Source organism: Syngnathus acus, chromosome 2 (genome assembly GCF_901709675.1).
Source record: "Syngnathus acus chromosome 2, fSynAcu1.2, whole genome shotgun sequence".
Classification (NCBI taxonomy): domain Eukaryota; kingdom Metazoa; phylum Chordata; class Actinopteri; order Syngnathiformes; family Syngnathidae; genus Syngnathus; species Syngnathus acus.
This window is the reverse complement of record NC_051088.1, coordinates 7,730,053-7,802,141: the sequence shown is the minus strand read 5'-3', so window position 1 is coordinate 7,802,141 and position 72,089 is coordinate 7,730,053. Positions and strand designations below refer to the sequence as shown.

At 39.8% G+C, this 72,089-nt stretch overlaps 1 protein-coding gene across 1 annotated transcript; it reads left to right on the top strand.

Moving 5' to 3' along the window:
• The first annotated feature begins 22,295 nt into the window (after positions 1-22,295).
• ajap1 (adherens junctions associated protein 1) lies at positions 22,296-54,371 on the top strand. The gene is made up of 6 exons (XM_037280386.1): positions 22,296-23,101; positions 34,667-35,424; positions 42,280-42,367; positions 42,515-42,757; positions 44,426-44,558; positions 47,477-54,371. The coding sequence occupies exons 1-5, from the start codon at positions 23,073-23,075 to the stop codon at positions 44,496-44,498; spliced, it is 1,191 nt and encodes a 396-aa protein (XP_037136281.1). The 5' UTR covers positions 22,296-23,072; the 3' UTR covers positions 44,499-44,558; positions 47,477-54,371.
• Positions 54,372-72,089: the final 17,718 nt, after the last annotated feature.

Genomic DNA, 72,089 nt, shown 5'->3' with positions numbered 1-72,089 from the left:
CGATAGTTTAGGGATTTAACTGGACAGCACAAGACACTTACCTTTAATAATATGTGTATATATGGAGTATACAGAAGGTGTGTCAGAAATGTTTCATGACTGGTGTCATTGAATATATATTGCAAATCCAAATTAAACATGACAACCCCCCCCCCCCCCCCCCCTCCAACATGGACCAGAGGGTCAACAAGCATTTGTATGAAGAGATTTTGCAGCATGGGTCATTCAGTCTGTGAGAAGAGGTGAGAAGGACAGGTGGAAGGACAGCTTGTGGCTTTTTCACTCTTTCAACACATCTGCTCATGATGCCCTGAGCATCTGACAGTTCCAGGCCAAGAAGAATTTCGCTATGCTGGAGCAAGCGCCCTCCTTGCCAGACTTGGCTTTGTGTACGAGATTAAAATGCATTAATTAACTATGCCATTTCGGAGTCTTAATTACGAAAAAAGATCACTGACCCATTCTTTGTCCAATTTCCTGATTTCAAATTTTAATACTATCCCGATACGCACCATCGACTGAATAGTATATACGTCAACTCTTTCCATTTGTGTTGATAAACAGGACCATAAAACAAAAAACACCAAGAGTGATGTACATACAATGCTATATGGGATGTACATCACTCAAATGAGTCAACATTCACAAATGATTAAACACTTAGATAAGTGTCATAAAATGACAGAATACTGAGGTCTAATTTTGAATGACAGGAGAAACATGAGAAAGAAGGACTACCGGAGCAAACTGTGACAGTTGACACTTATTTTGCACAAGAGTGTTAGATTTTAAGATTATTTCTACATATCCAGTTGGAATGGTTTGGCAGCACTTAGACTTCTAATTATGCTGTGAAACCGATCTGATTGATTGATTGATTGATTGATTGATTGATTGATTGATCTTTATTCATCCCACAGCGGGGAAATTCACTTGTTACAGCAGCGCATATGAGTGCAAGAATAATACGAGCGCAAGAATAAAACAAGTGCCAAAATTTCAAAAAAGGGTAAATAACAGACAAGGACAAACACAAGTGCCGTAAGTAGAGACGAAACACATTTTATCAGGTGCCACGCATGTTGTAAAGTTTGACAGCAGAGGGAATGAAGGACCTGCGGAACCGTTCCTTCCTACACCGAAGGTGCAAAAGTCTGCCGCTAAAGGAGCTGCTCAGGGACCGCACAATCTCATGGAGGGGGTGAGAGGTGTTGTCCATGATGGATTTAAGCTTAATCAACGTCCTCTTCTCACCCACAACCTCAATGGAGTCTAGGGGACAGCCCAGGACAGAGCTCACCGTCTTATTCAGTTTCCCTATGTCCCAGTCAGTACTGCCCCCACCCCAGCAGACCACAGCGTAGAGGATGGCTGAGGCCACCACAGAGTCATAGAAGGTCCGGTGGAGAGCCCTGCACACATCGAAGGACCTCAGTCTCCTCAGCAGGTGGAGGAACTCTGGCCCTTTTTGTACATGGCGCGGGTGTGATCAGTCCAGTCCAGTTTGTTGTTAAGGCATGACATAAGAATATATGGTTTTTATACACTATTCTAAAAGCAAGGGCTCTGAATAGAGTAGGACTCACGCCATTGTGGCATTGTCAAATATTTGGGGTTGCCACTTTGAAGTCCATTTATTGCATATAATTGCTTAAAATTTATGTTTTTGACATTTGACGCAGCTCTCAACTCTAACGTTCTATTGTGCGATATTGAAGCACTGACGTTGAAATATGTAGTGTTTATCAATCAATTATTTCACTGTAAAGACATAAAAAGATGTGGCCATCGGCTGCATTGAGAAATTATGTAAATATCTTTAGCTCATTAGAGGTTGCAGAAGAATAGCTGCTTGATGACTTCATAAATCATTTGAGTTGCACTTGAGGCATCCAGCAGATTGGGAACACAGTACATTCTTTGTCTCTTCAACATCAATCCCTGGAATGCCGACCGTACAAACCCATACTACACTCACGCATCAGACAATAAATCATAACTATTACTTTCTCATTTTTTATTCAACAGTTTGTCAAAGTTTGTCAATGAGCATTTGTCCTAAATGCTCTATTCTGTCCTTTAAAACACAATACAGCCTCATCAGTTGCACAATTTGTTGATCCAAACAATCCCACAGTCCAACTCATATTTCAATTGTGTGCACAAGTAAATCAAGTAAGACTGAAGGCCAAGGCAGTTGTATGTAGAGGCTTAACATCACACTTTGTGATTTATCTCGTTTACCTCCTTTCCAGAACACTTCAATGTCTTTCTCTCTCTCCCTTCACAATTATCTCTTATGGCCTGTGAGGTGATTAATGGCTTTCATTTGATGTCCTTCCCTACCCTTCGCAGAGCACCAACAAATAAAACCATGACCCAACAAACAAATTGTCCCTCAGAAGAGCCGTAAAACTGCAGCGGTGGTGTTGGGGGTATTATGGGGCTGCAAAGACAATGAAGCGGAGCATTCCGGCATTTGGAAAGAAAAGCGTTTGCCGAGGAATGGCCTGGAACGATTTCCTCTGTAGTCCCTCTCCCGAGAGAAATCCCCCTACTACTAATCTACAGTTATTGCTACCGCCAACGGCAGACTCCAAATTAAAGAAGGGGGTTGGGGGGGGGATGCTTGGACCTCACACCAGTTGTTCCTGGTAACACTATTTATTGTTTTGGTGAGCATTCCACGTAGAAAAATGTTGTTAGTGCAAAGCTCACTCTTCCCACTTGGCCTTTCGGTATAAAAGAGAACAGACTAGAACATGATTTATTCTAAGACCTCAAAGCTGGGGTCCCTATTTAGTGGTGGGGGCGACTAACAAAGGCATCCATCCATCTTCTGAATCGTTTCTCGAGGGTCGCGAGTGTGCTGGAGCCTATCCCAGCACTCTTTTGGGCAGTAGGCGGGGTACACCCTGAACTGGTTGCCAGCCAATCTCAGGGCACATATAGACAAACAACCATTAACTTTCACTAGTACGGGAAATTTGGAGAGCTCAATGGGCCCATCATGCATGTTTTTGGAATGTGGGACAAAACCGAGGCACTCCGGGGAAACCCGCGCAGGAATTAGCAGCAAGACAATTTAAATGTTTACCAGTTGTTAGTTTATTGCACCAAGGAAGTCTCTGTTTTTGTATAGGGAGTGAAGCAAGACAATTTAAATGTTTACCAGTTCTGTTAGTTTTTTGCACCCAGGAAGTCTCAAAGTGCCGTATGACCACACTTTTTTATTTCATTTTCTGTAAGTACTGTTTTTGTATAGGGAAGGAAGGAAGACAATTTCAATGTTTACCAGTTCTGTTAGTTTATTGCACCAAGGCGCCGTATGACCACACTTTTCTTATCTCTGTAATTTCTTCTTTATATAAATCTCCTTCTACACCACAAAATGAACGTCTCTGCACCGAAATGGGCCTTCCCATTCCGCTTAAGGCCATTTCTGCAGTCTTACCCACAAGGCATGGTAGGAAATGCCAGCCAGTGACATTCAGCTCAGAAAAGGGTACATCACTCCATCTGCTTTGTAACTCGCAGCTGTCTGTCCACCCTGTCTAGGCATCATTACCGTATGTTCGTTGCCATTCGGACAAGTAGACCCCATGTGAGAGAAATACAAAAGGAGCCCCGGGGTCATCTTCGAGTGGATTTAGCGGAGTGAAAAAGGACAAAACAAATGTGAGGACACGCCAGGCTGGCTGCTACTTGGCTGCTGGTGACGATGCGAGTGTCCTTGCATGTCTCCAGCATGACATCTAACCGTTTGTCTTTCTTGCGCTTAGGAATGATCAAATGCCCACTGGGAAGCCAACGTGATACAAACGCTGTTAAGTTTTCCGCCAATTAGCAATATGTGCAAATGTATTCAGTGCAAGTCGCTCTCAAATCGGGAAAGAGGCACACTCCTCTGGTATTCTGTGCTGTATGTCGGCAGGCAAACTAAGATAATGTGCAACTGAAGAAGATAATCAATCATTCAAATCAGTTGTCATGAAGCATGAGGAATATATCACGAGTGCGTATTGAAAGGTGATGGCAAGATGGCAAAGATTCTGGGTAAGCTCTATAAGGCTCTCAAACATCTTAACAAATTGGAGCCATAAAGAGCCAACTGATCTTAAATCAATACATTCATGATTAATTAGATCCCATAGCGAGGGCTTGAAGTGAGCAATAAAAAGAGAAACAAGCTTGAAACTATATATAAAAGGTGGATTAAACTAGTGTCTGTGTCAAAGGTTGATGTGCAAGGGGAGAGTGCTTATCAAAGAGTTGGAAGGAACACATCATTCACACAGAATCGTTTCCTAAATTAAGTTTGATGATAGTGGAATACTCCGTCGCTGACAACAGTGGATTCTCAATAGTCAAGCAAAATTCATTCTGGGACTCAAGTCCAAATGTAGAAGCTATTTGATAGTAACATTAGCACAACATGGGCAGAATCAAATGAGTTTCACAAATTTAAGTCTTCTGCTCTTGGCCATTCAAATTTGAAGAAAACAGAAAAAAAAAGCTTGGTCTGATTGATATTATCGAATAGGTAGAGGTTAAGGCTTTTATTTTCCCACAGAAGTGGCTCTCTTTCCTGCCCAAGACTGGATTAAACTAATCTGATTTGAGCCTGTGATGAATTTTATTGGATTTGCGACCCTCATGTCACTGGCAGTGCCACAGCCCACAGACGCAGGGGAGTACTAACGAGAAAAATAGGTGTAGAGATGAGTGGCAAGACAAGCTCAAATAAATAACACAACCCCGACCGAGTACCACCTCAAAATCCTGACTGCTGAATGTGAACTGAATCACCCACGAGAAGCAACAAAGCTGAGGACAGAAAAGGCAAATTATTATGTTGAGGGAAATCCTTTCAATTGCAAATGAAAGCAAGTGCAACCTATTAAGGTCTTCGTAATATGCTGGCGGGATACAAGCATTTATCGCTATTGTTCCGCCTGTGGCAAACAATGCTTGTGCTGTGGTATTGCCTGATGGCTTACATGCGTGATAGCATTTGAGCTGCATTAGCTTTAAGGGGCTCTTCTAAATGTCAAATTGTGTTTATTGCACAATTTCTCACTCTTTAGTCTACTGCGAGGTGACCACTGAAGATGAGAAATTGTTCTCTATTGCCTTACCTGGACAAATAACAGTTGAATAAAGAAAACAAATAAAAATTGACGGGAAGAGGAAAACTACTGTAGTTGTCTGGTCAACAATTCATCGTTGAGCTGTATTGTGATTTACAGCATTCTGGTGGAGTAGCCTCGTGATAAATACATTTAATTTGCACGGTAGATCAAAACTATGCGATCGTGTCGATTTAAAGCGTGTAAAAACAAGTCATTGTAGTCCCAAGAACGACAGAGAATGTCCCAACAACAATCCATTACATCGCCCCATACTTTCAGCAAGCACAAAAAGAAAAAGAAATGATTTTATTTATTCATAAAATGCAAGATAAGAAACTAATGAAGATACCGTATTTTCCGCACTATAAGGCGCACCGGATTATAAGGCGCACCTTCAATGAATGGCCCATTTTAAAACTTTTTCCATATATAAGGCGCACCGGATTATAAGGCGCACCTTCAATGAATGGCCCATTTTAAAACTTTTCCATATATAAATCCATATATTTGGACACGCCTGCTGTAGTGGCTCAATATTGGTCCATATATAAGGCGCACCTGATTATAAGGCGCACTGTCGGCTTTTGAGAAAATTTGAGTTTTTTAGGTGCGCCTTATAGTGCGGAAAATACGGTAATAGAAATTACGTTTTTTCAATTATCTGGGTAAAATCTCATTTATTTATTCTCATATTTGGCTATTTGTGTTTATAGTTTAGTGCACCCCCTCCTCCCCACTGCAAGAAATCTATAAAGTCCACTCCAGTATTTTCCAGTACAAGCATGACTTAATGAAATGAGAGGCGGTGCATTGGCTGAATGAGGGTGCTGCATAAATATACATGATAATTGACTGATGGTTCTTTCATGTACTAGAAGAGCCCGTGTACAGTATATCAGTCCATGTGGGTTGTATTCAGAAAGAGCCAGTGCCATGTTCTGTACATTTAATCCATTTATCTGCAGCCTTTGCTGCCTCCCTCGCTCTTGTTAATGCCAAAGTCAACCATGTGTGATATTGGCTTTGCTGGGTTTCCAATAGTCATGATTCAACCTCTGCGCTGCAGTTGTGAGTGGTGTCATCATCTGTAAGGAAACTGTGGGTAATCTACCTCAAATCGCTTCAAAAAGGGACAGGATTTGATCCAAGTATGTGCGTGCGTGCGTGTGTGTGTGTGAAGGGTGTTTGGAGCCTGCTGTTGATGGAAAGACTCCGATTGTGATTGCACTGAAAGGCAAGTGGGGCAATGTCCCACACAAAACAGCAGATGGAGCTATAAGGTAAAATGCATGTTTAGTGGGGCCAGTGAATGTGTGTGTGTGTGTTTTTATCTACACTTAGCTACACTGTTTTCTCTCCTGTGTATTGCATGGAGCACTCTTATAGGTAGGACTGGCTTGTGACATGTTTTCCTATGCGCTTTCTATGAAATTGTGCTCTCAATATGAATCAGTTTATCATTTGTTCATTTGTCTTTGTCAAACTCGGAAAAAAATCCAACTAATTATCATAAATTTATTGGAGCCAAGTAACTCAACCTCAATGCAGGTGAATGCAAGGGAATCCCGCCAGTTAAACATGGTGAGGCTCCCATTTTTAATATAATAATAATAATAATAATAAATAATAATATAAAAACAATAGAAACAATAAATTGGGAAAATAGGTTGTTTGTTTTCATCTGTTTGTTTAAAATAATGAATGATCTACATCTTAGTAAGGCTCATTTATGGTTTCATTGTTACCCTACTCCTCGATTCAATTGTGTCTACATATTGATCACAACATTTTCGGGACAGAGTGACAATCACATTCCTCCCATCATCATCCATTGTTCCCTCAGCACCACAGTTTAAGTCATGAATGCCTCAGTCTGTCAGTGTTATCCTTGTTTCCATAGTGATGACTCCTGTGCTCCCACGCGCTGTGCTTCCAGGTTAGAGCTGCCTGAATGACAGCACTTTATTTCAAGAATTTCTTGTCTTTACAGCTCCTCTGCAAGACTGACATCGCTAGTTGAGTCAATCGTCCTTGAGCATTCTCTGGTGTTGTCAACAACAAGCATAACATAATGGCTTTGTGACTCCTATATTGTGCGCTAAAAGAGATAATAATAGAGGAAGCCACAATAGGTTATTTTTGCCTTGGGATAGAGTTAGGGGAAAATGATCAGGCATCAGTTACCACAATTTAAATTTATATCATGTTATTGTTTTGTCATTATGTCATATCGAATCATTTCCCTTTACTACATATCAATAGTTGCCATTGTTGTCTCCATCCTGGATACCGAGCTATTTTGTTAGAATCCAGCCCACCACCATCAGTACCACCAATTAAACATTCCTTCAAGGACAGCTCCTCACTTCAAAACTTTCTTTCTTCCACGGGCACCGCTGAGCTGACGCAGCTCAAAATCTGACTGATTCATCCGGCTGTCTTTGTGTGATTCAAGCCAATGACAAAACACAGCACATATCTGGAGTGAAGTTTTGAAACGTGCAACATTTCAAGCCGGCCGTGCCTAAGTACTAAGCTCCTGACGTCGATTCCATAATTTGCTTTTTGAAAGAAAAAAAAAAATCATGAGGTGAGAAATATGCACTGGAATAATAGACACATAGCAAGAGCATAAAAACGGTATGAGGCCAATATGCAAGCCACTAACCCCCCTGTCTGCATGACCCTAAAAAAAAACATCATTAAGATCAATTACCGTAATTTTCGGACTATAAGTCGCACCGGAGTATAAGTCGCACCAGCCATAAAATGCCCAAAAAAGTGAAAAAAAACATATATATGTATACAAGTCGCTCCTGAGTATAAGTCGCCCCCCCACCCAAACTATGAAAAAAACCGCGACTTATAGTCCGAAAAGTACGGTATATTAGAATTTAATTTTTTCCAGAGTGCAAACTGTTACCATAAGAAAAACACAAAGTAACAGTGTGTAGGATGATTTTATTTTTCCCTGTCCTTTCATTTTAAACCCTCACTATTAATTTCCGTAATATGAAAAAATATACATGTTAACTCGGACCTCGCACATCTACTGTATGTTTTATTTTTTGTCAAAAATATAAAATGAAACAAACCCTGCATGTAGAATAATTAAAATATTCTTAGAACGTGGAACCGCTTTAATTTTTTATCCCAACTACCTAGCATATGGCAACAAACCATTCTGGTGATATCTAAATTCACTGTTCTGGTAAAACAGCACTAAAATATTGACTCAAATGCATTACAGATCCATGCATGCACGTATGTATGCTAACCTGACATGTGTTTTCTGCCAAATTTTTTGCTCGTTTGATGTTTGGAGCCTATTTTACACCAAACCTTTTACCAAACTCCAATCGGTGCAACCTCAAGTACCAGTGCATTCATAGAGTACTGTGCCCCCACATCATTCATTCATAGTACAAAGTAATGTTTCCATTCTGAAGTAGTGCTTCGACAACCATTGCTGCACAAGAAAAAAAAGATTGTTACCCTCCAGATACAGTAAGTTTGCAAATACTAAATGTTGCTGTGAGTTTAAGTGTGAGGTAGCTCAGGAGCCAAAAATAAATACCATAAATCAACTAATCAATACTGCTGCTTTGCTCTTGTGTCAGGCTTTCTGAACGAAGTAGCAAGCGGCAGCATAAAAACACTTTCATGGGTTTCCATCCATATGTACATGTGCATGTAACCACGTTGAAGATTTATTGAAACGACCTTTCCTTACTAACTAAAAAGCTCTCACTGAGCGGGCCTTGGCACTAACCCAAAAATATAGACATACCGTATTTTTCGCACTATAAGGCGCACTGGATTATAAGGCGCACCCTCATTGAATTTTTTTATTTTAGAAATTATTTCATATATAGGGCGCACCGGATTAAAAGCCGCATAAAATAGAAGCTATACCGCATCAAACTGAGGTTGACTAGGGTTGCGGTATGCATCCACTAGATGATGCTGTGCTAAAGGGAATGTCAACCCAGCCAATGAGGTAAAGTCCAACTCCCTTTCTGTATGAAAGTGATACGCTTTGGCTTCTTGGTCCAGCAACACCACTCATTTTTTTATGGTCATAAACTTTCTTTAATTTGATTTGTATCGCAATAAACCAGTCAAAGAGTTATTCAGTCAAACTTTATATACAAAAATTGCGCAATAACCAATAAGCACCTCCGTAAACAATCGCGTTTCTCAAACTATCTCCTACAAAAGTGATCGGAACCGACTATAGTTCGATCTAACACATTGGTACCGCTTACTTATGTTTCCCTTCCATATCGATCCGTAACTTTACTCGAAACATTAACGGAGCAGCCTAATTTGAAGAGCCTCGTGCGTATAGCAGCTATCATTATAGCATTAGCCACCTGCAAACCCCCATGAGCCCCAGCTCGCAGACTCCCATAAGCCTCAGCAAAGTGTCATGGCGGCCCCCGGTAAACAATCACGTTTCTCACACTCCTTCCCATAAAAGTGATCGGAACCGACGAAAGACCTATTTAACACATTGGTGCTGCTTATTTATGATTCCATTGCATATTGATACGAAAACGTACTCGAAAACATTAACGGAACCGCCTATTTTGTAATGAAATAGCCTCACGGGTACAACTGCTATTCAGTGACGCCCCCTGACCATAATGCTGGGAAGCGATGCGAACTTGTAATTTATTAGTCATACTAAAACGTACTGAAACATTTTGGCAGAGTGCTGTGTACAACCAGTATGGATCAACAAATTCATCAATTGATCCATATATATAAGGCGCTCTGCATTATAAGGCGCACTGTGTTTTTTTGAGTAAATTTTAGGTCTGCCTAACAGTGCGGAAATTACGGTAGTAGTCCCTTTTGTGAGGATTATTATTGAATACAATAAAGCAGCGGGTACACACATATTCATGCATTATGCATCCTGATCCCAGTCGGACTCTCACATATGAGTTCCGAGTTTAAAAGAGCCGGATGACATTTAATCAGTGTTGTGAGTCCAAGCTCGGCCTCTAACAGCCGACTCCCTCACACTTACTCACAATTCATTTGCTAACAGACAAATCATGTCGCACAAACCATGTCAAATGAGCTGCCCTAAATGGCTTTGAATAACTTTCTAAATATTGTATGTGATAAATGGAATATGGACTACCAATTTAGGGACTGAGAATTCTCTAAACGGATATATCCGAGAAGTCAACAAACGTAATGTTGAGCTTTTAATTTCCCAAAACACTGCACATTAGTGTTGTTCAATCAAGAGTGCATCAAGCATTTTCATACCAACTCAAAATTGCTCAAAAATTGATTTAAGGATGAAATTGGACACTGTGTGCATTCAAGCATTTTCAGTACCGTAATTTTCGGACTATAAGTCGCTCCGGAGTATAAATCGCACCAGCCATAAAATGCCCAAAAATGTGAAAAAAAAAATATACAAGTCGCTCCGGAGTATAAGTCGCATTTTGGGGGGCAATTTATTCGACAAAATCCAACACCAAGAACAGACATGAACGAGCAACAACAGGCTAAACGATACGGTATGCTAACGTGACAAACACAAACGAGGAGCTGAGAACGGGCCTGACGTAACATTCAGTTATTTAAAAAAAACTATTACATAAATAACACGTTTATAAAACCATCTGTGTCACTCCAATTCATTAAATCCATCGATCGTCCTTTGTCAACAATGCCGTGTGCCGCGCCGCAGTTCAAATTATTCCACAGGCCCATACAACGATATATAAACTATATTTTAAATAACTATCACATAAACAACAATATTATCAAACCATTTGTGTCACTCCAAATCATTAAATCCATCGATCAAATTTCTCGTCCTTTATGTCATCCTGGTGACAGAGGACATGTCCAGAGGATATGGCGCTTTAAAGTGTTAATTACTTTATTTGATTTTTTCTCTCTCTAGTTTTCATGTTTTGAATATGTTCAAGATAAAGATATCAAAGCATGTGAAGTGAACTATACTAAAAATAACATGTGAAGTGGTCAACTATACTTGTAAGTGATGTGTTAATGATCAAGTAAAAATTTGTGAAAAAAAACATATATAAGTCGCTCCTGAGTATAAGTCGCCCCCCCACCCAAACTATGAAAAAAACCGCTACTTATAGTCCGAAAATTACGGTATTTTTAAAAATCAAGTACAAAAGCCCACAATTAAAAGACCATGTTTTGTGATCACACGTTCTCAATAGAGTAATGTTTCAAGGAAAAAAAGACAAGAAAAGGAGTGCTTGATTTAATGTTTATCCATTGAGAAAACATGCTGGACTTCAACATGTCAACAGACGTATAGTAAATTTATTACAAAAAAAAAGTAATTGCATGGCATTCATTAGAGCTGCCGGCAGTGCTCTAGCAAAGCAGAACAAAACTAAATGTAAACTGAGTTTGACAATTGTTGGCATTTTAGCTGAAATTGTTAAGCTTGCCTTCAGATTACAGACTTTGACACTGTTAATTTGGTTGCAACTGAGTAAAACTTGATCAAATTCTGACATTTTGCCCATGACTATTGTGATTTATTTTTGTGGCCTTCTCAATTGTGTGGTATTCTCACGCAAATTTAAAAGTATCTTTCTTATAAGAAAGCCAAGCCTCCATAAAAAAAGGTTGATTTATCAAAAATATTACAAAAACAAACCCAGGGCAAAGAAAATCTACTTGACGGAGGTAATAATTCATAGGCCTAGGTACTCAACTGGCTTGGGAAAAATATATAAAAAAATGAATCAAAACAAAAGTTGTCCTCAGAATCTCCATGAGGGATAAAATGTGTACAATAATACCTGTGCTAATCAAAGTTAATAATACTGAATTTAATAAGGCTGACGACAATAAGATGGTGAGTAGAATCTTAACTTTTAATGGTATTACCACTCACTCTCAAAAACAATTATAACAAGCATAACGGTGTTGTTGGCTGAAAGTAGACCCTGATTCTATTCACTACTTGGGCAGCAGCAGTTTGTACCGTCTGGTGTGTCTTTAGAGACCTGCTGAAGCAGCCAGTTAATGAAGAGTTACAATCACCTAGCCTTAAGGTCACAAAAGCTAAAAGCAAAAAGTGGAGCAGTATTTCCAGCATTGGAAAACAAAATTTTTGTGAATTATATATATATATATATATATATATATATATATATATACTATATATATATATGTGTATTAGATTATATAATATATCCTCCTCAAGACAGATGGACGGAATGCCCAATTTAGGTGACGTCCTGTTAACTGCATGAATAAAATGAAAGAAAATCACGGGAACTAACAGGGCTGACAAGGGTCTTTTGTAAAGAGATGACAGGATTTGTGGTTTTAGTTATATTTATATGATTTCTTATACCAAGAGGGAGTTGCATCTCAGATGGAATACATGATGAAAGGAAAAACAAGCATTATGACTTTGAAGGCAAGAGAGACAGCCTAGGGGGAATATAAAAAAATCTCTTTATTATGAAGGAGTCTACTTTATCCAACTGTCACTGAATCAACAAAACTGGGTCTCTTAAAGGTGAGTGAGTGGGCAGAAGATGATGCAGGTTATATTGCCTGCTCTAATATAAAGCGAGAAGGAAGGAAGGATCTTTAACATGTTAAAACAGTTCAAATGGAAATATCCTTTTTAAAAAGAAATGTTGCCTTAGGTACAGTCAGCACATTGGATTAAAACAAGACCGGACTTTGAGCACAATGTTTGGTTAAATTCCTTTAGTAACAATTGAGAGAATTAACATTAGTTCTAATTATTAAACATAGTGGTCATGTCATTTGCTTTCTTTGTGAACTCTTCTGTATTTTTTTTGAGCTAGAAATAAATTGTCACTAATAAAAAACTGACCTATGTTTCCTCAATGACTTCTTGTTGTAAGTAAAAAAATAAAAATGATCCTCCAAGTTACAGTAGTATATTCAGCCCAGCTGCCTCTGTAATATTCATCCAAAACTGATGTTGTTGCTATGGCAACAACATCCACTTTTTATGGACTGAGTTGTATCAGAGATGATAAATAGTAAGCTTGTTGTGGCGGAACGGGACTCGTGTAGAAATGTAGTCTACAAGCTTTTTAGATATTGAGTAATTGTGTTTTATGCGTCATAAAATTTGTAACCCAATACAAAATTAATAAGTTCCCATTAGTCAGTATGACACCCCCTATCAAATAACAAACAATCTGTTGGGAATTGCTTCAAAAGTATAAAAAGTACCCTCATACAGGCCTGCTGTGATTTCATCTCGACTATTATGTTCCAACACTATCACGTTTAAAATTAAGATGGGACTACAATACAAAAAAAAAAAGTTTAATTGTCTTGTCAGCATACAACAGATTTCTAATTGGAAGTTCAGAGATAACAGATACCTTCTGTTAAAACAGGGATTTCTTTTCCCCACAGAATAAAAAATATTAAATTTGAAGTAACTATATTTTCCCCCATACTAAAATGGCTTCTGGTTGTAGATTAACAGAACATTCCTGCTTCCAACTGGAAACGACACTCTTAGTGCTTCATATTTATACACAGCGCAATTGAGCTCGGCATAAAAACGGGCATATCCTGATTTTCATGCCGATAAAAGCCTCGATGGCCTTGCCTGCATCGAATCCTCTGAATCATTGCAGAAACAATTATTGTTATTATCACCCTCATTATATACCGTTCAGATCATCTCCCTAGCCGCGGTGCGACTCACGAGGTCGAGCAAATGGGGTGTGTGGGTATAGACGGTGTGCAATCAGAGTAGAAAGCAGTCTCCAAGTTTCCAATCCACCGATCTGTGATACCCCTGTCCAACTTTACACGTTGGCCTGCTTGCACTTTCTTATAAACATACTTTGCGAACTTTGACCTCCTGTATGGATTCTAGCAAATCAGTTTCTCCAGTGCAAAATGACAGGGCCATGCTGTTGTGTGAAATACCAAAACAAAGTCTTGCCGGCCTCTGTGCAGATCGTGCCTTGTGCCAGACTTGCATCGGCCATGAAACTGGAGCCCTCAGTGTTGAATCTACAACAATTTAGTTTGGTCTTAAACTAATTATTCTGGACTAGAATGTGAACGATACTATTACCTGATTTATTAGCCGTCAACAAACTGTGTCACCTAGATCTGCACAAGAATAAATGGTGTTCATGATCTGGATGTCTAATTAGTTATTAATTCAATCAAGGCGTAAAAGGCCCCTTAACGAAAAGAACGTGCACACTACTCAGTGACATTAAATTGAATTAAATAAAGTATTTTCTGATTTGCTCCACACAAGGGAACGCCATCTGCAGTAGGAGGATGATTCCTAACCACCTAAATCCTTACAAAGAAAAACGCATAAGAAGTTATGTTACTCATAACAACATCAAAGGCATTCATGAATTCAAATCTAAAAACTGCATGGGATAATCTTCCAATAATAATCTTGGATAAGATTTATTAAAGTTGACTTTATAACAGTGGTGTCCAAAGTAAGGCCTAGATGCCAAGTACAGCCCATCGTCCATTTTCAGTGGCCTGCGATATACACAAAAAAGTAACATTTGACATAGCCTGCAACGCTATTAGGCGTGGGTGCTGAAAAAGTGAGGGGGAACTTGTGATACTCCTGATAAATACTGCGATGACGACTACTACTAATTTTAAATTCGTGATGTATAGCACATTATTCCCCTTATAATACCAGATTCTGCTTAACACTACAAACTACACCCAAAATTCTGCAACGAGTGACTCACTTGAGTTTAGCAGATACAGAGCTCTTCTCAAATCCCTCATCCTTTTAATTCGCACTGCCATGGTGGGGTGTTAATGACTTACACAACAGATGTTTGCTGCCGCGTGCTGCGTTTGCGTCCATGTGAGCTGAAGTGAGTTGCCGTCACACACGTAGACATGCATGACAACCTGTGACCGTGTCACTGGGGCTAAAATAAGCCTGGTCACATTGCACTGCACTGCCGGTTTTTGCCAGTCATTCAATAGATGGAGGCAAAACATTGGAGAGGAGGAGAGAGTGTGAATGAGAAGGGAAGAAAAGGAGGAAGTGATGGAGAGAAAACGAATGATAGCTTTCATCTCCTGTGGAGCTCGAGAGTATTTCTTCGCAGATACTCACACAGAAATGAATCGGTATGAAGCAAACCCTCCAAGGCTGCTAAACAACCTCAGAATTTGGGGAATTTCAAAAATATAGTTCGCCATTACAAAAAGTGAACCAAAAAAGACTATATGATATAAACAGTTGTGTTTGATCTCAAGTTTAACAAACTTGCCTTTGACATTAGTGAGCAGCTTTCTAGCACATCACCTGGCATTTTAAAGTCCAGCTTTAACATTCTTATCAACAGTCATACAAGTTGAAAAGTTATTCCATCATCGGTGGTTAAGATGCAGAAACAATGATTACCAATGGCGCTTTTGGTGTCACTGGTGAGCTCCTGAATTGAAGCTGTAATTTGAATTCTAGTGCTTTACCTCTCAACCCAAAGGCAAAATTTGAACTTATCTTGGTTACAAAACCCCTTTAAGCTTCATCTATTTGAGGGTTTTATATTTAAAGGTATTTAAAGGACGCCCCACACCAACTTCAAACTGTAAATTGAAAACCTGAAGGGCATTTAATGTAAAAGGTGCCAACGCCTAGTACGTATTTCATCACGCAAGCAAGCAATGATTACAGTAATATGGTTGATTGTTGCGCCCCCCATCGTGACTTTGATAATCACGGAAAATAAATAAATGGAAATTTCATCACTTCACAGTCCAAAGGAAGTTCATTTTAAATTGGAAAACGCGAGTGGGCTCCACTGGTGCATCCATCCGTCTGTCTCCTATCGCTTATCCTGTTCAGGTTCACAGGGGAACTGATGCCTAACCTGACATTTATTCTTCTGCCCAGCGCAAGTTTGGCACAAATTTCAGTCCAATCATGTGGATGGAAAGTTTTCTTGCTTTGGTATTTTCATTGATGAGCACAGTTAAGAAAGGAGTGTTTGCGGCATTGTGGGATTGAACACACACGACTTGAAGCAGCTCCCCTCATTCCCTTTCAATTCAGGGCAGGACGGGATGAAGCTCATATTGGAAGCATAATTGGACTGACTGGAGCTCTTGCAGAAGATCTGGTGTGTGTGACAGCCCCCCACCCCCCAAACACACACGAAAAATAGCACATCTCATCTCACTGGAACGTAGTCCAAAGATCGATGTTGCATGTCTTCATTTTTTGAGCTTTGAAATATAACAATAAAAAAATCATGAGCTGAACAAGATATAAAACGTCCCAAAAGAAACTTCTCTCATATTTTTTACATGACTTTCGGTAGTTGATCTTGTTAGATGCAACTGTGTCCAGTATTTTGGGTCAAAAGAATTGCAGCAGATTACTATGCATCTCACTTCCTGCTGGGCCAGATGAGAGATGTGCAGTCTGATCATAGGCCTCATGTCAAAGCCAGATGGCCACTTTTGTGCTTTTAAAATAAATACATAATGAGTATTATGTAATGTAATATTCACAGTTTGTTTTCTGGCTGTTTGCTCACAATAAAGCTGAGTCAGCGAGAGAAGGAGGCAGCCGTTAATGTCGGTGTGGGACTCAAAAGTGCAAGAAATAATTTGTACGCAGGTTGAAGCCTCCGCTGCTTCAAAGGTCACGACTTTGTGCAGGTTCTGGTGGGTCCATAGCTAAAAATAAAGGCCTGCCAAGTTCAGTGAACACAAAACACATCAAGAAAGAGAGTAACATGGAGAAAACCCGGAATATGTAGTGATGTCAGACTTTGGGAATACTTAGACATCAGGATCAATCACATCATGCTGAGCATCGCAACGTCTGAGTTGAATTTTAAGAAGTTCATAATCGTAACCAACAGAATGCTATAGTGAAATGGACTAAACTTGGGAGGGTTTCCTATTCTACTACATATGCCCGCGTGACATGAATGCAGCATTAAACTGTCACCTCGGAGGCTTTTGGACATATCTGTACTACAAGATGTCAGCAGTAGGCAGAATCCATTACCTTACAAACACGCACACAAAATCACCTATGACAAGATCAACTCTTGCGTGAGAACAAGAGCGAATGCGGCGGACTCTCTTGTCAACCTCTAGGTCAAAGCGTCAAACCGGTGAATGCATCACACCTGCTTTAGCCGTTACGACTGCTCTAGCCTTTACTTGATGCAAATGTATTGCATTTTTAAACCTGAGTACTTTTATGCTTATGTCCGTCCTTGCCTTTGCACAAAACCTAATAAATTATACATAGGGCCTGTCTTGAAATTTTCTAGGTGGCATGTGGAAGTTATAACTCCTATTGTACAATTTGGAGTTTGTGTATATATGTATATATGTATATATACATATATACATATATAATTTTTGTCCAGATTTACTTTCTAGCGTCATAATCGGTAATCAAGCACATAGAAATGCTATTATACTATAAAACCTCACAACTGTGAGGAAGATGTGCTCATCACTCGTAAATTGTTCTGCCCTCGCAGGAAAACTGCACTAACGAAGCCGTAAACTGTTACAACTGAAATCAAATTTTAGCTTGGTGCCACACACAGCAATGTACTAGATGAGTTGCATTTTTCTGACTTTTATTTCCTGGTCACGTCACATCTCACAAGGCGACATATTTCTAACGATCTTACCAGGGCTCAGTATAGCCCTCCCGTAGGCCGACAGTTTTTGCCACGGCACTGGGTCAGCTGACATCGACACACTAAGGGAAAAACGACACTACATCATTGTGAGACATCACTGCTCTTTATTGACTATGAAAAAAAATAGCAGCATCTGCTGAATTTAATGGGACATTGCATGACATTTGAGGAGGTCAGGGTGCAGACCTTTTTGTGGAGATTGCATGTTCTAGTGTTTTGCGTGTTCTAGAGTTACCTTTTGAATTTGAGGCTAATGTGCAAACCACTCATCCAGCATGTAGCCCTCCAGACACTCATTTATTACAAATTGAAGTGAATGTTTTTAGGCATCTGGAAATTGAGGCACTCCTCGTGAATGAGTATAACAAAAAAAAATGTAAATGCTATAGTTTAGCAAAGTGTTTCTCAAGCTTTGAGCCAAAGCGCATATCCCTCATTTCAAACATCTCAGGATTGTTTTGCTTAACGCAAAAATAATCAGTTAGAGAATGACATCAGATTTTGACATTTTCACTTCTTGTCCGTTCTGTGCACATTAAGCTTTTGGGCGAGATGAAGTTTGATGGAATTTTTGTGTCCAGTGTTGCCATTGGGTAGGTATTCAATTATCTGGCTACTTATGCTTTACTGTCATTGTGTTTTAACTCAACCAGAATTTGAGAGTCTGCTTTCATCCTCTGGCCACTACAGAGAGGTTGTTTATGAGAGGAGGCTAAAATGAATGAATGAATGAATGAATAAATAAATAAAAAAAATAAAAATAAAATAAATAAATAAATAAATAAATAAATAAATAAATAAATAAATATGCAATAACTCATTTGGAATAATTGGGGCTGTGGAATTAGAGCAGGGGTCATGAACCTTTCTTAAACCGAGAGCTACTTCCTGGGTACTGATGAAGGCAAAGGGCTACCAGTACTTCTGAAATAGCCAATTTGCTCAATTTGGCTTTCACTATGTGTTATTATTGTCATTTCCAGTTCACATGTGTGATTTTAACAAGAATAGCAAAAGCACAGTCAAACCTTGGTTTTTGACCACAATCCGTTCCAGAAGGTGGTTCGAGAAGCGAATCGGTCAAATTCCGAATCTATTTTTCCCATTACAAATACAGTGGAGCTTCGGTTTTCGACCACAATACATTCCAGAAGGCTGTTCGAGAAGTTAATCGTTCGAATTCCCAATCATGTTTTCCCATTACAAATAATGGAATAAAAATCAATCCGTTCCAAACAAAAAAATGCTTTTTAAGCATTTGTTCATTTGCGCATTTTTGTCCGAACGCGCAACCGTAGCGCGTCGCTGACCGTGCAACTGCACCGCGTTGGTCGCATTATTGTGACAGAGCCATCGCTGAAATTCTGAAAATATTTTTAAAGTCCTGATGTACTTTCCAAAATTTAAGTGGACCTCAGTGCGCAGGGAGCTTAATTTTGTCGGATCGCGCAACTGCAGCGCACCGCCGAACGTGCAACAGTAGCGCGCCGCCGACCGCGCAACTGCACCGCGCTGGTCGCATTATTGTGACAGAGCGGTCGCTAAAATTTAGAAAATATTTTTAAAGTCCTAATGGACTTTCCAAAATTTAAGTGGACCTCAGTGCGCAGGGAGCGTAATTTGGTCCGATCGCGCAACCGCAGCGCGCCGGGCACTCACTGTCGCATTGCTTTAGGAGCGTCTTTGTGTTTTAGGATGGCTTTACTGCTCCCACTTGCTTCCTTTGGAGGCATGATTAGAGTTGATGCATTCCTCAGAGTAACAAGAATGTAAAAACGAACGGAGTCAGTAGGCATGCGGGTCCTCTCGGCTCATCTCGCGAGGTTCGACAACCGAATTTCGTCCAACATCCGAAGCAAACAAATCTCGAATTTTTTGTTCGAATACCGATTTGTTCGAGAACCGAGACGTTCGAAAACCGAGGCTCCACTGTAGTGGAATTTTTTTTAATTCGTTTCAAGACAAAAAAAAACCCTGCCTTTTTTAAGCATTTTTTCATTTGCGCATATTTGTCCAATCGCGCAACTGCAGCGCACCGCCGAACGGGAGCCGTAGCACGTCGCCCACCGCGCAACTGCACCGCGCTGGTCGCATTATTGTGACAGAGCCGTCACTGAAATTTAGAAAATATTTTTAAAGTCCTGATGTACTTTAAAAAATGTAAGTGGACCTCAGTGCGCAGGAAGCTTAATTTGGTCCGATCGCGCAACCGCAGCGCACCGGGCGCTCACTGTCGCATTGCTTTAAGAGCGTCTTTGTGTTTTAGGATGGCTTTATTGCTCCCACTTACTTTCTTTAGAGGCATGACCAGAGGTTAATACAATCCTCAAAGTAACGAAAATACTATAACAACGGAGTCAGTCGGCATCCGGGCCGCGCGGTCGGGTTTTCTCGGGTCCTCCCGCCTCATCTCGCGAGGTTCGACCTCCGAATTTTGTTCGACAACCGAAGCAAAAAAAATCTCGAATTTTTTGTTCAAATTCCGATTATTTTGAGAACCGGGACGTTCAAAAACCGAGGTTTGACTGTAAAATAAATAGATGCAGCTCACTGACAAGTGCCGCTATTTGAGCTAATTTTAGAACAGTCCTGCGGGCGACTCATGCGGTCCTCACGGGCGACCTGGTGCCCGCGGGCACCGTGTTGGTGACCCCTGAATTAGAGGGTCACTGTTTGTCTCCTGCTGCAGACAAAATTATATCAGAGAGAGATGAAATTCCTGACGACTGACCTTTCACCCTAACTCAAGCGGCGCAGCACGATTTGCATGCCCCTTTTTCTTTGACATCTGTACTTGCATGCCAGCACATGTTTAGTCTATGTCAGGGGTGTCAAACTTATTTTTGTCGTGGGCCGCATCATAGTCATGGTTTCCTTCGAAGGGCCATTGAAATTGCCAACCCAAATAAATATCGGAATGTCTCAAATTATTTAGTGTACGATACTCAACAAACTAGTGAATGACTAGATGAATAATTCGTTTTCAAAACAGAGACTAAGAAAAACTGTTAACATTTTAAAAATATGAATGGTAATAAAAATTGCTAGCAATAGATCTATTTTTTAAAAGTGAAAACAATTAGTAATTTCAATATTGACATATGAATTTGATGCACAATTTGTCTTCGCGGGCCACATAAAATGATGTGGCGGGCCGTATCTGGTCCCCGGGCCTCGAGTTTGACACATGTGGTCTATGTGCATGTGCTCTGTGCAACACAAATATACAGCAGTGTGTGAGTTGAATTTACACTCAGGAGGCTACAATGAGTACAGTAATCCCTCACTACTTTGCGATTCACCTATCGCGGCCTCGCTCTATCGTGGATTTCTTTTCAAAACAAATATTGCGGACAGATTCGGTGCATCGCGGATTATTTTTTTTTTTATGTCTCACACATTCACATCGTCAGGTGCAGGAATGAAGCACAAGACAGGCAACATGACAGGCAAGTGCAACCCTCCGCAATAAGCGACATTGGGCGTCACTTGGAGCGCGCGGCTTTGTCTTACCAAATGACACTAATGGCCAATGGGAACATGTTGAGCTGTGTCCTTGCAGCTGATTGGCTGAGCAGTTCTAACTACAATTTAGCTCAGCCTACCGCACTGTCTGTGTCAACATATCAGACTTGCGCTTCATCACGGAAGTTTTTTTTAGTCTGAGACTTTGGTGAAAATGTTTACAAAAGTGTTTAAGTAGTTAGTTAGTAAATAAGAATGCCTCTGAAAGTCAGCTTGTGTTTAAAATGTTCGCAAAAAATGTGCAAAAATGTGTTTAACAATAAAGTGTTTAAAACTACACTTAAATAAATAAAATAAAACTTAAATAACCTTAACCCTTGCCACTAACTACTGCTACAACAGCTGTAAATGGTACATAAGGGTCAAGTACATTAAGGTAAAAACAGTGGGAAAACAGACATACCATTACTTTTCAAAGACAAGGAGAGCTCTTCCAGCCAACACTGATCTGCCGCTATGTCCAGCATCGACTCGGTTTTGAGTTTCAACACACTTGATTTCATTATGTATGCGTTTACATGCCAACTGAAAGTCAACTTAAACTGCACACAGAAATATTGCGTGCATCGAGCCTATTGCTGAAGGGAGCCCCGAGAGATGGCGGGCATTGGCCAATATCAAAAACAAAACAAAGGCACTACTTTGGATACTGCAATGATAACCTTAAGGTTAATTAATAATGGTGCAGGCTTGTTTACCTAGCAGGCATTTATGACAATTGTTCAATTTGCTTATCCATCTTGCAGGTTCTTTCATTTTTAGGAGGGGTGTTCATTGTCATCTTTAATTGGGGGCCCCAGGGTTTCAGGAAATGTCCCTCATGTACCATGTTGACGTGACAGGCTCAGGCGCATGGCATATTCGGCTTTAAAATGACGTCAGGAAAGCGCGAGCCTCAGCAGGCAGTTCGTTTGTCAGCGGCAGAGAAGACGAGCGGCGGGAGGAGACGGAGCTGCCTTTCTCTCTCTCTCCCTCCCTCCCTCTGTGTGTGTGTGTCTCTCTCTCACCCTCCCTCCTATCTCGCTCCATTTCGCCACTGATCGACACGCTCGCATCCTCTTTCTCGCTCCAACTTCACCCAAACTACCGCAACCATCTCCTTCGTCATCCCTCCACAATCTTTCTTTCTTATCTCCTTTTTTCCCCCACTAGCCTTTTTTTCTTTCCCTACCTCTCAACCAGTGATATTACCCTAAGCAGAGATGTTACCTCCTCATTAGAGATGCTGGATCCTCTAACTCGACACGACTTCTCTCCAGCTGTATGTCAATATTTCTGGACGCTGATCAGCCTGACTACGATGTAGGAGAGAGAGCAGACGAAGATGCCTTCTACAGCTTCTGTTTTTTTGTTCTCTCTTAGTCTTGTTCGCATTGAGAAGAAATGAAGGCAAAGTTTGAGGGTTCCTTTTTTGGCTTCCGGTTCACCTGCCCACCTACACGCGCCCATTAACCCCCTCACATTTTTTTCATCCCGTCTACTCTGAAGATTATTACCAAGTAGATTAAGTTAGAGTTTTTTTCCTGGCATCGCTGAAGGAATTATACTTGCGCCACCTCAGTGGATATGGCTTAAATGATGTTGGCGTCACCGTTAGATGGAGAAAAGTCGGTCACTTGAGTGGCATTAAGCACTGTCGACTTTGATTGAACGCGTTCAATCTAAATGGGAGGATACCCGGTGGACTGATTCGGCATTTGAGAAGGAGAACATGTGGATAAAACGAAGTGTCGCACGCAGGTAAGACTAAAAATAGATACATAAATAAACAAAGTAAACATGTCCGTACTGAATGTTTGGGTTAATTTGGAATATGTGCGCCGTGTTTCTTTCACTCCTCTCCTTATAAGGCTTTTTAAACTACGTCACTTCATAGGAGAGACTGATAACAGTTCATTCTTGTTAGCTACAGTTTTTTAAATAAATATTCCGTAACTATTTCAAACCAGATGTGGCTGTTATTGTCTTATTATTATTATTATTATATTATTATTATTATTAGTAGTAGTAGTAGTAGTATCATCATCAATCATCGTCATTATTATTATTATTATTTTAATAACAGTTTATATTATTATTATTATTATTATTATTTTTATTATTATTTTTATTATTATTATTACATACTACTATTTTAAGGAGTCTCGTTGAGTGAACAACTGATAACCTGAACGCTGGGGGGCGCCAATGTAACGGCGCAAGCAGCCCTTTAGACTCAAGGCTGGGTCTACTCCCCACCTGTGAGAGCACACGCACCCACACACGCGCAATTATCTGGCTTATTATTGGGTGAAAGCAACAACACCAATAATGGGTGATTTTTGTTGTTGTCTAGAAAAAACCCAGAAGGGAGGCAAATGAAGACCAGACCAGACATTTCCACTTCATTAAGTGTTATGTTCTTTTGGGTAACACAGGTTTAAATGCGATTCATGCAACCTACCAGCAGTTGAGATACTTGTTCTCAGATCAAATAACTGGTCATCTGCATGCGACATACTGAAAATCTCAAGGTTGACCTCACGGAAAAATGGTGTTCGCTGGAGATGTAAAAGGGAACGTGCAAATAGGCCTACCATAGTTTTGTATGAGCTGGTGCAGCTGTGCAGACTTTAGTTTATGAAAATGCTTCGATTATTTTTCTACTTCACAGGATGTACTCCTTTCAAAGTGAAGCCAGTCATCGTAACCCAGTTTGTCTTCATCCACATTAGATCCAACTATTTCTTTATTACTTGTCAGACAGCTGTCAATAACATGATGTCCAATAATGAACATATTCAATGAAGCAAGCAAACTACTAGTTCCTTGTTCGGACAGACAAAAAAAAAGGTTGTAGGTGTTAGGGTAGTACTGCTATTAGCACCCATGGAGATGAAGAAAAGATTACATCTAAAATATTGTCCCGTCTACTCTGAAGATTATTTATATATTGTCAATGAAGCATTCTATGCCTGATCACCTTCTACCAAACTTTTATTTAGTAATTGGAATAAGATCAAACTCAAGTGCACTTTAAACAACCATCGCTGCATAAATAGTGCTGTACATGGAGCAATAAGTGACATGACAAAAAGCAGACATAAACAATAAAGAAAAATACAATAGCATAAAAAACAAAAGCATGTCTCATGTTGATTGAGTCAAAATCCAAAGATTAAGAATTGGCAACGAGGTTCCTTCCCTAACATTTAGCGGTCATTCCAAACGCATGACCCTGTCTAAGCCTTCCCTGAGCCCTCGGTAACTCTGATAGCGTCTGGTACGCTGACCTAAGGAAGGAACTCAGAGAGGTAAGGTGGGGTGCGGCCATTTCAAGATTGGAAAACAAATAACAGACGCTTAAAAGAACTCTAAAATTAAGGGGCCAATGAAGAATAGGATAGGAGTTATGTGCTCCCTCTTACGAGTATGAGTCAGGTGGCGAGTAGCAGCCAAAGACAGATCATGTATTTAAAAGGTATCCTGAGAGGTAGGAAGGGAGTCATTCAGGAATCACTATGTGCCGATAGTAAGAAAATCTTCTTCCTTATTGAAAACATGCAAAACAAAAAGACTGGTTGACAAAGAGAACTCTCAACATGTCAAGTATAGAAGTGATGGGGGAAACCTGTAATCTAGCTTGATTTTTTTTACCAGCAAAGATCATTCCTTAGCATTCATGTTTATTCTGTGGTTAGTATTCCCCGCACCAAGCTCTCCTCCCACCAAGCCACTGGAAAGAATATCCAGCATGGTACAATGGCAAAAATATCCCTGGCAGAGACACGAGTTGCCTTTCAAGTGGGCGCTGCTCTTCACATCAAAAGCATAGTTAAATATAGGAAATGGTTTAGGTGTACGTAAGAACAAAAGAAAGTTGGTAACCTCAAATTAATGATTTGGGTGCTGCTTTGAATGGATGCTCAGCCTCAGGTTTGACAAAACATGATGGATTTCCAAGCACAATTATGAGGATGGATCAATACTTTTGCCTCGAAAAGAAAGCGCAGTTTGACTTCTGTTCAGCTATCCAAAAACATGTTTGGCTCAACAACTTTGAAATTGTTGAAATGATTCACCGGTTTCATTGTTCAATATGTTTTTAATTCCAACACAAAAAATAAAATATAATTGGTCTAAGAGACTACCTCCAATTTCTCATCAAAGCTGTTTCTGCAGTTACTGGTCAGACATGAATTATTTTTGATACGGCTAGTTAAAGTTTTCACAGGCGTAAAGGTGTTATATTACTGACATTCCCGTATTCATGTATTTTAGGTGCCACCCTAATAGCTTCTATGAGGGTTATTAGCAAGGCCTCTCTGGAGCATGATTACCCTAATTTGCAGTGAAATAGGCTGTTGCTTTGCTCAGATTCTATCCTCCGGAGATGTCTGTGCGTCTGTAAGCTCCAGCATCATAAATACCCGGTGCAGAAGGACCAGGACTGGTCGTCCCTGTGAAAAAGCATCAACGCAAAACATGCATGCGATTTCCTGCTGGAAACCGCACTGTTGCCAAGCAGTGGAGTGGAGGAAAAACAACTTGTACAGAAATGACAAAGCCACTCATGGGTGTTGGATCATTAAATTTTGTACATACTGTAAATCCATTTTCAACAAGCTCATAAATAAATTGTAGCTATCTCAAAGGTGGAATTATATTATTGATAAAATACTGATTTTTAGTATTGGTGCATCTCAAGCAAAGCGAGATTTATTCATTTTGCCTTTGAGACAAAATTCGGCAAAGCAAGACATCACCAGCTCTGTATATGCTTGTTTACGGAGCCATTGTAGCTTCGCACATGAAGATAATTAGGTAAACGCGGACTACACCCTGAACCGGCCACTGCTCAGTCTCAGTAACTTATAGTGATAGACAACCATTCAGATTCATATTCACATTGTCACTGAGTGGGAGGTAAACCCATAATTCCTGACCAAAAGTCAGGCCAAAGTACCACTGACAGCTTTTCCAGTTACTTCAACTTTATCTGACATTACTTATGAAACCACAACTTAGTCCTCCAGATAATAATAACAGTCTCTCTGAATTGCAGTTGCAGTTGGATGAGCCTTGCAACCTCCACAGCATTTCCATTAAAGAGCAGTTGCGTGTACCGTGGGTGATGCGAGTGAGCAGGACATCAGAGACGGATCATTTCTACTCCGCAAGCACATATGCAGTGACTCGGGCTCGGGGCTGTGACAACCTGGCATTCATGTTCCGTCATACCCTCACATTCACATCTCAGCGTCCAGGTTCTCGCCATGTTGCTCGCAGGAGTGAATGAGTATCATTTCACTTCGGTCAACTATACATATTGTGTGCTTCTCTCCTACTAAAGCACGTCCATACTACAGAGGGAAGAACCTAACAACACAGAGCCCCCCACCCCCGGTTTATATATTGCACTTTCACTGGATCAATAGAGACTCTGCAACAGATCAGATTTATTTGTCATGGACCTTGCCACTAACTGGGCTTCTCTGGGCATTTCTCAATGCGCCACATTTCACAGAAATACTTTGTAAATGATAACAGCATCTTTGAGCCATCGCACTGGAATTGAGGTGAATTGAGATTTGGGCTGCAATAAAGATAGATATGACTGTAATGGTCTTAACGTATTGGATCGTTATTCTTTTTCACCCTGTTCCCATGCACTTTGCAGCCTTGCGTAACGTTTTGAGCATGAGGGTCATTCACACTGTAGCGAAGACCTTGCGCACAGAGAGTAATTAGAGCGATGCAAAATCCATCGCACCTTAGACTCTTTATAATATATGCCCATTATGATTGCTTTTGTTTGGCTTCACTCTGAATGAAGGTTCAACTTCACAAGTGTAACAAGTATCGTGTTGCCCTGCTAGACTTGCAGCTGCTCAGCCTTATTTATATTTTCACATATTTTTATTATTACTTATATTTGATACTTTTTACATTTACATTTTATATTTCCTATACAGAGGCCATTCAACTGATATTTACTTCCTAAATGCACACCTAGTATATTGAGGCCAACATTCAGCCCAATGTGACCCCCTCTGTTGTCGGAAGTAGGAAGCAATTTTGGTCATTTGCGATTTGACATTCAAGCTCACCACTGCAAAGACATTTGTGTGGCTGTGTGCGTTTATACACGGTGGGTTCTGTTTTCCCAGGTTGCACATTCAGAGATTCCACACCAACAACAGGCTACAAATGTATCGCAGTTCCACATGAAGCGATGATGGTGAAATGAAGCATTGAAGCTTTCCATCCAATTGCTTCACTTATAGACAGAAATGTCACAATGCTTCATTTGCTCTACTGCGCCAGCAAGTGGACGGTAAATGTACAATGGGGAGTGAATAACGACACAGCAGCTTTGTTCATTAGCGAGTTGACATTCAAGCTCACAACTGCAGAGACATTTGTGTGGCTGAATGTGCGTGTGCATTTATACACGCTGGTTTCCCCTATTACACAGTCAAAGTGATATCTTCAGTTTCAACAGGCATTAGGCGTAGTAAACGGGCCGGGCGAGCATCCAAGCTCAACTCTTTAGTGCTGTGTTTCCCAACATTTCTTGAACCAAGTCACACATTGTATTATAGGTCACGACACACCACGGAGCACAAATATCTCAGCTAGCAGTTATAATATTTTTATTTAAATCTTAAGTGAAAGACATGAAAAGTGCTTCCATCGATTGCTCTTTTAGCGTGGCTGTTGAATAAAAAATATAATTCATGCAATTTATCCTTTCTGGACGCCACCTTTCACTCCCTTATTTCACATCCTTTTCTTAAATGGAGGACATAACAATCCCTCCATTCAGCAAACTCAGTTAAAATGCTTTCCGATTGCTTAATGGGCTCCTGGTCTCCACAAAAACAACCAGATAGTCAATTCCGAGTGACTTTAGCCGTCAATCAGGCGATGAAGATGGATGCCATTGTTGAGTGCACAGTTAGTTCATAGCAATGACTCAAAGTAAAAAAAAAACAAGCAGCACCCTCAAATACCTTTCACCCTACTGATGTGATAAAGCTTTTGCACATCTCCCCACTCCTGTTGACAAAAGTGTGGTGTGGGGCCCTTTATGACGAGTACGTATAGGGGCCCAGACTCTGGTGCTATGCCCCTGATTGCATCTAAGAATTGATTATTTCCCCCAACCCATTAGAAAGCTCAAATTAGTATTTGAATATAATGAAATACCATCAGTTATATACTTTGTGGCTTTCTTCTAGAAAGAGACCATTAATCAAGCCTGAGTATAAGCCAGCGTACACCTCTTGACAAAAGTGATTATTCTGGGTCACGTTCCCCTAGAGCTGCTTTCCCAAACTAATAGCGTTGGCAAGGGCAGAGATTTGCCCTCATTTTGTGAACAGACTGGCTTTCGGCGTGAAAACAAATTCCCACGGCGATTTTATAAAGGTCCGAATAATTTCCACTTGATATCAGTGTATGTTTTCTATACTTAACAGGACAATTAGGGATTTGTTAAGGCAGCAATTGGAGTGATTTTAGAAGAATACATTATTAATCATTACTTATTGTTTGTTATTGTCCATTGTTTGTGGATTTTTTGAGGCAGCAATGAAAGTGATTTTAGAAGAATACATTATTAATCATTACTTATTGTTTGTTATTGTCCATTGTTTGTGGAGTATGTACTTTTAGAGAGAGCTGTTTACCTCCTATGTGCTCGTAATTTGACTATTGACATTACAGCATAAATGAATGGATAGCAATATCCACGTGATATAATGGTCTGACAGTTTTCCACTGCCCTGGCAGTGATCTCTGGAGTAGAAGGTGTATATATTTCCTGGACAATACAAGTCCATATATGCGCTTACTTCAGTCACAAGATTTCACTTTATTGTCAAGGCTCAGCAGTAAATGTCGGGTTGTCAGCATGTCTGCACTGTTTGATGGACCAAACAATAGCACTATCAGAGCCATGTAGTATTTACGAGAATTGAGCTGTCATTTTGGAGTCAGACACGAAACGAAGGCCATTGTGATAAACACACAGTGATGGAAACAATCTAGTGCAATTTGACCTGAAATCTAATTAATTTACTAGTTATACTGACTGTCGAGGATGGGCATGATAATTAATCAGTCAAGTATTGTATTAATTGTAATTATTGGTTGATGACTCGTTTCTTGTAGCAATTAGGGTGACATGAGTGCAGTTCTCACCCCACCGGGGTCGGACCAAACTGATTCTTAGTTGCATCACGGGTGTACATGATTCTGAATCAATGATTACTCTTAAGTACTCAAATAACGTGTCTGCAACATCATGGAGCAAAACACTCACTACAAGCAGCTTATTTTTAAGTGCTGTTATGATGTTTTTTTGGCCACACAATTGAATGTGCACACATCGCTGAGAAACATTTGTTGCTCTTTGATCATTGAAGCCAGGTCACTACAGGTCATTACTGTTTTAAAGATAAGTAAGTAGTCATCACAGTCATTGAATTCAGTCAGTCAGACACCCATCCATACCGAGTCTGCCTATACTGCATATTTCTGTTGGTATCCCTGTATATTTTCAGTATTCACACTCGTGGGGCCATTGTTAGAATTTGATGAAGCAGTCAAATGCAGCTTTCTTAGCCGGTAGAGTCCTATCTGCCCTCACAGTGAGCTGTGAAAGGGGACGTGCCCTTGTTCTCTGGCCTGGATGTTATCAGAGAATTTTCACCCCCCCCCACGAGAGGGGAAAGATTGCTGCCTCGCTCCTTCCATGGCCTCTCTTTTCTTTTTCAATCGGTTGCCCTGTTTGGGTAATATAAATGCATGGTCTCCCTCCCTCTATTTTAAGTCTTCTCCCCTGTGTGAACCAGTTGTCCTCAAGGCTGGCAGAATTAGGGGAAGTGGAATGGATGGAACTACAATCTATGACCTCTCACCAGCATCACTTGATGGTTCCTGTATATGCTGTCTTTCTTTATGAACCTTTTGAATTTGCTCAATCAAGCAAGACAACTTTCGTAGATACTTAGGCACATGTCCTAGAGTATCAGACTTAAAAGGGAGCCATAATCCGCACGTTCATTCCCCTGAGGCGTTTAAAAAAAACAGTGAGTGTTTCAAGGTTTTGCTGGGAAAAAAAAAAAATCTTGGCTATAAATAAAATACAACACAGTCATTTTCAATTGGAAAAATATCTCACAGGCCAAAGAAAAAGATGATTGTTGCATTCTTATAGAATTTCTGTGTAGAAATTGATAATCGTCATAAATAAATATTATGCAAACAGAGGATCCTTGAGGGCTGACCGCAATCCATTCAATATGGTATCACTGTTTCTACAGACAGTAAGGATATGTTACTAAATGACAAATCTCTGACCCAATAGCATTATTTTGAATAGAGGTAATATTGGCTCATGAAATCATCCAACTTTATTGGTCAGGCCCCGATAGAGTGTGATCTCACTCTCATCATGTAACATAATAAGTACAGCGGTTTTAAATTAGGATCTTGTGCCACTTAGAGAGTTTTTAAAACATTTGGTTGAACTTCAAAACATCCGTCAGATGAATTCAAATTAAGAAGTTACATCGTTATCACCCGCTAAAACAGAAACTTTGAGCGCACCATCACAGTCAGAGAACAAACATAATCGTAATTTGCACCCAAAAAAACCCTGACCTAATTGCTATCTAACAAACGTTTGTGATAACAAGATATCTGTTAATATGCAGTCTGCTTGGATCCACCAGGGAAAACCACCCACTGTAGTTTGAAACTTCCTCAACTGAAGCGGCAACTCTTTGTGGCTTTTTTGTAACATTTATAGACGTGTGTGTGTGTGTGTGTGTGTTTGAGAGATTTCACATGTAGATGCATTATCAATTGCTAGTGCTCCCATGAATAACAGAGCTAGTTATATTTCGTTCACTGGAAATGTAGCAAGGGCCTGAATACCTAACACAAAACGGGACACAGGAACGTCCCACTGAGAGATAAAACAAGGCAGCCATTGAACCATTGATTCAGTCTAAATCCTGTCTAGCACAGAAAATCTGCTACCACACTTGCCTTTTAGAGGATTGGAGTCACCTTCATCAAGGGACCTTTCAATGACTGTGTGGGTTCGAAAATGATGTGTACTCAGTGGTGAGGCTGTCAAGACCATGCTGATAACATTTCTAGCGACGACAGCCTTGGGATGCAAGGCAATATGATGAAAGAAGAGATGCCTTTTTCACCTCCCTCAAATGGGAAGACCACCTATTGAAGCATCACTTTTGCAAACTCAAGTTCCAACTAAGACTTGCATGACTCCACACCAGCGATATTAGACACTAGAAGTCAATATGGAAGTCAATATGGTCCAACTGCACCCACAAATGGGTGTTCCTATTTTGGACGGTTTTAAACACCTGAACGTCCCCTAATAGCATATCAAGGGCTCAAATACGACTTAGTTTTTTAATTTGGTTCACAAGGTCAACAGCAGTAAAGTCACTTTATGTAACCAATTTGTTTCAGTGTTAAAGTGTCACATTCAAGAGTATGTCCCGATTTGTTTAAGAATACAAAAGGACAGCGAATGCAGTGACGTCACTTGACGGTGAGCTTCCGTTCACAAATGAAAGTGCGCCGCTGAGAGGAAATGAACTGAGAAAAGGATGAATCAGTTCAGGAAGTGATCTGTTCAGTCACTCAGAGGGTGTGTTCTTTGAAACATTCGCAACCGACACTACATTATTGCACCCCGCCCTTTGCCTCAAAGTTAGCTGGGATAGTGTCCAGTTCACAGCAACCTACATTTTAATGCAGTGACGAATGGTGCTAAGACCAGAACATGTGGAAGCTGGTTCATAGTGGCATCAGGTGGTTGCGCAATTAATCTCAGCTGTTTTGACAGTTCCAGGCCGCAATTCTCTCTCTTCGGAAAAATAACACTGTCAGTTTATCATACTGTATCTATATGAAATCCACGAGGAAGTGCTGAAATGAAGCAAAAAGAATGTCTGCATAATAAATTTTCTCAAGTGTGTCAGTTCCCATATTTCCAAAGCTCTCAACTTCCATTCTGAGTCATTTCAAACCTCAAGAGAACAGATTAATGCTCACACATTAAAAAAAGGTTACGAGGCCAATCTTTATCCTGAAAGCTGAATAACTACAGAGTAAAAACATTCATACTCATCCTTCAGTCTTCATTTTGTTCAGCATTTTGTTGTGAAGCTAACTATGAAGACCATCCTTGCTTCATTTGGCATTATGTGGGTCATTTGATGCTTCATGGTGCTTAGGACTTGGAACGTTCGACTAATTAGTGAGTCCTCACTGTTCGTGTTTGCAAAGCTGGGACTGGGAAAAACAAACAAATGAGAAAAAAACATCTAAAAATGTTTGCAATTGAGGCACTGCTATAGTATTGGATGAAAGTAGTAGGCGTATGGCTATTGAAATTTGGAATGGTTACATCAAAGTATGAAATCAACTTTCTGTGCTAAGGTCAAGCTTTTCTAATCTTCCCATTCTTGCTAATAACATGAACAGGAATCCTCCCAACTACACCAGAGTTTCTAATCGTTTAATGCTCAGCTCCAGATGTGGCTTTCAAATAAAAATCCATCTGTCTTTTTCTCCATTAAAAAAAGCATAGACTGCCACAATTCTTTGTGACCCACCCAGGGCTCTGAATCAGGGAACATCACAATCTGCACTAAAGGGATTTCCAGACGTATTGTTTAGGCTTAACTTTTCACTTAAGTTGGTAATGATGCTATGATGGAACATGTGGTCTTAAAAAAGAACCCATTTCCATCAGAAAGCAATCCGGTATGCTCACATTGCTAATACAGTTTTTATCTGCCATCTGTGCTGCACATTTTTCACAGTGTAGGATGTCAACATTTTAGACTTTTACATTGGCTGTTGAACTCTTTTTCTTTGGGGGAGGGGGGGTGTTAGGGGGGGGGGGGGGGTGGTGGGGTCTGAGGTGTCAAATTCCAAAGGTAGGGTCAGTTTGCAAGTGTTTTATTAAGGCAGATGGCCTGGTCTTGTTTGTTGAAAACATCTCCAATCCAAAAATCTTCTTCAGTTCTTTCGGTGTGGCATCCCCCTATTTATGTCTTGATGGGTATGTTACCCGGAGGTGTTAAAAAATGGGGTGTTGTTTTCCAATCTGGTTGAGTAAATGTCTATCCTGCTTATCAATCAATTAGGTAGTAACCTTTTTTCTCTCTCCATAATTCATTACTTTAAGAACTCTGCGATTTTAATGCACCAAATTTTTTTTTACACTGCCAACTTGAATTAATGAATAAAGGAATGGGCATTCTAAAAACGTTTATTTTCATCCCATTCATTGGTTAATTAAAAAAAAAAACACTGCATCATATGTTATTTTCTATGAACAGAGAAGCCACTGTATTTGAATTTAGCAGAATAAATTCTCTATGCCTCTTTGCTGTAGCCACAGCCACGAGCAACAGTGCAAAGGCAAGGAAGGTGCTTAGCAAACAGCCATAAAAATAAATCCAGGCATTGCAATATTCTAGCCTGGAATCGCCTCCAGTGTGATGATAACCAAGATCTCAGTAGTCATGGCCAAAGTTCTTGAAATACTAACTTCACCTGTCAATAATATTGTACGTCGACCTTGTCACTGCTGTGTCATGACTACATCAGTTAACTTTTATGGCTCAATTAAAATGCCACCCTAAATTATTTCGCAGCCAGCATACTTGTGCTTTCCTCTCCACGCTTTATATCCGGAAGCAAGTTTCATGATCTCCTGATATTAGTGAGTCTTACGGAGGCGTTTTATTCAAACATCCCTTTGGGTCAAGATTTCTTTGATATACGTCCTGTTCTCGGTCTGCTACAATTCAAGGAGTGCTACCGATCATTACAATGCACTTGGAGTATTTTAATTAGCCTCTGGGAAACATATGCTGTTGTGTCTGCAGTAACTAAGGCATGAAATGAAAATTATTCATAGGATATGTACCCTTGTGTGTTGCTTTAATTATTCCTGGGCTCATAGGCATCTGTAAATTCAAGTTCCAAATTCTAAACGTAAAATGAGAAAGCCATAATCGTTTCATGTTGTGCATTCACTTTACCCTTTTAATTCAAGTGGGTATCAGTGAAACTCATTATTATTGCCCTTTAATTGAGTAGAAGTTATGGAGTAAAACTTGGCCAAGAGTTTAAATGGAGGGTAAATACAGACATTAATCGAAATCATAGCCCCTTACTTATCAAATTTGTATGGTTTTAATAAGTAGTGCACAACCTGAATCTAAAATGATTTTTTCCTTTAATGTCTTCTTTTATCTGCAGTCCATCTGCTTTGAGGGCAGGCAGCTGTGTGGGGCACCGGGTGTGGATTCTGCTGGCAATGACCCACATGACCTTTGACTTCTCCGAATGCAGCCCCCTCAGTCAAGGTTTGGGGCTCAAACTCATGCCTAAGCCGGTGCCTCGCTCAAGACCTCGTCTGCAGCCCGTTTGGGACACGCCGAACAAGATCCACTGGAGAACAGTGAGTCCTCTGGCGCGCAGGCTTTTGAGCCCTATCCCTCCGCCACAAGACAGTAAATTAGGGATCGGGCCAAAAGTTACGGTGCAAAAGCCTCGAAAGCCCGTGCACAAACGACCGACACCGTGTAAGGAATGCCAGTTGGTGTACTCTGAAAAGGAGATGGGTGATCCGGTAATAGTGGAATCTTCAGCAGCTTTTTCCAGAAGGAACAGAGGAGGCGAAGCAAGGTTGCTACTTAGAGCCAGAAGACAGCTCAAATGGGAGAGCTTTGACAAGTCTCAGGAGGGCCGGACTACTACAGTGGCCGGGTTTATTGACTGGGGACCCACAGGGACAGATAGTGTAGATGAGGATGGTAAACAAGAGCCCAAAGTTAACCTTCCCACTCGGGCCTCAACTACCACAGTGGTTGCAACCACTAGCACTAGTACAAGGCTCTCCCAAAGGACATTTATTATGGTGACTACACCGGACCCCAAGAGGCTAAGCACCACCAAGGCCACAAACAGCTTTGGGGAGACTGTCAAGCCACCAAAGCCATATGGGGATACATCAGGTAAGATATCGACATTGATTTGGTTACCAGTTCATCTATCACTGTCGCATGGATTTATTGTGCGGAGAACAAAGATTACAGTCTTGTTTGGATTGCTTTCACATTTTTCTCTCCACCAAACAACATGAGAGGTTGTTTTCATCCCTCCTGGTTGTTTTTGTGTTCTTGAGTTACTTTGTTTGGCTTGAACAAAAATTACACAAATGATCTGCATTAACTTTGTGGATCGATAACGTGCAGAGCATGCACATTATATTTTGGTGCATGGCGAAAGAAAATTGTAGATTGAGACTCCACCCTGCCACAGATGCACATACAGTACTACTGTTTCATTCACAGTACATTATGAACCATGACTTCACTTTGCGAGGAAGAAATATTTTTTATTAATGTTCATCACTAATATTTATTTGCGCTTTTTAAAAGTGCCACTCACCCCTACCTCCAAAGTTAGTAAAGTCAGTTTTTTTGTTTATAGACTCTTTATAGTTTCTTTGCTTTTGGATAGAAAATTATTATATTATTGATTCATTATTAATAACAGATTGACTTTTTGGTGAGTAGCAACGTAAATTAAAAGATTGTGGTAAAATGCTTTTGCCAGGTATTTTTTGTGTTGATATATAGACTAAAACCTATTCTAATTTGGTGCACTTCTACACCATCCTGATTGGCTCTTTAGTTTGTGAGTGTGTTCCAGTACTTAACATACAAAAATTCTCCTGTAGGGAATATTAGATCAACAGTTCCCTCAAGTCCAAAAGACGACTCAGTATGGAGTAATTACACGTCATGTTGAACAACATTTGAACATGTGTTGCAGCTGTATGCCAGAAGACAATTGTCTTGTCAGCATTGTTTTGATCTCTCCGTTTTTTCATGATTGGGAGGTTAGCAGGGGATTTAAAAGTCTGATTTAATAATAACAATGTGAACAACTGCTAAATGAAAGATAATGGGAGAATAAAAAGGTCAGATTTTTCCAATTGGGTGCGTGTTACTACATCAATGGACAGACTCATCAGAAGACATGAATAGAATCACTTTGCATGTCAAGGCCCAGGTGCCTTACTGTTGCAGAAAACCTTACTTTGCTTTCCCAACACATTAACACATGTCTGCTCATAGTGGCCCTGAGCTAATATATAATTACCACACAGCCATTAACCGCACAAGATTGCTGATTAAATACAATGTGGATGGAGACAAAGTTCCACAGGAGAGCTGCATGAGTGTGTGTGTGTGTGTGTGTATATATATATATATATAAAAAAGTGCGTGTATATATATATATATATATATATATATATATATATATATATATATATATATATATATATATATATATATATATATAAAAAAGTGTGTGTATATATATATATATATATATATATATATATATATACACACACGCACTTTTTTTTCCTCAACCAATTTTTTTTTCTCACATGGGCTGCACACAGCCAATTGTATTAATCTAATCATGCTGTTTATGTGAATCCTGCACCTCATTCAAACCACAATGTTATCAGCATCTGCAACTAAAAAACAAAGAAAAGTTGCTCTTTATTTTTTAAACACATTTAACATCAACAGCACTCCCTGCTGAATGTAACATTGTTGATGTATAAAACACATTTTCCCCCAGATTCAGATGATTAGTTTAATTGAATACATTCAAAGTAACTGCAGTATACTGTATAACTTTTTAAAATACTTATTATAACTTTACATAAGGCTTCTGTCACTGCAGATTAGGAAAAAAGTACTTATCATAATTAGACAGGCTCTCAGTAACTGTGAGATTACAGTATGTGCACTCACCCTTGCACTAAATAATCTGCATGAGTCAAACTGACTCATGAATAACGTCAGCAGTCAGCACAAATGAAAGCCATTAACGTGCTTTGTCTGAGTGAATAAGCATGCATATAATATGACCGCTATTATCTCATGTGCATTTGTATTTGTCGGGAATATATTTGGTGTGCGGGTGTTTAGTGCACAGTCCTCTAATTAATTCTGAAAAACATCCCACTGACATTGAAGTAGTTGGTGAGGAGTAGACTTCAGTTGACATTTCTGTGTATCAAGAATTAATACAATAAACTTTGAAACGCAATCTTCTGAGCATGCTAAAAACACTGTCAAGATTTTTTGTCTACCAAAATGAAACGTCTCTGTACATTACATCAAATGTTCTTGCTCTTCCGTATACACACAGGCAATCCTAATTGAACTTGCTATGGACGTTTTGTCTCCTCCTTCCTGTTGATATAGTCATGACTACAAATCGACTTTTTTTCCCCCTTGCATTGGATAGGCTCCTGGAGGCCCATGACCCTCATGAGGATAAGCGGTTCAGAGAATGGATGATGTAATTCAGAGCCTCATGCTCTTTCGTGACACAATAGTGGGAGCATAGCAGTATATCCAATGACCGCAACATGACATTCCCTCTGGCCCATTTTGCAGACCAATACCACTCATACTAGCTTGCTCAGCCAAAACAGAACATGAAAGGTAACCCATTGCTTAACCAAAGGATTCAATAGTCGTAGTACTTTGCAAATACTAAGATCAATGTCAACTCAACAAACCATCAACTCACTCAACACCACACACACAGCACTTTTGTCACCAAATAACGCAACTGGGCGAAAACAATAGAACTGATCACTAAATTACTTACTATACTTATACCTACTATAAACAAGAGAGAAACTAAAAAATATGAAAATTATTCTTGATGTTTGTTGGTGTTGTTTAAACCGTCAACTCACTCAACACCACACACACAGCGTTTTTGTCACCATTGTATAGGCTATAAGAGATGATTGAAAACGCAATCAGTAAAAGCGCTTTCAACAATTTTACCCCCAACCAATTCTACTACATACCAATACTAATATAAATGCAAATAAAAGCATTACGGGTTTGTACAAACTGGGACATTTGTGATATATTGTGCTCTCCCCCAACCTAAAGTGTAGAGGTGACTGAGTAACTGGAAGGTTGAGTAAGTAAGTGAGGTCAATGAAAAGAGTCAATAAATGAATTTTGTATTCGCAGGAGCACAATGCGAGGACATGTAAAAGGCATGTTAAGTGTCTCAGGAGTTAAAGTTTAAAGTATCACATTCACTGAGCATTGAAATGTAGCATTTAAACCTGTGGTAAGACAACTAAAGAAACCCCTTGAAAAATAGCATACAGAGAAAAGACATGGAAATACAGAAACCACTTTTACTATCAGTAAACCTGGCAGTCCAATTCATTTGCCCGCGATCACTAGTGACAATTGAAAGTGGATAAAAATCAATCTTCTTCTCCTGGGTATTTAATCTAGACTTAAATGCTGATGTCTGCTGACAGGCGAGGCAAGGTGAGGCACACCCCCTTTTCCACGATTTACACCCAGCCAGGAGGACATGAAGAGACTAGAATGTGCAGATGCTGTATGTATATGTCCTTTGCTCAACAACTTCTTCAGGGCTTCACATATTTGCCTTAAGCAAGAGAGGAGCAGATGCTGGCCATTTTTGATCCCACTATTAGACGGGAGATAGTCATTTGAAATATTTGAGATGGATGACATGCTACGTCTGATCGTTTCTTTTGGCTGCATTATACTGCCTGATACAACACTGCCAGAGTTCTCAACACCCAGAGAGAATTCCACCATTGCAATAAAAATTTAACTAATTGTTTGTTAAATTCCCTCTTTTTCCGAACAAACATTTACAGGATGTGACAGATTCAATAAATGTAATACATGTACAAATGCACAAATCTCTTATAAGCGATGCCACCATAGTAGCAATATGCCCCAGCTTCCTCTTTTTGGCCTCCTTTTGAGAAATTTCCATCCAGACTAACTAAATTATTCAGGGATGCCTTTGACAATGAGAGCGATGCATTGTAGAGCAATTGTTTCTGATCTCTCCTTCAACCTTTCCCTCATCTCTCTCTGCCCCACACTCCACTTTGCCTCTCTCAGCACTCTGTCCTTCAATAAGTGTTTTAGATTGCCTGGTGGCTCAGTGGAAATCAGTATAGATTGACACTTTGACACCAACGTTAATTGCCAATTCCTAACTATCAGCAGCCCGCCTTTGACGGAAGTCTTCCCCTCACCTGTCCTGTCAAGGTTTCTGGTTCTGGCAGAGGTGAGCATGGATGAGTTACAAAGGGTTAGGGTGTATCAAATATGTCTTTGTGAAGCACAGCTGGTAGTGAGGTCGCCGTATTTCTTTAAGCTCTGTCGCTGTTTAACAGATAAGGGGCGTTCCCCACATGATTCAAAGGCGTTATGAGCAAAAGCTGCGTGGGTGTTGTCTCCATTAGCTCCACATGTCTCTTATGCCAATTGCCTGCAGTGCAATTATACACTGATGGCCAGGCAGACGCACAAAATGAAAGCTGTTTGACACCTAGCAATTTCACACTCCCTTCCTATTTAGTATACATCCCATTAATCAATTGTTATGTCATTTATTTTAGCAGATAAATAGCCTCTGCATCCTCACTCTGGGATAGTTTGAATTCATAGCCGTTTTCACAACAGATTTTCATGTACGGTAACCTATTGCTTAAATTGCCCTTTTACCTGATTTGTATTAGTTCTAGTAACTTGTCACATAAAATTCCAAGCATACAAGCATAAACTGTTGTTGGTTGCTCATTGGTCAAGCAGATTTGTCATTGCCACGTCACTGACTAAAAATGACAATACGTGGCTCAAAATTAAAAAAAAATAAACACATGCTCACGTTAGAGGTTAAGGACAAAACCCAGACACAAAGAGAGACTTTTTTTTTTTTTTTTTTTTAAATATAGAGTATATCAAAAAGGCTCTTCTCTTTTCTTCAGTTTGGCCTCCAAATATAACAAGTTAGTTGTGACTTGCTGATCATCTGTTAACTTCCATTACTGTGGGCATATTTCTGCATCATCTTGAGAAGTTTACCGCCTTGCATTCTCCGGCGTCAAATCCACAAGGAGCCTCAACTGCCCGTCGGACCAACACTGGAATATTTAATTACATTGCTGTTCCCTGTCAACCCTGGCAACTATAGTTCATGCTCGCTACTCTGCCACTAATGTGGAGGGAGTTGGCCATTTCGGAGGAATCTTATGGCATGACAGAAAGCGATTTTAGGTGATTTCTTTTTCGATTAATAAAATGGTTACTAAGTCCCTCAATTGAAAAAATAAATAAAAATAAAGTAGTGAAATACGGGCTTTACTGTATTGATTCTCCGCCTACCCCTTGTTGCAATTTTCCTTCTTTTGCTTGGTTGATAGTTTTTAATTATTTTATCCACTGTTAAGTTTTTTTTAGATAGATAATGTGTGTACAGTCATACAACCTGCACTGATGTATTTTCAGATTATCTTTACATGCGCATTTATTAACAGGGCTCAGAATTTTTATATAAAGCTCCAGATCTTTTATTAAGTAGCAAGGGGGCATAATCCATTTCACCATTACCCTTTGTCGTGTACATCAAAGCATCAGGAAGCCATTAGTAGAGACTGCATCACTTGCTTTCCAGAGGTCTCTTCTGTACCCTTCATCTTTATCTACTGTACTCTTTATCATCTTCTCTACCTCTTTTACTTGGCAGAAATTTCACCAAACTGAGTACCTTTAAAGCAAGGTGCTTGCCAAAAGTGATTTTTCAGCCTGACTGCCAGCACAATGATTTAAAACATACTCAATGCAAATGGTCCTTCTGTTTCCTCCTCCGTTTCATTGTGTAGCTCCATAATTGTTTTTACTTCATTTTTTTTTCTTAGTTTCACTTAACACTTTTATTGTAACATATTTTATTTAAGCATCATTATTTATTAACTCACTCACTTCCAGCTGTTTTCAAAGCAGTTTTTCCCATATTTAGAGCATTTTGACAGGTGTTGTTCTATAAATGGACACAGCCATGTCGTCAGTCATGGCCAGAGAAGCTATGAAGGAAATGCAAATGACTTGTCAGAAATTAATCTGTCTTTTCTGCGGTAAAGGGCTCCTGATTGCAGCGGGAAGTTAAGGCTTTCCCCTGCCAAGTATAGATCTAATTTATCCAAGGTTGATTTGGACCAGAGAAGTTTATAATCCAAGAGGAGGCCGTCCAGCCGGGTGGCAGGCGGCTTTTCCAAAATGACTGAGCTGCACTTCCTTTTGGGCTTTCCAAAGACAAATTAGCTTGGATCAGTCCCACTAGACAGCTGGTTGATGGAGAGGTGAGATGTATAAGGCCCACTGAGGCCTTTTCATCATGACGGCTCTTTTCTTTCTCCTCTTGAAGCATGTCACCTGCTGCAATATATCATTGTGTCCAGTCAACTTTCATGCACGGTCACTCAGACAAATGGCATGTTAATAAAGCTAAAATATGAAACAATGAACTCGTGTAAAAAAACATAACGTCACGTTTTTTGTTGTGGGTTTTGGGTTATCGTCTACATTAGTGTGGGGAAAAGAAATTCAACCAGTATCTTGCACAGACTTTGAACTAAGGGTTTGATATACGTAGTAAGCCCATATCAAATTTAGCAAGCCGATGAGTAGGACTATGTGATTAATTTACGAAAAGTATAGTGAAGTAATTTTAATTAAGAAAATATTGTTAGTTTTCTGATGTTAAAAAATGAAATATTTTATTATTATTATTATTATTTCCATTTCAAAATCTTTAAAAACTTGTGTTTGGTTTCAGGAGAAGTCAATATCAAAAAGACCATATTGCCCAGCCCTACCAAGAACACTGAGCATTTTCTGTTTTTTTATTAGATTTGGGGGGGCTTTCAACTATTAATTGTATTTGTGTCTTCTCGTTTCTTGACTGTATTTTAGGTTTGGCAGTTCACCAGATAATCACTATCACTGTGTCTCTCATTATGGTTATCGCAGCCTTGATCACAACACTCGTCCTTAAAAACTGGTAGGAAAGTCTCCTTTCTTTTTAGTCTGACAAAACAATGTAGAGAGAACTTTACAATTTTCTTCAGATACGTGTATGTCTGTAGAATTCTCAAGCATAAGGTATGATTTTATTTTGGTTTCTTGTCTTTGGTACGTGTTTTTGTAGCTGTGCACAGTCAGGAAATGGCCGCCACAATAGCCATCAGCGCAAGATCCACCAGCAGGAAGAAAGCTGCCAAAACTTGACAGATTTCACCCCAGCCAGGGTTCCCAGCAAGGTGGATATTTTCACTGCCTACAATGACAGCCTGCAGTGCTCTCGTGAGTGTGTTCGGACGGCGGTGCCCATCTACACTGATGAGATGATCCAGCAGACGCCCGTCTACAAGTCTGCTTACAATGGAAACAGGTACACTTGACAACACAGCACGCATTTCATTTCATGTGCTTCATACAGAATGTGTGTACTATCTATTACAATGGAATTCTTGATGTTGCACAAGTTGGAATTTCATCAAACATTTTGGTCTCAAAATCGCACGTTTTAGCTTCCAAACCACCAGGAAAAGTGCTGTATATTTGTACACTTGTGATAACAATACTGTAAAGTGTTTCATTCTTTCTATTGTTTACTATTAAAAATATACTAGACAGCCGTTTGTTTGATAAATTTTGAAAAGGAGCTAAGGTCTGTGACATGCCTCGCCATCCATTACTCTTTAATTGTCATAACAATTAACCTTATTTTATTTGTGTCAAAAAGTTGTTTTTTCTTTTAAACCAGAAACACAGATAGAGACAACAATTTTGTATGGCCGGAAATGTTTTAACCAGGAACGGATTATTTTCGTTTCCATGGCAAAAACTGTTTTGAAATTGGTCGACCGTAACGCGGGGCAGATTATGTTTGACATTAAAGCTTCCTCTGGCTATATTGATTATTATTTAACTGTCAGGCTTTACAAAGCGTAACAACTGCAATTGTTTTTGCAAACTGAAGATTGTACTATTTTTTTCCTGTCAACTATAATGGAAACACACTCGAATGAAAACCATTGAACCAGCTACTTAAGGCTAAAAGGCCCATTTCTTGTCTTAATGTTTGAGGAATCCTTGCCCCCAGGCGCCAGGACTGCTCTGCAATAGTTACATGGTGCACTTTTTAATCCTAATTAACTGATTTAAACCAAAAGCAAATTTGCCGAGCCACAAATCCAGGACCCTAGAATGCTGGCTGTGCAGCATGCCTTGTACATAAAGTCGCACACAACTGTATGACTGTAATCCACCAGGGGCTATCACTGCTGCTGTTGTTGTGTATAATGAGTCGGCCAATAGATGTGGTGAAATGGGCTATGAAGGCTCTACGGGGATTTTTCTGCCTGATAGAAATTGCAGACAAGTATATTATTTTTGAAACGTCAACCTCTCCTCCCGGAAGGCTCACAATGTAATATTTGACAAGGCAATACGTCCAAGTCAGTTTTAATAAAATAGTCACCACTGCAACTTAACACTTAAATCCATGTTTACATGTTCACCAGTGGGGGATCCCAAAACACAAATGTTGGTAAAGCATTGATGCATTTCAGGCCAATAAAGACAGCATTTTGCTTTGTGGACGAACATGGCTGGCAGGGGTACCATGTAAAAATCTCCTTTTGGAGTTTTATACCTTGAACATTGTACGCGTCGCATAATGAGAAGCTTCTTCATTTTAACAGCATTCACTGTCAGAGTGGATAACAGTTTGTGTCATCTGAGCTGCTGGGCATGCAAAGATGGTCACACTTACTTATTGTATCCAAAGCCCGCAACAGATTTATTATGCTGGCAGTGAGGGAGGAGTAAATTATCTGGTGCAAACAGTCCAAAGTGTCTTTAATATTTGAACAGACTACCTACAAAGTGTTCTGCTGGTGCACATGATTTTTGTAGGTTTGTTGTGGCACATTACACTAATTTTATTATTATGACAACTGCCCATCAATACAGTTGCCGATAGTGAACTTCATTACAATACAAACTGTTCATTGTATCATTGGATGAGGTTTTAACATTTATACTTCACTCACAGGCCTTCACCCTCCGAAAGACAACTGATTCCTGTCGCCTTTGTGTCAGAGAAATGGTTTGAGATCTCTTGTTGACAAGCTGAAGGCCTTGTTCACATCCCTTTGGAGAAAGAGGCTTCCCGAATTCATGCTTTGGTATGTACTGTATGTTTATGTGCCCCTTCCTTTTCTCTCTTCCTGTCAATAACATTGAGGTTGATATTATCAGCCATTAAGAATGTTGTTCACGACATAGACTTGATTGTTGATTAAATATGTCTTGATGCCATTAGTGTAAAACAGTTGGCACCACTCGAGCAGGGGTGCTGTTTGTCGTCGATAGAGAAGCATGACAACTATAGTTATTTGCGAATACGCCAAATCTTTAACCCTAAAGCAGCCAAATAAAGTCTGAGAAATTAAACAGAACTTTATTGCACAAAGGCAGCAGAGTAACAGAACCACTAAGTATGCTAACTGAAAGCAACAACAAAAACGCCAACTTGCAAATGAAAGAATCAATGGTGAACAAACTAAAGTACCGTACTTTTTGGACTAAAAGTCGCTCCGGAGTACAAGTCGCATCAGCCATAAAATGCCCCAAAAAAGTGAAAAAAAACATATATAAGTCACTCCGGAGTATAAGTCGCATTTTGGGGGGCAATTTATTCGACAAAATCCAACACCATGAACAGACATGAACGAGCAACAATAGGTATGCTAACGTGACATAAACACAAACAAAGAGCTGAGAACGGGCCTGACGTAACATTCAGAGTTATTAAAAAAAACCTATTACATAAATAACACGTTTATAAAACCATCTGTATCACTCCAATTCATTAAATCCATCGATCGGCCTTTGTCAACAATGGGTGCGCGCCGCTGACGGCGCTTGCACTTCAAAATATTCCACAGGCCCATATAACGATATATAAATTAGATATCAAATAACTATTATATAAGCAATAATATTATCAAACCATCTGTGCACTCTAAATCATTAAATCCATCGATCAAATTCCTCGTCCTTTGTCAACAACGCCGCGCGTGCGCCCTGACGTCAGCCTCGTCGTTATTCCACAGATCTAGTATATAACTAGATTGTAGCGTTAACAAAGTACAAGGAAAGACGTTGGTTTGGTAAACGGCTCTTTATTTAACAAAACAAACTTCCAGGCGTGTGGCGGCGTGGACTTCCAGCCACGGAGGTGGAAGAGAGATCCATAGAATAGGACCGGGCGTGCGTAAAAGCCATGACCGAGCCCCATCCACCGTCCCCGGACAGCCACCCGGCCGAGCGCCGGCCCTCGACTTCCATCTACGGAGGTGAAAGAGAGCTCCGTAGAGTAGGACCGGGCGTGCGTAAAAGCCATGACCGAGCCCCATCCACCATCCCCGGACAGCCACCCGGCCGAGCGCCGGCCCTCGACTTCCATCTACGGAGGTGAAAGAGAGCTCCGTAGAGTAGGACCGGGCGTGCGTAAAAGCCATGTCCGAGCCCCATTCACCGTCCCCGGACAGCCACCCGGCCGAGCGCCGGCCCCCGACTTCTATCCACGGAGGTGAAAGAGAGCTCCGTAGAGTAGGACCGAGCGTGCGTAAAAGCCATAATAGTTTTTCAAACCTTCTGTGTCACTCCAAATCCTTAAATCCTTCAAACTCTTCGTCCTCCGTGTCACTTAGAAACAAAGCCGCTAATGATGCCGGTAGTACGTGGGGCCCTTCGTCATCCCGTGATCAATCTTTGTCCTTTTTGTAAACAACCGCCGCGCCGCGTCGCCCTGCTGACGTCACTTGAAATTCAAATTACAGTAATCCCTTGCTACATCGCGGTTCGTTTATCGCGGTTTCACTTTTTTTTTTTTTTTGAAAGTTTTTGAAAAAAAACATAAGTCGCTCCTTATTACAAGTCGCCCCCCCCAAACTATGAAAGAAATCGCGATTTATAGTCCGAAAATTACGGTAACTCGAGGGAGCCACAACTGTCAGGCATTGGGGAATGAGGACCCAAGTATAGGGAAGCAAGGAAGTGAGGATGGGGTTAAATAAAAAAAAACATTAATCTAAATGAAACAAAAGGCAAACAAGGCACTGTTGTTTGTGGAAAAGCTAAAGGAACAGAAGCTCAAAATAACGGACAACAAAGTGTCAAAATAAACACTTGCTAAACAGACTTGCACATGATCATACAATAACCAGGCGTGACATGAACAGCACAACGCACATCACATAGGACACTGACCCAACAAAGACTGACCAGAAAGAAGGGAGGCAACGAGGAACACCAGGACAAGACACTAGTGGCTGAGGGAGCTGATTGGCTAACAAGAACAATTGGAAACAATGATTCGAGATTAAGGAAAGAAAAAGAACACAAGAAAAACATAACACTGACTTAAGGGACATGAAAAACAAATCAAGTAAACTAAGAACATGACGACAACAGGATATGTAAGACGCTAAAGTGAAAACAAGAATTGCATCATTTCGTATGGTTTGTCTGTAAAACAGACAAATTATACGAAATGGTTCTTTGATTATTTCTAGCACGAAAGAGACGATGTCACAAGACTTGACATTTTTATACATTATACACTATGCTAATAATCACCTGAATGGGCAGCATTTGAAATTCAAATTGTGAAAGTTAAACAAGTGCTCTGGTCCCGCAGGTCATCCCGGGGGAAGGTATTAGGTTTGCCTTTGACTCTTATTTGAAAATGAATACATTTCCTGCAGGTCGTGTAGTCAGAGTAAAGCATCTTCTTGATCCTAGACATACATTAGTCTCAGGCACTCATTCCTTATAATCTCTGCAATATAAGGAATGAGTGCCTTTTAGGAATGTATAGGCACTCATTCCTTTATATTAGGCACTATAATGGAAAGGCAATAGTTAATGCATGATAATGTACTATATGCTTTGGGGGCGCGGGGTAAGAGACAAACTAACTCCAACTAACAAATTTTATATAACAAGAACAAGAGTTTTAATCAGTTGTTGCAGGCATTTTTTTTTAAAACTGAGCTCCTAATCAAGTTTCATTACTTTGTTCTTTGCATCTCCACAGGATCTAAATGGACAGAGCGGCTTCTTTTGTAATGTAGTGTGATCTCTCTTTGGACACTGGTGAAGATATTTATTTTTCTAGAGATGACATCCAGAGCAGTCACAGTTCATACCCGGCCCATATTTCATCATCAAGACGTAGACTATATACCGTATTTGGTACATTCACAGGATATGTGGACGAGACTGTGAAAATGACTGATACATCTAATCAATGATAAATGTATGACATTTGACCAAGGTACCCAAAGAGGCTTCTGCGGGTGGAAGATGAACTCAATTTCTGAACAATGTGCCAATAATGCCACTATGTGCCACAACCTGGATAGAAAGAAGTTGTCATGACAACCGATGGACTAAACAAAGAGAGTATCAACATTGGGTTTGTTTGTTTTGTTTTTTCTTGTTTTTTTCAAGAAATGTCAAAATGCTATAAATGTATTTGGATATGTAGTTTTACGAAATATTTTGAAAATGGGTCATGAAGATATTTATTTAAAACTAATAAACTGGAAAGATGGAAGACAAAATATAATACAAAGTCCCATTTTAAAAATAAAACTGCTATTTTTTATACAGAAAAGTCTGCCGCACCCCCTGACAACGATTCAAAGCCCCTTGGATTTTCCACTCTTACTCACACATACTTCTGTTTGAGATTTAATTCCCTGATTTGAATGACCGGGAAAATTGAATATTTCTTTTAAGTACATTTGCTTGCTGCAACATATCTCACAGCTGCCCATGTATGAATGGATTCAGTAGGGACACCTTTATAACAAACTGCGTACAGCTGGACAGGACATTTGTCTGCCTCAGGTCTAATTTATTATTACCCTCAAAGCAGTTTTGAGATCAGTATTATATTTGTTCATGATTGAGTGATCAATCAACAAGCCTCACAAGCGAATAAGTCTTAATATGGATGTGACTATTTCTATGAATGGGAAAACAAATACAAGATGAAACCCTCTTGAGTGACATTTTACCAAGTTTATTCCATTTATGAGACAATAGTTTCACCACCTATGAAGCTGGTTAATATTTATAAAATCAGAAAAAACAAAACCAGTCTAATGAAACACAACATAATAAAATATTACTAATACAAACAAAATAATCACTCTTACGTGTAGACTAATTAATACAAAAAAGGGGTAACTCAGGATCCAGGTCTGCATAGAACCAAAATTTAGACTGACCCAACAAGTCAGTGACTGGGGATCATGCGATAAATGTTTTCTACCCAAGTTAATAGATGGGAACAACAGGAGGGCGGGCTTTCATACTTCTCCTTTTCTGGTCCTAAACAGTTGAGTGCTTTGTATATTCACGCCCCCCCCGGCTTGGTGTCTTTTCACATGGTTTAAAAAACAAAACAAAAAAAAACTCTGAGCACGTCAGAATGAGTCACCCAAATCAAAAAAAGTTAATTCTGATTTTTTTGTATGTGCGTTTTCACTTAAATGCGCCATTGCAAATAAATTAACTTTCACACGGCCACTTTATACATGAAAAACTGAAAGCTCGTTTGCCAAAGCCCTTATCCCTCTCAGATGCCGACAATTGCGAGTGTTTTCAAAGGCAGCAAATATTGTATTCCTGTCACGATTCGTTTAATGTCATAAATAATCACCAAACAGAAGCTAGAGCCGTTCACTCCAAAAATTTCCTTGCGACAAGCAAAAACGCTAAAACTGTTGGCAAACATTTTGTTTGGTGAACCTTTGCGACCTTGAATGAAGCCTGACAAACTCTGACGTTAATGCGTATTTCTCGACCTTTGCCAACAGAAATGTTCGTCCACTCAGTGGGATAAGGGTGCAAGTCTTCCTTTTCAGCTATGATTTATTTTTCATTATCTCACTGTAATATATATTTATTTTTGTCAGCTGCAGCAGATTTTATTTTTCAACACAACACCGTGCCAAGTTTGCTTGGAAGCCACCAGTTGATTTGGTCTCCACCTGGGTTTTTGACAAAATACACCTCACCAAGGGGGTATACAAACACACGATGGATCAAAACGGACCAAAAGGTGCTAGTGTGAAAGCACCCTAGGGCTCTCATGAGATCCTCTAAGCTCCAATAAGTTCCCAATGAAACACAATTTTTGAAAGAATGGATTATGTTTGTGCTTTTAGGAAGCCACCGATGGGTCAACTTTTTGTATGTACTGTCGGTTTGTACAAAGCACAAATACATTTCTGCAATTATAAATGTTTTTGGCTGTAGATAGCACTTGACAGATGTGGACTTAACTGCATTGGTCACCGGAAGTCACCAAGGTGATTATGGTTTTATAGTCATTTCCTTCCGATACATCGCAACAGGTTTCCCCCCATGAGATCATCATCATAAATGAAAGCTATTAAGGAGGGACCCAGATGGCCTGGGAAAAAACACTGTGGCGCAAAACTGCTTTTTGCCCATTTCCGACATGAAAACCGAACTCTCATGAATGACATAGACCAGTTCAGCCTCACTCGTGTGTCAGGCTGCTGAGTTGCTTCTTTGACATAACATATATATTTTTGAATGAAGAGTGTTATCTTAATGGATAGAAGGTTATGATGAAAAAAAATGTATATTATACACGTGTAAATGTATTTTATATATATTTGCTTCTATTTGTGTACAGGTGTGTAACGTTTTGGGTTTTTTGAGGTTTTTTTGCCCGTTTTCGGGACAATTTAAGCTAGGTCTGAGATAGTGTCTTTGTTTACATGTGTAATTACGGTATTTCTTTCAAAACACAAAACTAACCTTGTGCCAAGCTTCTTACCCGCACTTTCAAGCAGTACATGTATGATATCTTTAGACAACCAGTGTAATACTTCTGTAGACGCTGCAATTAGATCAGAAACTGGAACTTAATTTCCGGGGAAAACAGTGACGATGAGACATCTTTGGTTCTTCTGTATTCATGTTCGGCTGGGAAACCAATGACTTATTGTCATTTACGTGGTAATTATGATATACCGTGTTTCATCACATGAAAAATAAATGGTACAAACCTTACAGTAGCTGCCAGGAAGCCAACCAATTGCTTTTGTACAAGATAGTGTTACATTCATTTGTCACACTTTTATGTTGTAACATATTTTGCCAAATAAGATATGATTTACCACAATATTTACAGCAATTATGGCAATAGGTTTGATGTGTAAATGAAACGAATTGAAGCCGACTCCAAAGGCCAAGATTTGAGATGTGCCTGATGCGATTTGGAAAATTGTATCAAAGGATAAACTTGTGTTATTTCAACTTGGGCCTTATCTTAAACTCCGTGTGTGTCTCTTGAGTTGCAAGTCACAGAGATAAGATGGTCGGTCTTGTGGGTCTTAAATAATTCATAAAATAACTGAAATATTTAAATATTGGATGGCCTGTCAAAAAGCTTCTGCAGAAAGAGTCTCAGTCTTTTGATGAAACTCACCACATCAACTTTTGATCCCCTGATTAAACTATCAGTGCCACCAAGAACTTTTGTTTTGTCACAGAATGCATGTTTTTCCCCTCATAATGTAGTGAAAATGCAATATCAAGTCAACATTTACATGACCATCACGTCTGTGAGCATGTTAAATCTTTTTTATCTTTTTTTTTTCAAAATAGCAAATCAGCTATTTGTCAAAGGGGCTATCTCCACTACATGTTGCATGACTGGTTTGTTCCTAATTTGTTTTCCTGCCTTGCATGTGGGCATCTTGTCATTCAGTGAGCAAGTAAAATTGGAGCATGTTGACACCATATGTGTATTAGGAATCTTTTTTTTTTACCCATAGGCATATCAGCAAAACTTTGAGTTTTACTCAAGTCAAATTGTAACTGTCACACAGTAACACCTTCAAATTAAAATCTTTAACGAATTGGAAAATATCTATGATGGCTGCATGAAGTCCCTATTGCAAAGCTTATGATTTTGCCCTCCTGCCAATGAAAACAAAACTGATGAAATGATAATTATGTTCCTTGTGGAGATACAAATTGCTTGTTTACAATTCCATGCAGTGAGTGGTGGCTACTTGTACTAAGATGACTGTTGATGTTATGCTGGGAAACAATGAATCACAAACATAAAACCCAAGTTGCACTAATCCCAAATCATCACACACAAAACATGTGAAAATATGTACTCAGAGCCACATAGACTAATGTTCACCATGTTTAGGCTCCCAGAAAGACTGTGAACATATTTGAATTGTTTCTGACTTACTTTCACTGTATCTGGCAACTGCGAACCCATTTAGTGGTGAAAATTGATACCACTTTAATCATGCCAGAAAGTTTGAAACTTGAGCAAGTTTACTCTGAAATAGTTTTCATTACGACTAGAATTTCTGGAACTCAATCTGGCATTCCAGAATTACATTTAGTTGGGTAAAAAAAAATCATAACTGATATATAAGAAAAATGACTCGTGCTTTGTTGCCTTTTTCTTTGTATCTTGTAGTTGTTGCCTATTAGAGTGGTGTATTCTAGTAATGATCTCAAAAAAGAAAAAAACAGGCAAGTAGCTGAAAAGTCTTAACGAGACACCAAAGACTAGACACGCCTTTGTGACAACAACCGGATATTTTCAGACTATTGTTTCCATTTCCTTATCTCCCCATTCAGTTGAGCTCCTCTCAGCACAATCAATCCAACAGCAAGAAATCCGGTCAAGATGGGGACACTGCATTGCCATATCGCACTCGTGTTAATTAATGTTGGCAATTATCTATACCCTAAACAAAACTACACTTTGGTAGGTGCTGGCATTTTTCATCAGCAGAACTCAAAAGATCTAAGACATTCAACGTATATAAAAGAACGATTTCCTCTTGAAACAATTTTACGATGACAAATAGACAAAGTACTTCCACAGATTGAGACCGATTTGTGAACACTATTGAGAGAAAGAGGATTATGAGTACGAGGCAGATGGTGGGGCAAATTCAGTGTATGAATTTTCTTTAATTATCACCACTGTGTTCTCGCTTGCGGTGAGATGGAATTGATTTTACAATCAACACCAAAGGAATTACTTGGCGAAGAAATGGTTCATTTGACAACTAAAATGTTTGAGTCAGGGAAATAAGGAGATATGTTTATCTTGGTTTGCTAAAATGTGAAAAAAGAGCTTTTTGTGTCCATTTTAGTTAATTTTGCCCTGTTTTCTCCTCCCAAAATCTAAGGTCAGCAGTTATCCATCCTATCAATAATTTTTCATCTCAAAATGTTTGCCATCCGAGTCAACCCCGTTGGCTGTCCTGCGTGTAAGCCATCAAGGGTTGAATTTGACTTGTGAATTTGCCAGCTTCCATGCAACCAAAGTCGAGTAACACCTCACAAACTCGCTGCTCGTGGCTCTTTGTGTTGGAAGCAATTGTCACCATCATAGTCACTGGCTTTGCCGTGTATCTAATTATCTAAATGTGCAAACTTGCAGCCCCTGTGTAAACACAAGATCCAGCTTTGACAAATTCAGTCCCACAATTATAGGTAAACAAATGTGGGCTCTGCAGTCATGCCTCTGATGCGGCAATTTGTAGTATCAAACAGGCTCTTGAAGGAGACTGATGCAAACATGACTTTTTCACCCTTGCCCAAAAAAACAGGTGGCGCTGCCAATAGGTATCTTACTTTTTAATACAACCACATTTTTAGGCAGTACGTGACACAATGCCCTGATTTAATTAGCAGTTCCACCACAGGCCGGACCTCACTATTGGATTAAACTAAAGAGGGGAAAAGATGGAAAAACGCTATAGTATCTTCTCATTACGTAGCATCCCAAAGTAGCACACAAAACTAGAGCGCTGCTTCAAAAAAAACTGGCTTTTTGAACAAACCAACCCTGGGGTGTTTTTCTGGATAGATTGTTTCATGGTATAATCCATATATTAGACAAGATACTGGGGTGTTTTTCTGGATAGATTGTTTCATGATATAATCCATATATGAGACAAAATACACAACAGAATTGTCTAACAGCCTTGCAGGAAGTGGAGAGTTGAATTGATACTACTTAATGCCAGGTCTACTTCCGCAGAGCCTTTCAGACAAATTCTGCCTCAAAATACACAACATGATTAAAAGGAACCAAGAATAGAAGGACACACATAGAATCTGTCAATCCAGCCATCAAGATAGCAACCAACCCAATTAACAGCTCAGTTCCAAACTACAGATATAGAATCAGGAATGCATTGACGAATGTTCCGATCCACAGGCTGATCCTGAAATCAGATTGGAAGAGGGCTGTAAAATAATTATTTAATATATTAAATATTTAACTATGTGTAATTATTAAATATACTTTCAAGAGTGAAGTTGAATAGGCACATTTTCTTTGGTTGAGAGGGACACACTGTTCTAAAGTACAATCACGATTCATAGCTATCATGAGAAACTTGACTCAAGTTGTGTTGTTGCCATAAAAATGAGAGGTTTGTACTTTGTATCGAAACGTTTTTATATTTGTGTTTAATATATACATGAGTACCTCTGTGAACTTTTGTACAAGACCTATGACTTTATGACCTGTATTTACAAACACGTGCAAACAACACAACTCACAAAGAAGTCTGTCTCCGCGACGGCTAATTGTTGTACAACTTTAATTTGTTTGTTTTGTCTTGAGAAACCGCACCTCTTCTTTTTGTAGGTATCGGTACACATTACAATTTCCAAGTGACTTTGATTTGGTTACTCTTGTACTACTAAGCTCTGTATTTGCAAGCACTGTAAATGCGATTCTCATTGGATTCTTCCTCTGTACATTTAGTACTCTGATGTTGCTCCTAATAAAATGTAAAACAACATGAGCTTGTTCTATAATAAATTTGTTGACATGAATCCCAGTGAGAAGTGTTCAGGACAAACTGCACAAAATAAAATACTTAAATATCCATTTAAGTTTGATTCTTTATGCATTTGTCTTTCCTCTTTTGCAGCTATATAAGCAAATTCCTTTGTTCAGACAATAAAAAAAATTTAAGTTGTTACCTGCTGACAGTTTCGATTGATTCTCCAGTCTTTCCTCAGATCCGTCATCCGACGTGTCATTTATCCATTGGCCGGCTCGGCAGACCTGTCAAAGTCCGTCGAGCTGGGTTAGGGTCTTTGGAGAAGGGAATCCCAGGTGTGTGATAGGGTGTACGCCCTCTCGTCTCTGTTGATGATCCCGCTTGCTCGCTTCCTTATCTCTATGGCATCCTTGATCCACCGCTTTAGTTTGTTAGATTCTGTTATGATTTTCCCCCCGTCCCAGTCCATGATGTGGTTGTTTCTTCTGCAGTGGTTTGTGATGGTTCTTTAACAGCTGCATCATACTGGAAGGCATGCCTTGCTGAACATGATCCACTGTATTAGGATTGTGCTGTCAACAAATTAAACCAGCATTAGATTTTTAAATTAAGGTAACAAACACATCCCTGCTGTGGGGAAAAAGTTGTGTTTTGGATGCCACAATGCATGCTGGGATGCATCAGGCATCAGTGGGGGGAGGTGAGGACAGTCTGTTTAAAAGAGTGGTGCATCATGGGTTTGGCTCCTTGACAAAGCAGAGTGAATTGCCCAACACTTTATCAAGGTGATTCTGCCATTTCATTTGGGGGTATTGAATGACATGCAGGATGGACATCGTATACAATTAAAATTGATGACTTAGGTTATTTAAAAGAAAAATGACTTGAAAAAATGGTTGTTTTGCAGTGAACCCAGATGAATAATACAAGTCACTTCCATTGTAGGTTAAATTATGTTGCGTTGCAGTGTTTGCAATTGGTGTGACCTGTCTCAGCCACTGCACAAAGCTAATTGCACCATTACCAAAAATGAAAACTAAAACAACAATTAGACTTAAAGGAGTGAGCTTTCATCTCAACTGTGACAATTTTCAGAGGGGATTCCATTGCTTTGCATTAGGCTTTATTTTGCTCCTCGCTTTTCAAGATGCTCTGCTGGTGTCTGTTTAGTTTTAGTTTGTGCTGCTGTCATTAGCTCTGCACCTCTCCATCCAATTTATCTAATCAGCTCCTTGCGTGCCCTTGTCCTCAACCAGCTGTGTCTCACACGGCTGATCAACCTGAGTCTGTTGAATTCATTGGTTTGTGTTCCTGTCTTGCGCAAGTCATGGTGCTGTGTAAGATGTTTTTTTTGGGGTGTTGCAGTGGTTTTGTTTGCTTTTCTGTGTGTTGCATTGTTTGTATGTTGTTGTACATGTCTTGAATTGCAAATGCTTAAAAGAGACTTTTTAAATGTATTCACTGCCTGTGCTTATCACGTTAACTTTACATCTGGTATTATTACAAAATGTGTCATTGCTGCTGCCATTATAATTATGGTCTGAATGCTCTCTGCCTGCCCCAACTCATCACGCTTTACAAAACTGTTCGGTTGGCAGTACACTATTATTTATCAGGATAACATGGCATAAATGAGCAATGACATATGTGCATGAGGAGCCATAAATGCTGCAGTCCCTATTTTTCTACCTGATTAAGGTGTGAAATGTCTCCAAGCTCTGTTGGCTCTTCTTCTATCTTGTGCAGCCAGTCAGTAATAATAGCTTTGATTAAAGTTTTCTGAGCTCAGAAACTATTTGTTTAGTATTCACTTTGCGATGGTGGAAAAGTTTACCTGGCCAGCGTATGAGGTCTTTTGGCACATCAGCACAGCGGATCGGACGGTTATGGCTGTCACAGTGACTTAAAAACATGCAGTATGATGTTTCACCTTCACGGGGTTCTGGTGCACACAAGAGAAAAGATACATAAATCTTTATTTAATGTGCATTTCCATCAAAACGTTTCTGATTTAGCTGCTGGGAGAATACAACCCTAGTCATTATGAGAATTCAGACTTGAATGTATATGCAGTGGGAAATAGACAAGCTCATATCGAATAGTTACGGTAAATATGATTATAAAGTTGACTCGTTGCCATGAGAGAGTGATGCGCTTTAAGTTTTGTTTATATTAACTACCGTATTTTCTGGACTATAAGGCCCACCTGGATATGCGCCGCACCAGCGAAAATTAGGGGAAGATCCTGTTTTGTTCATATATAAGCCGCACCGGACTATAACAGGTGTTGTAATGTTTCAATTTGAATTACGTCACAGGGTTCAAAGCTGGTGCAAAAGTTAGCGGCTTATAGTCTGGAAAATATGGCACTTTCTTTGACAGATCCACAGCACTGTTTTATTTTTTCCTCATAAACCTTGCCGCAAACTATAATCAAGACATTTCAGTCACATCCATTAGCCTGATCAACATGCTTCTTATTGATCAAAGAAAATATACTTGGATGTGCACGCCTGTCAACCAGCGTAACCTTATTTCTTTTTTTTATACTCATGCTGTCTAGGTGTTTTAAGAAATAGTGTTCTCCTGTTTGACAGATTTGCACGGGCAGAATGAGTACTCCCTAAAGCTGGGCCCTGTCCTTGTAGACCGATTGCTTGGCGGCATTAGAATGAAGCCAGATGGATACGTCCACACTGACTTTGACAAGCCTACAGCACCCCCTTGTTCCTCATACATTAAGTAGAATTATGCAGCCCTTCCCACACAGGCAGTCCGGATCAATGGGGTGGACAGCACATGCCAACAGCTGCCAGGGAGATACTTTAGTGTGGTGTGATCAATCCTGCCTGCAAACCTGCACCTGCCAAAGACACTGACACCCCTCAAGGGCTTGGACAGTACAGTTGACTAGTCCAATGTTTCTAAGTATAGAGGAGAGGGCCCAGGCCGCTTCTCACTGGCAGCTTGGGCAAGAATGCGAGGGCCAGGCAAGACTGCCACTATCGTATTCTTCAGTTTTGGATGGCCACCTGGCCCCCACCCACTCCACACACACTTTAAGGATTGGCAACACACTTTTCACTCTCCTTCTTAGAGACAAGACCATTGTTGAGGCGGGGATGGCTAATCCAACTTAGTGTTTATCCAGATCCCTCTTATGACAATTTCCCTTCAAAAAACATCCGGCAAATTACTGTACAGAATACAATCGAAAGCAATTACTGTCATTGGGTGGTGCAGACATGGTACATCATTTTTTCAGACTGAAACTTGAATTAGCTCTGCTGTGGCCACGATTGTGTACGTATGTCCCATCACAGTGTGAAAAGTCAGTAAATTTAGTTATCTACCCAGTGGTTCTCAAAACCTTGTCCCAGTCAGTATGTGGGTCATTTGTTATCCTATTGCACAGAGAAACTGAGCAAAACATTGCACATTGAACACCAGTCTGGAAAAAATTTTGAATTTGATGAGTCAGGTATGTCTGCCTGTGCCTTTGTAGTCTGTATACGTGTCAAACTGCCGGTCTCGGTCCCATGATACCATGTATAAAAGAAAGAAATAAGGCATGGCCACAAGATAGCAAGAATTAGTAAAAAAAAAAAAAAACAATGTTAAAAAGTGCCATTTGATGAGATAAACTTAGTGCTCACAATTTTCAAGAAAAGTGCTACATTTAAGAGTCAATTTCTACAGTCCTGCTTAGTATGTGGATTTATAGCGATGGGTATTTCTCCCCCACCTAGGCTGCTCTACACAATAAGTGGTGACAGGCTTGTTGGTGAGGCAATGTACCTCAAATTCCCACACATTTTATGTAAAATTACAGCATAGCCAGGAGCTAAGTAAAGCTGTTATATCCGGTAGTTACCCTAAGCTATGCTCTCAGAAGTGTGTCGTGTAATGTCAGTCTGTTTCAAATAGTGGTGCAATAGACAAATGATATTATTTATAATTGGGGTGGGGTGAAATATTTCCCTCTTCCTACAGAGGTGTTACAGAAAATAATTGAGAAGCACTTTTATCATGTAAAACTGGTCCATGGCAAAAAATGAAAAGCTTGAGGGCCAGTAATTTATAAGACTACATACATGTACAATACAGAAGAAGCATTAAGAACTCTTTAATGATTAAATATGGAAGGGTTCGGCATGAACAATGAATCACCAATGCCTGACAGAGAATGGCTATAGTTGCCTTGATTTGCTTTGATTTTAATCCTTTGAGACCATAATTTATATAGCCCTAAAGTGCTAAAATTGGACAAGGCTGTCCAACATAAAGGCCGTACTGAAAAAAACCACACACGTATCTTAATCACCCCCCAATAACGTAGAAATGAGTCTGTAAAATGTAGAAGATGGTTGGGAGATGAACTCGATAGTGCTTACAGCTAAAAGGGCTAAAATCTAATTCATCTCATCCTTGACAGACACATTTGAAAATACATTCAGTCGTATAGCCTGGAGTGGCCAGAGGTGATTGGTGGTGATGTCATTCAGCTAAAATAGCTCCTCATTAGCACCTCTGAAGCGGGCTGTATGATTAATCATCATGGAAGATTTACAATCCAATTAGAGAATGTCTGAGGGTGGAACAAATGATTCACCTTTTTGAGGGAAGCACATCAATGAGAGGACCCGAATGGGCTTTGGGGACAAGTATTGTGCCTCAGGCTGATTGATGCCAAAGAAGATTGGTGCTGTCCCCAGGACAGCGGATGTTTGTCACATTTGGAAGACATCACTCACCCTGCCGTATCATCAAAAAATGGCGAGCCAGTAGATTTACAGTTTATTCTTGACATCAAACACTTTTCTAAAGCGGTTTGACATTAAAATTTGACAGAAAACCGCAACCAAACAAAATAAGAAAAAGAAAAAACTGGGTCTCACTAATGTGAGCCCGCATGCACGCATTTGCCTGTGAATGCATTTCTCTGAGAATGACTAATTTAGCAGCGTGCGCCATCCCGCTTTCCAGCATAGCCTGAAGTTTTAATCCTCACATTTGCATGGCTAAACATAGATCAGCCTCCCTGCATCCACAACGGATATTGACTCAAGAAATACAGACGCTTGTTTTAACTGCAGGTCAGAAACTTTGCTGGAACATTCACGATCTCCACCGTCTCTCGCCGTGTTTTCTGTGACATTACCTGTGCATGATACTAGACATTCATGCAAAACAGTCAGTGTATCCCTTTCTTTTTGAGGCCACGTCATTCTACATTCCATAAAGTGAATCAAGCACTTGCAAACAGGCCTCCCCAAGAGCTGCTTTGCCGGGGTTTTAAGCAGCGTCTTCACGGATGCGGAACGGATGCAATAACCTCCAACTCACTGGCTGATAGAATAGCTTTATCATAGACCACTTACTTGCACAGTGGAGCTCGGGTTTTCTATCATGCTGTATATAAACACATGCACACCATGAAAAAAGCCGTTCTACATGATGATTATAATAGCTTTGTAACAAAGTGTATATACATTTTAATTTTCTGCCTTTCAGCGTGGATTACAACATCCATTTGTTGTAGCATCATTTTAAAATAACTTTCCTTTAGCTTATAGAATACCATTGTTTTTGGAACCAGTTTCTTGGTGTCAATAATAAAAATAATGCACTGGTTTGCACGTTCGTCTCACAGTTTGGAGGGTTGCAGGTTTGATTCCACCTCCGAGCCTCTCTGTGTTATGTTTTGCATCTTCTCCCCGTGGCTGCGTGGGTTTTCTCCGGGTCCTCCAGTTTCCTCCTTCGTCCCAAAAAAAAAATATAAATAATGCTTGGTAGGCCGATTGGACACGCTAAATTGCACATAGGTAGGTGTGCGTGCGAGTGCGGATGGTTGTTCGTTTCTGTGTGCCGTGCGATTGGCTGGCAACCAGTTCAGTGTGTCTCCCGCTTACTGCTGGGATAGGCTCCAGCACGCCTGTGACCCCCATGCAGACTAATGGTACAGATAATGGATGGATAATGATAATAATAATAATAATTAATAATATTATTAGGATGTATTGGTGAACAAAAACTAGGTAGAACACTATGTTGTTGGAAAGTGGTTTCGCTGGTTAATGAAATGATTTTCTAAATACTTAATTAATTTGTTTTTACTTGACTGCTCGGTGCTCAGGTACACTATGACACAATGGATGAGACCACAGCATTCATCAAGCTCTTGTGAACAAAGGAGTGAGTGAACTATATTTATTCAGGGCATACAAGAGTTAGATTTGATTTAAAGCAGATATTATGTTGACCCTGTTTTGAGCAAGTATATTATTTGGCTCTCAAGTCACACTTCTGGACCACACTTCTAGGGAATCAGACACATCTCCTTTAAATTTATGATGGTCTTTTTTTGGGGAGGACACCCAGAATGGTAAAGGTTCCCTGTTGAAACCTCAAGCTGATCTCACTGAGCAGCAACACAATAGATACACAGAGAATTCACCCGCTGTAGCTATCGATTTCCTCCCCGTGAATGTTAAATGTTGGCGAGCTGCCGCCCGAAGGTTTTATCATCTCCTCTCACAAAGGAAGCTTCCACCCACCAAAACCCTGCTGCCCTCCACCTGCTCTTGTCTCCCTTTGAAGCGAACACATTGACTTTATGACAGTCTAGATTTGCCTCCCCACGTCTCTCTTGTGCAGCCCGGTCTACTCTCATCGTCACAATGATGCTCTTCTCCTGTCCACACATAACTTTGATTACTTTCTCTCAGAATGGCTGGTCGAGGGGATCAAACGTCCAGTGATAAAAGGACCGAGTTAAAGAAGGGTGAGCTACTGCGAGCTTCAATCTGTCATCTCAGGCTTAAGTTCTCTCTCTCCAACTGAAGTGTCTTTCCACCAGATGAGAGAAGATAGTTTCATTTGATTTTGTGTACGATCTAGCGATAACCAGGATAACAGAAAAGAAAAAAAAAACAGTCTGACAATAATGTATGATAAGTTACGTATCAGCACGAGAGATGCAAGAAGTACTGTACTTAAGAAATGTTCTGTTAAAGATTGAGCAGGATTGATAGACTGATTTTATTTTGAACTCTCCAGTTCTTTCCCAGTATTGTATCACGCATAAAACCAAAAAGGATTTTCCAATATTGCCACATTTGAACACAAACACTGATGACCCCACTTTCAACTTGCAAGACTAAAGCAGGGGAGAAAAAAATCACATCTGCTTTGAGCCCAAAAAAACTCTTATTTAATCCTGTTCAGCATTTACTTCTGACAAGAAACACAGCAAGTGGGAATGCTAGAAATATACACTCAACTCATGCACTTTAAATGCAGCGGTCAAATAGAAGAAATAGTGCTCATGTTTTTGCTTGTCGAACTGGGAAATCTATCGCTGAGTCTTGCATACTGTTAACAGAGCGTGATGCATGCACCGTTTTTTTTTTGTCGACGACACATATATCCTCTGTGAAATTAATTCTAGTTGTCTTGACATATTCCCTCCAGATGTTAATTTCCAGCAGGCAACAGAGGAGCTCACATTCTGTCGTTAATATCACAGACGTTTAAGATTTTCATATTTTGCAGATGGCGTTCCCGCCGCCTTGACCTTTCGGTTGTTTTCACGGTACTGCCGTGTTTGTGATCAATACAGACCCTTCTGAGGATTGAGCCCTGCACTCAAAATCTGTGATTACCTCAACAGCCTCTCTGTTCTGTTAAAATCGTCATTGCAGCATTTCTACATGTGACCTCAACTCACTGTCACATTTTCAGTATGTCTGATGACATGTGACTAATGGCAGCCCCAGACGGTATTCGTCGGTTCACTTGAAAAGGACACCATGTTACGTTATGTGCGAGCCACAAATTGAAATGACAGAAGAGAGACCATAGGTTTATATATACAGTATATATATATATATACCGTAATTTTCGGACTATAAGTCGCGTTTTTTTTCATAGTTTGGGTGGGGGGGCGACTTATACTCAGGAGCGACTTATATATGTTTTTTTCACAAATTTTTACTTTCATCATTAACACATCACTTACAAGTATAGTTGACCACTTCACATGTTATTTTTAGTATAGTTGATCACTTCACATGCTTTGATATCTTTATCTTGAACATATTCAAAACATGAAAAATAGAGAGAAAAAATCAAATAAAGTAATTAACACTTTAAAGCGCCATATCCTCTGGACATGTCCTCTGTCACCAGGATGACATAAAGGATGAGAAATTTGATCGATGGATTTAATGATTTGGAGTGACACAAATGGTTTGATAATATTGTTGTTTATGTGATAGTTATTTAAAATATAGTTTATATATCGTTGTATGGGCCTGTGGAATAATTTGAACTGCGGCGCGGCACACGGCATTGTTGACAAAGGACGATCGATGGATTTAATGAATTGGAGTGACACAGATGGTTTTATAAACGTGTTATTTATGTAATAGTTTTTTTTAAATAACTGAATGTTACGTCAGGCCCGTTCTCAGCTCCTCGTTTGTGTTTGTCACGTTAGCATACCGTATCGTTTAGCCTGTTGTTGCTCGTTCATGTCTGTTCTTGGTGTTGAATTTTGTCGAATAAATTGCCCCCCAAAATGCGACTTATACTCCAGAGCGACTTATATATGTTTTTTTTCACATTTTTGGGCATTTTATGGCTGGTGCGACTTATACTCCGGTGCGACTTATAGTCCGAAAATTACGGTATGTATTTTTTTTTTCAAAATCATAAAGATGCGGATATTATCCAAAGTAGATGAGGGCCTGTTTTTCTATTGCCTTTGTCTTCAATACAATGTGAAGGGCTATATGCTTGTAAGTTTGTGTTTCACAGACATCTCATCAACTGGTGAACGGTGCAGATAAAAAAAATTCTGGAGTTGATTTCGGTAGGAAAGTCCATTTTCTGTCTTCCTTGGGCTCATAGAGTCACACACCTCAATCCATTTTTTATATTAATAATTCTGTTTTCCCGCAATAATGAAGCATTCCCTAATGCCCTATTTTTTTTATACAATTACTGTAGATAATTTGAGCTGGATTCTAACGTAGTTGACTTTGGACAAGAGGCCCAGAAGGTACGCTCTGGACTATATTGTCCATGTCACCTAAATCATGGTCTTCTTCATGAAGTCTTCATTAACATAGATATTACAGTGAACCACTTGGAAGTGGTTCAGTTCTTATGCAAAGTCACTTCCTCCAGTGGCAGTTGGTGAGAAAGTTAATTACCAATCATACACTTAATACCACCGATTGCCTTTCCCAGTTTACATTGATCGACTGTTGTTTAATTATCACCCGACTATAGCGACTCAATGAACTATTGAATAACAATGATTTGGGAGTTTCAATGCCAGATTTTTTGGGTCCATTGAAGCTGAGGTTGGAGAGAGCTCCCGTTCACAAATTACATTGCTGGGGTATGCCTTACACACTTGTGCTCTCAATCCAAAAAAGACCATTTAAATTTAATCATTATTCCTTTAAATCCAGCACAACATGCAATTACTGTCTTCCCCCAAATTATCACAGAGATGGATTTATTTTTTGTCACCTCTCAACCCGCTGTGTCAGCAGTTAACGCAAAACTCGCACCTGCAGTTTAAACTTGAACCGTTTAAAAGGCGAGCTAATAGTTGTGCCTTACTGAAAACAATTGTAGTAAGTTGATGCCCCAAGAGAGGTGTGCACACAATCCACCCAGTGGCCATCAACTTTCATCTCAGAAGCTCTCCCAGCTTTCATCTTTTTTTTTCCTTAATCAGCTTGGAACCTGGAGAGCTCACACTGCTGTGGACTAGACCATCAGACCAGACCGCCCACATCGCTCCTTCTTTCTTAGAATGCAAATTCATGGACTTATAATACGTCATTAAAATATCACTTTTATCTTTGCCAGGAGTGAAAAAGAAATTAGAATGTGCAGATATATTAGAGACATCATTTTCATTTATTTTAACCTACTAATCAACAAATTATGATTAATGGCACTGATTCTGGTCATTTTTCAATATAATTCAGTTTTCTTGTAATATAAATTGGAACCTCTAAAGATTTCCCTGAAGTTCTCTGTTCTGAATACAGATATTTTATTTTAATGGGGGAGTGAGGGGGGGACAAAGCTGCACAAAGACTGTTTTAAAAGTGTTTAAACGCGAACATTTGATTGCTGAGTCATATATACACTAGGTAATATATACTGGTTTTCAAAAATGGTTTTCATATTAAGAAAATGTTCTCTTATCAGTTACTACTTCTTATTTCCAAATACATTTCATTTCCCTGTTATAGACAAACCCGTAATTCTGGAAATTCAAGTTTATGGATAATTCCCATCTAAGGTTTCCAAGTTTGAACATTCGGGCAGTTTATGGAGCTTATGCCTAAAGATGTTAATTCATTCATGTGCACTGGAAGAGAGTGTGAATGCATTATCTGTCTCGATTCATGCTTGACAAGTGGTGAGTGCAGTGTGAACACCACAGGGCTGTTTACATTCATTCGGGACAAGGACAGCTGAAATAGTTCAAATCTACTCTCAAAGGAGCCCCGCATTGTTGACTTATCATGGAGGTGGATTGAAACATATGTGGTTACTACTTTGCTGGTGGGATTGGAGGTATTTAAAAATAATTACCATTAATTAATTAATTAAGCTGGCGGCTCGGTGGCGCACTGGGTAGCACGTCCGCCTCACAGTTAGGAGGGTGCGGGTTTGATTCCACCTCCGGCCCTCCCTGTGTGGAGTTTGCATGTTCTCCCCGGGCCCGGTTTCCTCCCACATCCCAAAAACATGCTTGGTAGGCCGATTGAAGACTCCAAATTGTCCCTAGGTGTGAGTGCGTGTGCAAATGGTTTGTCTCTGTGTGCCCTGCGATTGGCTGGCGACCGGTTCAGGGTGTCCTACTGCCCGATGACGGCTGGGATAGGCTCCAGCACTCCCGCGACCCCCGTGGGGACTAAGCGGTTCAGAAAATGGATGGATGGATGGATGGATGGATAATTAATTAATTAATTCTAGTTCATTATGCGAGTGAATATGGAAATTTCAATGCAGCACTACTTAACATTTTATTGCACTTTCAATTGCAGTATATAGGGCTAGATTTTGTATAGTATCTGATTTTTATTATGTGCAATCCGGAGTCTTAAAAGTGGAAGCAGTTTAATTAAATTGAAGACATCACTCAGGGAGGCAGGGCATTCTTTGCTCGGCATGATTGGACCTCACTGTAGAACAGGGGTCACCAACCTTTTTGAAAGTGAGAGCTGCTTCTTGGGGACAGATTCATCTCAAGGGCTACAGGTTTTGTACACACTTTACAGTGAAATAAAACATGTTAAAATTACCTTGAATTATACACTATGTATAATTTTAATGTATACTTTTAAAGAAATACTTTCCCAACACAAGTACTACACTTACACAGTATTACAGACTTATGGTTCGACATACACAGTTTTATACTTTGTGTATTTAGTTTATCTCTGACCAGGCTGCATTTTTGCACCAGTCTGTAAAGGCACTTGGGGAGCACTGTCCATGAAAGTGCTCTATAAATAAATATTACTTATATTGATGATACGGCATCAAGAGCAACTGGTTGGGTTCAGTGGTGCATTTTAAAAAGGATACTTAGAAATAGCAGAAATGCAGTAATACAGTGTGCAACACAAGGTAACATAGCATTCACAGGCAACCATGTTGATCATGATACTGACAACACACCAAAACGCAGAAGATGTGTGCTTATGCTGCTTGACAGACAGACTTGGAACCTCTTCAAATCCAGCAATGCAGTGGTCTAAGGTTGACATACAAGTGTAATTTGTTCCAGTATCTTATCCCAACTCAAAACACTCAAATCATTTTTTCCTATTGAAAAAAGATGGAATTTATATTAATCTGCTCAAGCAGAAAAAATAGCATTTTTTGAAATATAGCACTGTATATCATTGTACTTTATGAAATTATACACCAATGTCGTACTGTAAATAATTGGAATGTTAATAATTAAACAGTTTTTAAATAATATATGCTCAAATATATGCTTATTGAGAAGTGAGTTGAGGTCATGTCCATCATACAGCAAGTGTTTGCCAAGCGACAGCTTGTATCTATAGAAAAACTTCATTCAGGTCACTATTTTCTATATGATCTACATATTATCTGTAACTGTAAAAAAGACAGTAGGTGGTGATGAACACATTACTGTTCCTTCTCTAGTATGTCAGTTGCACTTCTTCAAAAAGGGAACAGTTGTACTTTTTTGTGCTTGTTTTACACCCTTTCAGACTTTGTGTGGTTAAACCTTCTTGATACTTTATGATATAATTTAAGCCTACAATTAAGAAATTAACTTTACATTTTTTAGGGGGTGGGGAAAATATATTTAATCATTTCAAACTTGAACACCTTGAAAGTCAACGGGGGTCATAAAGAATAAAAAAAATATATATATCTTCATTCATATCATTGGCCGGCAGTAACCAAGCTAGAAGACTTATAACAGGAGGTGGAGGGCGGATCTTGTGAAGTGCTGCAGACCACAACAGTGCCGCCTGTCCTCCAGTGCAACATCGGTCAACCCTTGAGCAAGGCACTAAACTCACAACTAGATAGCATGTGCCAGTACTTGTGCACTCTTGTCTTTTACTGCGTGGATCACATTTGTATTTGTATTCTGGATTCTGACATTGTGCTACTAAAAACCAGCAGCATAAAGTTTGATTTTTTTTTTTTTCAAAGGGTTTATAAAAGTTTAAACCCTGCTGTTTCCTAAGCTTGGTTTAACTTTGTTGTCGTCACTTGCCTTTCCTTGCAAAGGCACCGTCTTTTGGAAGCCATCCAAATATGTTTGTCCTTTCTGTTCCTTAAGTCCACAAAGACAAATGTGAGTCATCTATCCTCAGCCGCCTCCTTGATGCTCTGGCACAGTTTGATCATCCGTCCCTTCACACCAAACTCAGAGAGGAGCTATCGCATTTTTCCTCGTCATGCCTCAGTGTGACCATCCATCCATCTTCAGTGGTTTACAACAACACATTAGCATCATTGGGCTATTCATCTTGGGTTTGCAAGACGATGCTTTCAGAAGTTTCTGAAGAAGGCATGATATATTTTACGTACCCGATAACTTTATATTTGCTCCACGTAGTAAGAAACATTTAAAATACTGTGGTAGTACCATGACTTATGATTGCCTCAACTTTCGAGTTTTTCAGGAGGCCAGTTATGTGCTTTGAGTCATGAGCCAAAATTTGGATTAACAGTAAGCTTCAGAATAGGTGCCACTGCGATAAAGCACAGTTATAATAGTTTTAGTATATTGTTTTCTTTTTCAAAATTAGTTTTTGGTAGTTGTTAATTTTTGTTAACTAAACCTTAAAAAAAAAATTGCGACAGTCGAGTAAAAAATGAAAATACTTGCACAACCTACCATTAGATAGCCAACTGGCGCAAATGGAGCAACTGTCAATCACGAGCATGCCCCCCTCATTCAACACACTGTGTATGTGATAGTCATCTTTATTACACCTACATAGTTAAAACAAGTTTATTTATTCTTTTATTTTACAATATAGTGCTATTTGCCTCGATTAAAAACAAACAAATACATCTTGGTGTTTGTGGGGTGCTGGCACAGATCTCCAAACACTTGCTTTCATAATTGTCACATTTCTCATGTATAAAATAGTCGGCTAACTAATATCGCATTCAGCCCGCAGGCAAATGGAATATGCTGCTCACAGAATTTACTGCACGCAAATGGAATATGATGCTCGCTGAAATAAAATTTGCCACAAATGTAAAAGCTTTTGAATATGGTTTCAACTGAACTCCCCCCCCATACCAAGGTCCTTCACCATTTTTCAAAATGATTTTCCAAAATGTTCTTGTGCTCTTTCTTCTCTCAGTATCTCTTTCGTTCATAAAAAGCTGAACCAAACAGGTACTTGTACTGTAACCATGACAACGCTAAACCTCACTTAAAGAACTCATCTGCCTACCAGCGCTCATGTCTGAGTATACTGACCCTGAAACGATGGCTGATGCTGGGTGGACGTATTGAGAATTAGAGCTGGCTTACATTCCTACAGGGGCCGTGTACACTTTATATGCACTGCCTTTACAAATGCAAACTTGCAGCTGCAGCTGTGTCATCTCACTCTACTCTCTAATAACATAATTTGCATGTGCACAGCAATAAAGGGCCTTGCCGATTAATTCACAGACACTTGACTGTAGCTATGATAGGCTGCACAAGAACTATGAGGCTTGGTATCATCCATCAGTGTGTTATTATTCGGGTATTTTTCCTCTGCTTCGGTGATTAAGGAAAAATCATTTCAAAGAGAACATGTCACAGGTTAATGTACATTGTCGTCTAACAACACCTTACACGAGGCAAGAACCTATACACAATTATATTTAATTCAGAGTTCACCTACATTTTTGCACATCATATAAGACATCAGTTGATATCTATTAGTGAGCATGAAAAGGGGGAACTGGTGGTGAGCAGATGAACATCTACATCCAACACCGGTAAAGGTTTTCCGGCCATTAGGAATGGTAGTTTGACAGTGGCACGGATTATTTCCATTCTTTCTGATTGGCTTTAAAAAACACTAATAATGAAAAGCTGAATCAATGCGCCATTACCATGTTGGTGAGTCTGAAAGTTCTCAATGTGCACTAGTCACAAAAGAGTATTTCTGACATTTGACGTCTGGGTTTAATTTCCGCATGAACTTAAAATTCACTATAACCTTTAAAGGTTAACTTAAAGCGACTTTCTGTAAACCCTTGAATGTGCATATCTAACGGTTTCAGTATTTTTTGCACAACTTTACATGCAATACAATCACAACCTATCTCTAGGTCCACCTGGTAGCCAAAGTGTGACTAGTTGATACTATTTTGATTGAGGTCCAACAACTCTGAGGACCGACGTATTTGGGTTTGGGGAAAAGAAAAAAAACGACCTCACGCAGAACGACCAGACAGCTTGATTATGAACACTATGAGATAAATAACCACCGGGTGAATTTGCTGAGAACTTATCCTATGGTGCTGTTTACTAACCTGCAGAACAAAAGGCAAAAAGCAAACTATACGCAGGTCTTGCAAGTGAACAAAGTGCTTAGGGGAAGGAAAACTACTTCATCTTCTCCCTAGATTGTTGAAATATGTCTCCTTTTGAGTAGGCTCATTCTTAGGTTTTATGTTGTCTTTATTTTGAGTTCCATTTGCTACATGAGATTAGACAAGCTGCATTGCCTTTGAGTGACAAAATGAAGTGATTTTAAATTGGCACCTGGGACCTTGTGTGCATTAATGTTTGGGCTTACCAAAGCAGCATTCTCTGCCCAACCTTCCCTAAGGATGCCCCAGTACTTTCTGTGTATGCCACCTCTCCTCATCCCCAGACTGCGAGCATTGTCATTATTGTAATACACCAAGCAAGAGAATTGAATACCTTGTTTTCAGCAGCTGTGTGTGTGTTGAGTTTTTTGCTAATTAGCTCCCAAAGGAGCTACATACTGCTGTCATACAGAAAGAAGATGCCTTGGGAAGGGGGGGTGAGATGGAAGTAGGGGTGATCATTTAGGCAATGGTTTACAAGTGGGGGGGACAGACAAAAGGTTGGGAGGGATAGGAAGGCTGCTATTCAGTGAGAGTCGAGATGACGTGTAATCTTCCATTTAGGCCCGCTCCACTATGTTGACTGTCACTTCAACTCGGGAGAATGCCTGACGCTGAGTAAGCGTTTAAAAATGCATGAACCCACCACCATCCTGCACCTAATACTTGAGCTAATTATTTACATCAATGTAGAGTAATTCTTTCTTGGCATAGTTCACAGCTGACAGTCGTGTGATACCATCCACCAAGCTGATGCCGGCCATACTACATTTGACGCAAGTGAATTGGTGAAAGGCTGCCGGTGCCGGGTGTGCTTCGAGAGGTGGATGGCTTTTTAATGGGGCCCTTTCACATCAGATTTCCTGCAAGAAAGCACCATAAATTGTCCTTAATTTTCAATGATTCTCATGAGTTAAGTCTCCATCATTGTGTGACCTGGATGGCTGCAATAGAAGTTCATTTTGGGATTTTCTGCTTTAAAGCTGAACTGTAAAAAACACACAGATGTAACCAAGAAAAATATCACAATTTAAGTTACTTTAAAAGGACGTCTGTGGATTGTATTTCAAAACGAAGATGGACCTAATCCACACGCAATCCTTAAATCCGCCATTCAACGATTTAAAAAAAAACGACATTGTTGTCCAATTGTGTGGAACCAGCAAAGAAAGAAAAATAACTCAAGTCAATACTTCATTTTGTAGAGTGTAGCTAAGGTAAACTCGCTTCTGACTGAACTGTCGGGAAGAAAGTGTCACTTGTGGGTGCTGAGATTTAGGAGCCTTTATTGCAGAAGCGCTTACTGACTTCCTCTTTTATTTCTTAGTTTCTTTGCAAATCATTATGTTCTGTTATTATTTCCATTTTAGCATCCAAACTTTCGGGGCGATTTGGAGTGCTCAATCGGCCTACCAAGCATGTTTTTTTGGGATGTGGGAGGAAACCTGAGTGCCCGGAGAAAACCCACGCGGACACGGGGAGAACATGTAAACTCCACACAAGGAGGGCCGGAGGTGGACTCGAATCTGCACCCTCCTAACTGTGAGGCGGACGTGCTAGCCAGTGTGTCACCGTGCTGCCCAATAAAATCAATGTAAATGACAAAATGCATCTATTTAGGCCACTTTATATTTTGCATTATTGTCCTCGTAGTGTCTGTGGATTAAACATGAAGCCTCTGCGCATTTTATTTATATATATATATTTTCACATTCACCCACGGGCCGCCATAGCAATCCACAGCTCCTTTCTCATCTCCACTTGTATCTAAGAAGTTTAAGTTAATCATTGTAATATTAAATGCACTCATTTGTCAGTGCCACAACGTGAATGTCTGGAAAGTAATGCAATCCGGTCTCCGGTCTGAAACATGAAGCTTGCGTGTCGTAATCCAAGGTGTAGAACTCCCCATTATGAATGTTGTCTTGCACGTGAATTGGGATGAAGCAGGAATAATCATTAATTGATATTGCAAGCATGGCACATTATCTCAGTGGCGTATTATTTTCTACTCTTCCGTGCCCTCTCCCCTCGACAGGCGGCGCTGGCAAATGTGCGCTGACAGCAGAGGTTACCTTGAGCAGGCCGCTGGACCTGGGGGCTGTATGTCTTCATTTAGCCCGGTATCTGCAGATGCCAGGGAAAAGGGAAAGTTATTTTCTGTGTCTGACCCACAGGGAAAAGTGAGGGTAACGATGTTGGCCATGTTGATTGTTACCTTGGTCCTAGAATAGCGCTATACTTTTAGGAGCCAGCACCAGGTGATGTAAGCAGGACAGATGAGAAGGTATCAGTGTGTCTAGTCTCTAGTGTATGTGTGAGGAAAGGGAGTGGCGTTCGGGGTGTTTGGGTCACAAGCCGGGCACTCATCCACACACAGCAGGGGGGCTTTGAGCCCAGACGGTGTCATCTGGGTGGTGTGATTAGACTGATCTTTCCCGTGTCCTCCTATTAATCACCAGGTCAGTTTGAGAAGGAATATTTCCGCCGACCTTCACCATATCATGCCGTATCCATTGAAGATACTGCTTCCTGCCCACGATGTAAATTGCAAGATAATCAATTAAAGATGTCAATTAATTAGTACATTTTAACAAATACAAAAATATAAAACTGTGATTTCATTACAATTACAATGAATGGAAAAAGAGAAGAGAAATTTGAAAGCAAAAGTTGTTTTTG

Bases quoted from the DNA above. Each gene is read 5' to 3' on its own strand.
- ajap1 (XM_037280386.1), top strand. From the start codon at position 23,073: ATGTGGATAAAACGAAGTGTCGCACGCAG. The intron at 23,102-34,666 runs GTAAGACTAAAA...TTTTATCTGCAG, and splicing joins AAACGAAGTGTCGCACGCAG to TCCATCTGCTTTGAGGGCAG. The intron at 42,758-44,425 runs GTACACTTGACA...CTTCACTCACAG, and splicing joins TCTGCTTACAATGGAAACAG to GCCTTCACCCTCCGAAAGAC.